Here is a 72,089-nt window from a genome sequence, read left to right as displayed (position 1 = left end):
GATGTAGGTTGTTCAACTATGGGAGTTGTGGGGGTTGATTCTTTTTCTTTTTCTTTTTGAGTGTTTGGGTTTTGAAGGGATGCTTCAGAACCCTTATTAGCTTTAAGAGATTCTTCCTCAGAAATGCCTGGCTGTTGAACAATTATAGAAGGTTGATCTAGGATTCTACCTGATCTGAGTTGTACTTCATTGAGAGGAACAATCATATAGGTAGGAAATGGTTGACCTTCCATCATGTAAGCATTTTGAGGGTTCCTATTATTGGGGTTTGGCAATGGCTGAGAAGGAAGTTGATTTGACTTCTGTTGGGATTGAAGCAAGAGTTGAGAATTTTGATTTTGTGGAGAAGGTTGTTGTTGTTGAGGGAATGGCAATGATAGTTGTTGACTTTGATTTGGAAGTTGTGGAGCTTGCCGGTTCTGAAAAGATGGAGGATATTGATAGAATTGAGCAAATCTCCCATAAGGATTTTGCATGCTTTGCATCCATGATTGAAAAGGATTTTGGGGTTGAGGCCAAGGTTGTTGCCAAGGATTCCAATTTGGTTGGGGTTGAAAATTCATAGAGTTGTTAAACCCTTGATTTTGTTGCCCCTGCCAAGGTCTCTTTGCAACAAAACAGAGAGATTCAAGTGTATTTGGATCTTCTTGAAAGACTGCTTTGAGCCCAGGGATTGAAGGACAATCCTTGGTCTCATGGTTTTCTGAGAAAATTACACATGTTTCCACAACTTGTGCTTCCAAGGGACATTCCCTTAAAGCATGTTTCTTCCTACATTTCGGGCAAAAGATGGCCAAGGCCTCGGCTTCTGCTTTCTGTTTATTGTGGATCTTAAGGGTGTCTAATTGTTCACTAAGACTCCCTAAGATGTCAGTTTTGAATTCATCAAGCATATTGCCGATTTCAGCCCTACTTACTGATCCAGTTGCAGATTTATTTGCTCTGAGGAGAGAAGGATCTCTAGGCCCTTTTTGATTTTTTTATTTGCCCCTTGAGAGATGGATACATAGCTCTGCTATATCATTGAGTGAAAGTTGATATATATCTCCTTTCCCCATCATGTTTAGAATGTCTATCCATTCATCTCTAATGGCTTTTAGTAGGAGGGCTTTCAAGGTCTCCTCATCTAAGCTACTCATTTTTGCTCTTTTCAGGTTATATTGAAATCTTTCAAGTAAATCCTCTAAGTTCTCATCTTCTCTTTGTACCATTTTAAATACCTCATCCTTGTGGTTGGTAGGCATACAATAGTCCAGGTACCTATCCAAAAATGTCTGTTTCATATCATTCCAAGACCTAATGGATTGAGTGAGTAACCCCATGAACCATTTCAAAGCTTGTCCTTTCAATGTGGAAGGGAACAATTTGAGTTTTTGAGTGTCATCCAGATAGTCATAAGTTCGACATACAACTTCAAACTCAAATAAAAATGTTTCAGGGTCCTCAGTTCTTAACCCATGAAAGTTTGGGAGGACAGATGGTGATATGTTTTTCATAGTGGCTCGGGAATCCTCATCAACGATAGGAAACCCAAATGAGTTATCCCCATCTCTATTTCCTCCAATGTTACCTCTACCTCCTCCATTGTTTCCTCCTCCTCCTCTACCTCTACCTCTACCACCTCCTTCCTCTGTCATAATGGTTTCCCTAGAGACTTCAGAATCTTCTGGTTCTTCTACAAAGGGTGAATGAGAATGAATTTCTCCCTCTTCCTCAGATGATTCTACTTCTTCAATTACAATTGGTCTTTCTGTAGAAGGAAGGAAAGGATCTCTTTCTGATTCAAATTCAATAGAAGGTGTGGGAGAGTCAATTCTTGCCTCTTGAATTCCAGGAATCCTAGGGCTAGGAGTGTTGGTTGGAGATGAGGGAGGTGTCTCTTGTCTATTCCTTGAAGTAGATGGACTTGTAAAAATTGAACTCTTGGCTCTAGCTAAAAACCTTCCCCTAGAATCTCTAGCTCTATGCATGTCATTTTTTATTTTTTCTTCAAGTCAGGCTAACAATTCTCTTTCTGATCTTCCAGGTCACTCTAGGTGCAAGAAGAGAGCATACTTAAGAAACTATTAAACCAATAACTTTCTCTTTTCTGATCCTCCATATCACTCTAGGTGCAAGAGGAGAGCATACTTTGAGAGGTTATCAATTTCCCTTTCTTGAAATTTTCTTAATTTTTTTTTTTAGAATTGGCTACCTAATTTCACTTCCCCGGCAACGGCGCCAAAATGTTTGGTCAATTTAGTGTTGTCTAAATTGCTATCATTAATTGTCAACCCGGGGCTCGTAAGCTGATGAAGTGAAGTGTACAATATATACTTAAGCAGCCTTTCCTAGTTCTTTTTGTCGTTTTTAGTTTGTGTTGGACTTATCTTCCTAATGTGATGTGATGAAGTTATAAACAAGTGAGTGAATGTGTGTGTATGTGGTGGTTTCTAAATGCTTCTTGAACTTTTTAAAGAGAAAGCTTGAAAAGTGACTTGCAATGGAATTGAAACTTCAAATGAAAGCAAAGCATTAAACAAAGTGACTAATGGCACTAGTCCACTATCTATGCTGCTGATAAGAACAAAAATAGCATCTATGTTAACTCAATGGAAAGTGAAAAACACTACTTTAACTGCAAAACTTAAATTACAAATCATAACACTTCATTCTTCCTTAACATTCTGCCTCTAGCTGAAATTGTTCATGTGAAAAATAGTTAAGAAGGAATCAGTAATATGAGTCCAAAAGCTAATCAAAACAAGCTGCCACTCAATGATATTTTGGTCCAATAAAGGTTAGTCAATTATGATGAGAAGACCATCAAAAGGTTAGTAAGCAACTTGTCAAAAACCTGATAAAGTAAACTAGCAATGAAACTAAGTAAGCAAGGTAAAAATCAGCAGCTAAGACAAGACAACTTCAAATACCATCAGTGATAAAAAGAAATAAAAACACACTATCCCGGGCTCCTAACACACCTGCAAGAACAAACTGATCAGTTCTGAAAAGTGTTGGAAATGTAAAGGCATGAAATCAAACTGTACATTATTATACATGTTCAAAGAAATGAAAAACTGCAGAAATCAAACTATACATTATTGTACATGTGAAAATGAAAACAAAGAAAGGCAAGAAAATAAAGTTAAATGCTACTGTACATAGGTTGTGGCAGATGGGGGCCCTCCATCCACTCAACCAGCTAAAGATCAGCTACGTAGAGATGAACAGGAACAGTCTTCTTATATTAAATCAGCATGTCAAAATACAAAAAAACGTAAACGCTGTATGAAACAGTCTTTAAAACAGAGTTTTATAAACAAAGTGATTACAGCCAAAAACTAACTTGAAGACTAACTACTAAGTGTATGCAAACGCTTTATTTATAGCAGCAGAGACAAACTGTCTTCTGCGTAAACTAAGCAACTACAGTCTTGACTAATTAACTATGCAGCAACACGCAGGCAACTCCGTGCACGTTTGGAGGAAACGGTCATCATGGGGAGTAAATCTATGGTTAGATCCTGTCCCTTGCTGTCTTCGTGGCGTGGAGGAAGTGCCAGCTGTGGTTCCGTGTCTCAGTTGCTCACGCAGAGCCGTGCCACCGTCTGGAACTTTGCTGTTTGACCGTGGGTGCACCTGCGTTGACCGGGGGTATATGTGAACGATTTGGCCCAACTAATAGCATACGAACCATGTATACATCCATACCAACGTGCCCATGTGGCCCATTTCTTGAGAAGACACGTGGAGTATAGCAAACAACAAAAAGGCTGCGGAATCTCTGAACAGCTGCGGAATTGCTGAATAGCTGCGGAATTGCTGAACATGTACCAAAATTCTAAACCAACAGTCAATCATTAGCACAGTCAACAAATCATGTTAAAAAGACATATAATGCAATGAATTGAACAAGTTGATGGAGGAAATGATGTCAGAAGAGAGAAGTGAATAGGGAAAAGCTGTTGGGAGGATAGGTAAATGAGTGTAAGGTTGAGGCTCAACACATCTACTGCTGGGTTGAAATCTGGTGTCCATTTGTTCAGGTAGAGACCCTGAGGACCCATGAAGTACGGTCCATTTCTAAAGATCAGGTCCTTGTCTTCTCTGGAGGTGAATTCGAAAAGGAAAAAACCTCGCCCTAGAAAGTAAGAGGTAACGCTTTGGCTGATCAGAGGTGCCCAGTTCCTGTTTACCCATTGTTCTGTAGTTTTCGGGGATGGCCACAGTCCTGTGAATTGGCCAATGAGACCCCGCTCCGCCAGTGATAGAGCGACCTGCATGGGAGTCTCCGGGGGTAAAGAGATCTCTGGAATCTCATCTATTTTCTTGACGAATCTGGAGGCTTCATTTCTTTTCTTCGGTGGCAAGCCTGCCAGGAGCTGGTTAAAAGCCTCAGCGGCAGGTCCTGGGGGAGGATCATGGCCCAGGGACTCCATCAAACTTAAAGCCGGCCGCCTCAGGGGCAGCGCAGCAGAGAACGCCCCCTAGCCAGAGGGACGACTGGCAGTCAAGATCCGATCAGGCTGGAATGATTAGGCAGGAACCGATCCGATCTGAGGCCGAGGAGCCAACAGAGAATCAGGGAGGATCACCGGGGAGAAGGCCCGCAGGGGGCAGATCCAGGAGCCGGGCTCGAAGCGGAAGGCAGGGCACGCTCTCCTCAGCGAAGAGAAGGGCCGCTCAGAAAAGGACCGATCCGATCAGGGATCGAGGGAGGCATAAATGTTATTCCTAACTTTATCAATATTATTATTATCAATTATATTTAATTTTAAATTAATAAGTAAAATAAAAACAAAATATTATTGAAATAAAAATATAATATTATAATTATAATTATATATAATTAATTAATTAATTAAAAATATTATAAAATATTTATAATCTTAGTCTCACTTTGTCCAATTTTGTTGTGCATATCACAAAATATGTTATGCATATTTTATAAGGACATCACTAATGCTTATTATGTTAGTGAGAGATTTTTGTTTTAAACCTATGAAATAAAAATATAATATTATTTATAATAAAATATAAAAATGAATATATATATATATATATATCTATCTATCTATATATATATATATATATATATATATATATATATAAAGTATTATAAAATATTCATAATCTTAATCTCATTTTGTTCAATTTAATTACCAATAATTATTAGGTGGATGGTAAGGATTTAACCTCCATAAAATATTCTAGAGTATTCTTCGTAATATACACAAATCAAAGTATGAGATTTATCTTCAAAGTAGTTATGTTTTTCAGCTAAATATGCCTGTGTAGCACAATGTATAAACTTTCCCTGCTTCATTGTATGGCGGCGGACTATATTTATCCCTTGTCGTTATGTTAAACGACTAATTCATGGCTAGGAACCAATTTATTTGAGTGTGCATGGGTATGGTGCAAGAGACCTGTATGATTTTGGATGTGTTAGATTTTTACGATAATATGTTGAGAACGATTTTCGATATATGTGTCGGATTGTTATGATAATATATCGAATTCTCGAACGTATAACACGGTACAATTTCTATTGGTTATGTTGCTTTGGATGTTGGTATTTGATATGGTCCTGGGGTAGACACAATGGTTTTATCTTGGGGGTGTTATGCTTTACATATCTTTTAGTGCCACACGAGTTTACATTGGATGAAAAGTGTGATGTTGGAGGGTTCGATGTTAAAATAGAATGGTCTGTGAGCTGTGATTACCTGGATTGCTATTGAAATAAAAATAAAATGATGTCATATCGTATCTAAAAAAAAAACTCATTTGACTGAAAGAGGCCAAATTCTTGTGAGGAAAGATAATGATTTTGATTGCTTATTCATCGCTGGCATTCTCACATCTAGAAAGTCATTACTTGTTATGGAGGTCACTATGATTATAAAGGTAAATGTTGCTCAAGCGATCTATTCTACTTCCAGATATGGATATGATGTGACGTATTCTCTGATGTCTCATTTCATCAAGCAGGCTACTATTACAGCGAGAGATGGAAGTGATGTGTCAATTTATCTATTGTCACCTCTCTTTGAGTGAGCTACTTTGCACTAGTCATTATTCTGATACACTGGACTAGGGTGAAAGACATGACATGTTCTTTGTATCTTGAGCTATTCTAATATTTAGCTATCCCTTAACCTGTTCTCTAGATTCCTAAACTTCTTGTTAAATAATTTTAGCTAAATGGCATCTTAAATAATAAGAAGTATGATAATTTAAAATTATAAATTCCTAAGGATGTGTTTTAACTTTTCACTGTGAATTTTTAAAGGAGATTCCCATGACCATAACATAAAATTATAAATTCCTACGGGATGTGTTTTAGCTGTGTGATTTTTTAAAGGAGATTCCCATAGATAAGCTACTTACTAGTTTTTGGGGTCAAATTTTCACTAAGTAGATGTGAAAACGTACTAAGCAAGTGTTCTTTTTATGTAGACACTGATTGTAATAATGTTTGATGGGTAGTTGAAGGACAACATCACAAGGATTATCTGTTATCTAAAAATTTCATGTGTTAGTTGAATTACATGCACTATTTTCCTTTACCGAGGAAGGTCTTTCTATTGGTTTTTAACGAGAAAAGTAACAGTTTTTTTTTTTTTAGATGGAGAAATTAAATTTCATTCTTTTTCAATGTTTTGAAATTTACACTTCTACTACGACATTTATGCCCTTCGCACCCAAACGTTCGCTATCTAAAGGGAGAGTGTTTCCTTGGAATATGTTAATCTAAAATCTAGAGAATGCTTTCTGTTTGAAATATTTTTATACAGACATTTAATTTTGATTAATGGTAGAATGGAATTGTTTTATGCTTTTGGTCATCTGCCAAAAGCCTACTAGAAAGTGTTGCCTTTTTGAAATATGTCAATTACCCAATTTAGAAAATACTTTTGATTTGAAATATGTTCACATTTTAGATTTTGTTTGAATCACTTTTTTGGGGGCATGTGTTGATTTAGGAAGTCTCTATTCTCAATTCTTAATTCGTGTGGAAGAATTATTAATCGATATTAAAGTATCACGTGAAAAAATTATGGATCCATATTAAGGTATCATTTAGATGACTTTTATCCTATCCAATGCGCTATTATTTTTGTGTTACAGAGTGATGTACTTTTACAACAGAATACTTTGGAGCTTTATAACAACTTATGGTGGTTTTTACATCCATAAACATATGTACATATATCAAAAACATCACACCAAAACATATACCAAAAACATTCGCTCAACCAAAGAATAGAGAAGGATACATAGCCCGCATTTGATCCACCAGTTTTCATGTAGCGTCATCAGACCCAAAGCGTTTCCACTGCACTTTAATTTGTTTGATTGCTTGGTTCCGGAGTATGATCATCTTTCTTTGCAATATACACTAAGGTTCTTGTTGGAATTCTCCATCTGGTTCCATCTGCAATACAAACCAATCAATCACCTCACCCTCATCAATAGAACTATACTTTACTGCAATCCTTGCCGGATCACTAGACTCTAAACAAGCATGGATGTCACTGGATTTCTCCACCTACATTGTGAGAAATTTACTATCTCTTAGTCTCTAGGATTGACCGCAATCCACAGTCCGATTCAGGGATCACTAGGCCATAATTGAGACTCCACTTTCTAGGTTTTATCGTATATCCTTCCATTCACCGTCTAATGATTCCTAGCCCTAATCAAGGGCACCCACCTCTAGGCATTACTGTATATCTCGCCATTCACTGGTCAAGGATTCCTAGGCCCACTGAGGCAACACAAAATCCGGCTTTACCGCAACCCATAATTCGGTTCAGGGGTTACTAAGACAAGGCTTTACCACAATCCACAGTTTGGTTCAGGGATCACTAGGGCATGTGTTCTTTCTTTTAGAGATCCACCTCACTCAGTTTCGAATTCATCGGACAATCTAGCTCAACCAAAACATGAGAACCCCATCACACCATGGCTATCCAAAAATGGCAACGCTAGGTTGAAAAACATTGTCACACTTGGCAAAACCCATGCCCATAACAACGAGAGAACCAACACATGCATAACCATGCATGCCAAAACTAGCAAGGAAATCACACATGCAAATCGATACCTGCAAATAATTCCATTATAGCTGCTTGATCCTGCTCTTCCTTGCTTGATGCTTGCTTTCCTTTGCTTTTCTTGAGCCAATGTTGAAGTGCTCCAATAAAACTCTAAGTGTCCAAAAGTGAGAGACAGAAAGAATAGATGGAGAGCTCCAAAATTGAACTGACAGAATGTACCAATTGATCCTTAGACACTTTTTTTTATTAATGAAGCCTTTATTTTATTCATTTTTCATTATTTTCCTTCATTTTACCCGTCACATGCAACTTGTGACCTTTCACTTTCATTTTCCCCTAATTTCGATTATTTTCATAAATAAAATGTCAATTAATGATTCATTCTTTTCCAAACCATTCGCCAATATCTTTAGCTAGAGTAAACCAAATGAATACCCACACTATGATGTTTTTCCCAACATCTAACTTTGAACAAGTGTCCCATAACCATGGTTATTATTTTGCCTTTATTAATTTTATTTATATAGAATTTTTACCAGGGTTGTTACAGAACCCTCCCTCGTGGGGAAACACCGTCCTCGGTGTTCAATCACATCTACAACCAATAAAGATTACTGTAAGCAAAATATACTGCTTATGGAGCTTTATAACTTAGTTCGATGTAGTGTTTACAATGATCAACCTACTGAAAAGCAAACCAACATAACATAACCACATGACAACCATAATGATATAACACACATACAGCTTATTGAAGCTTTATAACACAACTCATAATGGCATTTACATCCATATACATATGTACATATATAAAAAAACATCACACCAAAACATATAAAAAAAAACATTTGCTCAACCAGTGAATAGAGAATGATACATAGCCCACATTTGATCCACCATCTCCTATGTAGCTTTATCGGGCCCAAAGTGTTTCTACTGCACTTTAACTTGCTTGATTGCTCGGTTCCAGAGCATGATCATCTTTCTCTGTAGTATACATGGAGGTTCCGATTGGAATTCTCCATCTGACTCCACCTGCAATACAAACCAATCAATCACATGATCAACTTATTTAACATATTTCTTAAGCAATGACACGTGGAAAATATCATGGAATTTCACTGTTGGAGGCAGTGCAAGTTGATAGGCTAATGGTCCAATCCTTCAAGAACCTTGAAAGGTCGACAAAATCGAGGTGTCAACTTAGCACATGATCCAATCCACAATGAGATCTTCTTTGACTTGATGTGCAAATACACCTGCTCCCCAACTCGAAACTCCTTAAACAATTTGTTCTGATTTGCATAGTTTTCCTGCCTATCCTTTTTTGCCTTAAGATTCTTCTTGATAATCTGCATTTGTTGTTCCATCTTTGTCAACATATCCAGTCCAACCAACACCCTGTTCACTAGATCACTCCAACTGATAGGAGTATTACAACTCTTCCCATACAATGTTTCGAATGAACTCATCCTCAAAGATTCTTGATACCCATTGTTGTAAGCGAACTTAATCAGTGGAAGATATTCTTCCCATTTTTGGCATTGATGCATCACATACATCCTCAACATGTCCTCTAATATCTTGTTGACCCTCCTTGTTTGTCCATCTGTCTGCAGATGATAAGCTATACTGAAGGCCAACTCTATCCGTAAACCTGCAAACAACTCATTCCAAAACTTGGAAGTGAGTTTAGCATCCATGTATGACATAATATTTTTCGGAACACCATGCAAGCGCACTACATTTCTAATGAAGACTTCTGCTATATCACTAGCTGAATAAGTAGTCTTCACTGGAATGAAGTGCGCTACCTTTGTCAACCTGTGCACCACAATCATGATGGAATCATGTTGTCTAGAAGTCCTCAACAAATTTGTGATGAAATCCATGGCAATGACCTACCATTTCCACTATGGAATCACAATCGGCTATAGTACGCCACTTGGATGCTTACATTATGCCTTCACCTGCCGACCGTCCAAACATCTAGCTACAAACTTTGCCACGTCCTTTTCAGATTCAACTAATAATAAAACTTCTTCACTGTTGTCAATGCCTTTTGATACCCTGGGTGACCTGAATACGGTTTCACGTGAAACTCTCTCAAGAGTATTCTTGAGATCACTACCGCTTAACGCACATCCTGTCCCTAAATATGACTAAGCCATATGTTGTATGATGATAGTCCACATCCTGATCACTTGTACCCTGTTGTAATATGTGCATAAGCTTCGTGTATCTGTCATCCTACACTCATGCCTGTATGATCCGACCCTATTGGTTTGTCCCATAAGAATTCATAACTGTTGTATGGTTCACCTGTACCCCCGTGCTAAGAGCATCTGCAACCTTTTTCTCTTTACCCTTGATGTACCTAATCTCAAAGTCGAACTCACTGATCGTGACCAACCATATAGCTTGCCTGGCATTCAAGTTTCTCTGATTGAACAAGTATCTCAACCCACTGTGATCACTCATCAATACAAACCTCCTGCCAAGAAGATATTTCCTCCACACCTACAATGCATGGACGATCTTTGCCAACTCAAGATCACATGTACGATAATTCTATGCATGCTCATTCAATTTCCGTGACTCACAGCACACTACTTGTCTTTCTTGCATAAGAAATTTACCAAGTGATCTCTTGCAAACATCTACACATACCACAAATTCTTCGTCTGGATATGCAATCTTTAACATTGCAGCATTTGTCAACAACTCTTTCAATTGCTCAAAACTAGCTAGACACATTCCTGTCATTTCAAATTTATTACATTTCATTTGCAATGCAGTAATAAGATATGAAATGCGAGAAAAGTTCTTGATGAACCTCCTATATTAATTAGTTGTGATTGTACAAGCATAATTATTTTGGACAAATCCATGGAAAATAATTTATGGGATGATGAAAGGCTCTATATAATTACAAAAACTTGTAATTATGTAGAAACACAATTCTTATTATAGATGTCACAATGGAAAGTAATATATGAGATAATGAAAATATCCATATAATTACAAACACACAAAATTATGAAAACATGAATAATGAACTACACTTGTAGATGACATGTATCCAATTTTACAAACTTTAAATAATATTTATTAAATGCAATAGATAATTAGGTGTACAATTAAGGTATATAACGTGGAAATATTGGTTGTAGAGGTGAAAATATTTGATTTTAAATTTGCAAAATCATATTATGAAAGTGTCAATATTAAAAATGTAAAATCAAATTTTGAAAGTGTAGATTTTGGTTCTTAAAAGTGCATAATTAGATTTTTGAAAGTGTCATTATCGATTTTCAAAGTGAAAAATCTAGTTCCAAAAGTGCCATATCAAATTTAAAAAATGCAAAATCCAATTTCAAAAGTGTTAATATTGAATAAAAAAGTACAATTTTGCAACATGACATTAGCACTTTTGGAACTATATGTTTTACTTTAGAAACCATAATTTTGAACTCTAGCAATGTTTTTTTTTCTTGTCTATGGAGGGGCTTAGACAAACTAATCCAAATTTAATAAAATATGGACTTCATAAATATTTTAGAACAAATTATTTATAGCAATGCATTGTACTATACATTTTCACTGGTTTGTGCACACACACATATATATACATATATATATATATAAGCAATTTAACCTAGTTTGTTACTTATGGTGGGATGTCACGCTGGTACTACTATAAAAGGTTAGGCACACTGAAATTCCATGCATTCACATGTTAATTATGTTCTTCTTTGTCCAACTATGTAATAATCTACACAAGCAATTGTTGGTTGCCACTGGTAGCCATATCTTGGCCTCATTAGTAAATCCAAGAGGAATTTTGGATAAGTGTGTCCTGATGAAAATTATGGTATCTAAGTAGTCACCAAATGATACTAGAGTAAAGGTTGCACTATTGAGACCTTTAGAAAAAATAATAAGTAGATTTGTAGTTTTTCGAGGAGGTCTGAATATCAAAATATGTAGTATTTTGATGATGTTTAAAGCCTTATGAATCCATGGGAAAGCAATGATAATATGTTATTGTAGCTAATGAGAGGACAAGGGTTTAACTATAGTAAGGTGAAATTAAATGAAAAAAAATTGTAAAAGAATTCACTAAATACACAAAATTTTTAATTAATAGAAAAATGACCTTAAAAGTTCAATGAACCTCATTATCAAAATTAGCCTCATATCAATTATTAGAAATCTTGGGAGCTAAAATGGGAACCTTGATCAATGATGGAGGCATTTTAAGGGGCCCATGTGATTTTTTTGAAATGGCCAAGTATTTAATGATTTGAAAAATAACTATTGAGACAACCATTGAAAGCCAATATACTAATACAATTTTGAAGAATTTTTCATTGAAAAAAGAAAAACTAAAACATTTGTATAATATTTTTGAGAAAATGATTAATGATAGTATAATCCTAGTTCTTTGTAATAGAAATAAATATATACTAGCAAATCAGGGTAGACAATAAATGACTAGGAAATATACTAGTTATCAAGGTTTGTGATATATTTACTAGTTTAATGAACTACTAATTGTTATTTTTTCACTAATAAATATAATCTTTAGCAAATAATTGATTATGTTTTATAGTTAATTATAAAACACGATGATTTAAACACAAGTAATAAATATAAAAATAAATATTTATATTTATGTTTTAATATTTCATTATTATTGGTAAAATTAATAGTATATATCATTAACAATTAGTATTATATATTTTTATTAGTGTTTTAGTAATTTTTATGTGGTATATATTAATGATATTTATTATTATCCATTATTAATTTTTATAAGTGTGAATAATTTATTAAATGATATTAAATTATTAATATTCATTATTTTATGTTTAACCATAACCAAAAAAAAATGTATTAATATAAATTTGTGTTTCGGGTGTAGCTAAAAATCAAAATTTCCTTTAGGCTAAATTCTTATAGAAGAGCCAAAGGACCATGTATTATAACATATAACAACCTAAAAGAAATATCCTCCATATGCTTCATTGTATAAACTAAGTAGAAAGTTTCCAAAATTTTATAGATCTTAACTTTGATAAAAATTAACTTGGAGAAGTTCTGACCCAACTTGAGGAAGATTTTGGCCATGGACAAGCATTTAAGTCTAGAGTTAGAGAAGAGGTACTAATTAAATTTGTTGAAGAGTTAGCTAAGAGGGGAGCTTGTTGACTTGATAATTTTAAGCCTTTAATCCAGAACCTTTGTGATTGCATTTCATCCTCCATTATTTGGAGGTCAAATTGGAAGCAAATGAGCCTATTGGAGCTAAAGTTGTTTAACCTACTACTGCAAATATTCCAATACTTCCATTTGATTGAAGGGATTTTCTTGTTTATTCCTTTTAATGTGTTGGTCCATTTTGGTTGATAAACATAAATCCAATGAATTGACTGCTACCTCAGAACTGTTTAGAAATTTCCTTTGAGAATAATGGCTAGGGGATATACAAAGGAATAGGACGAGACAAAAGAAAGTCTCTCTACCCTTGAGGACAAGGTTGGGATGATGGATAACACTACGAGAGGCTATATTCAAAATAAAGTGGATCCTAAATGTGTTGAAAGTAACTACTTCCATTATGGTTACCATGGATAGGAAATGTCTTATGACTGCCATGCATGATGGAGATAGAGGATGCATGATGTAAATTATTATTTTGGGATCCAAGTTCATGTGTACCATCTGCAAAGAGGAGTGATTTGAGTAAGCATGATAGAGATATAGGATGTGGAGGAGATCATGATGGTGTGCCATAAATTCTTCACTCATGTTTCCTATTGGATCACTGATCGATGCCACCACATTCCCTTCTCATGTTATGCGTTTAACCACGGTTAGAATATAGGGAGGTAGGAAACATTACCATTGATTAGTAGAGTTACAACTTGTTAATGTATGTCTTGATTTGCTAGAGAGTCTACTCTTTTTCTATTTTGTCATAACACATGAAAAAACGAATTTATTGAGTGTGGTTTGATGCTAGTTAATTCCTTTTAAAGATAGATTTAAGTCCATAATCTACTATGGCTTAATGAAAGTGGATATTCATGATTATAGGAGTGGATTCCCCAACAATTATTGATTGTCTAAGATTTAATGTGATGACTTATGTAATTTCTTGGTATATTGTGTATGCCTCTGCTTTATTGTTTGAGACTCTACCAAGTGATCCATATTGCATCATTATATTATTTTTCATTATGTTGATGACCAAAAATGACTTCATCAACATCAGGGTGACCACTTGGTCAGAGCCCCAAATCAAACTCTTTTCTGTTTAGATTGGTGGTTCTAACTAGTTCTATTGGGTCTAGTTACCTCTCACTCTCCATGCTAACTTGTGGTATTTCTGTTACTTACCAACAAGAAGAGAGATATCGGATTTACCCTCTTACAGAGCTTTTGCAAGAAAATAATCCTTAAGCTGATTTAATCGTTCATCCAAACCACACCTAAGGATGCTCCTACATAAGGAGACTTCTAAAAATGTTTTTTTAATTTTGATGAAAATTAATCTAGAATGCAACAAGCAACAAAAATTCTAATCTATCCTATCTTGATTAGGCCAAGAAATATATCTTACCCAAATCAAGAGCAAATTGATTAAAATAATAGGGATTTAACATGTTTTTAAGATGAATATCATGGTTGCCGAATTAGTTCTCACAACTGATATTTAAGTGCAACACATGCTTCATTTCAAAGATTCAAAATAGTGAAAGATAGGTCATCAAAATGCAGAAATAGTTCATACACTTCAATGACAATTAAATCAATTTTAGATGGCAAATTTTTGAGTAAATAGTTACTCAAAAATTTGATTAAGCACAAGAGTAAATAAGAAATCAATAACAAATCTATGAGACCAATAGATCAAATTGCTGATATAAAAGATACTCATTCTCATATCCAACAAAAGTGCAAAATATGAGATAATTGGTACAAATATGTCATTAAATTAATGAAATTTTCATTAATAAATAAAATATTTGCATACAAATTAATAAAGTTGGATTCTCTGCTCTCTTTTACAATAGATCTCCAATAATCTTTCCAAAATGATCAATTCTACTAGCAAAAAGAAGAGCTGCAAAAGTGCAAGTTCTACATCTCTAACAATTGTTGAATTTTGAAAGGAAAACCCCCAATACACTCAAATCTGAGTATTCCCCTTAACCTACTACTAGAATCCTCTTTACAAAGTGCTCAGAGTATCAAAATTGCAGAAAAGAGGAACCATGTTCTCTTTCTCCAAACTCCTATTTGTAATTTACAAGAAATCTCCAAAAAGGGAGAGTTGTTGAAAGCAATTTAGATCCATCGATTCAGGAGTTGCAAATCCTGTTTTTCTCCTTTACTGAATCAATATCATTGTTCCAAAAGGTTTTGGGGCTTATTTTTGCACCTGCTCCCTATCAAAACCAATCAAAATTCAGAATAAAATAAATGTTTTTTCATATTAAATAAAATCCCAATTCTCTCAACAAATTACCCAAATAAAAATTAAATTGGATAAATTAAAATAAAAGAGGTTCCATGTTGGGTTTCCTTCCTATAGAGATTTGATTAGCACTTGAACAATCTAGAGAATGAATTAGCGACAATGTTTCTTTCAGATTAATGAAATTTTCCCAAATCAAACTCAATGAAACCAATTTTGGTTGCAAATTCATTACTTAGACTTTTGCTAAATTTTTGGGCCATTAAATGACTGAATCTGATTGATTTGATGCTTCCATATTGTTCTCCATGATTTTAGCTTTCAATGAGTCATCTTAGACCTCATTTGACTAAATAAAACTTGAAATAAAACCTTCCAAAACATGGCCTCCAAAACTAACAATATGCTGAAAATTACACATAATTACAAAAACTTGAACATTTTATTATAAAAATTCTATTTTTAAAAAAAATTAAAAATTACAAATAAAGCATTTTCTTTTCTAAAATTAAAAAATAATTAAAATAAAAGTAAATAATAAAGCAAATAGAAATAAATACAAGTGGAATAATAAACGTTTAAATTATATGTACAATGAACACAGTAAATATATAAACAAAGGAGGAGGCTTCTCATTATATCCTTAGTGCTCTTCCCACTTACGTCATCCAAGAGGTGAACTTCGAGAGGTATAATATGCGCTCAAACTTTAATCCTCGAGGTGGTTCGAGAGATGACCATATATATATATAATAAAAAACTTATTATTGTATGATATTTTGTTATTTATATATTTATATATATAGTTCTGTATAATAATTAAATAAATATTAAATAATAAGTAATAATTTATTAAATAATTAAATATTAATATTTATAAAGTAATTAAATAAATTACGATTAACTTATTTAATTTAAAATTGATTAAATTAATTAAGTTAATTAAAATTAATTAAATGTTTATATTTACCTATTAAATTTACAAATAAATTTAAAATATATATATTTTTATATATTTAAGTGTAGGCGGTGAAAATCCATCAAACTTTGAACAAGCGTTATTTTGAAACTGTAAGTCTAAATTCAACGAAATTTGAGCTCTTGGAAAACTGACAAGAAACTGCACACAACGAAGCGATCAAAGTATAAAACCGAGAAAATTGAAAATCCCACAAAATTAACAAAATAAAAACATGTAATGAGTGATATAATCAAAATTTATATAGAGGCCCCCCATATCTTTTGTAAAAAAATTATGGGGGGGTTGTGGCCACAACACATCCATATTAATGTTTTCAGAGTGGAAAAAGTGGGGGAATTAGTTGACAAGACCATTTTTACTCGTGGGTCCCAGTTTGGCGAATGGGGTTTGAGCCTTCTAGAAACAATTTGAGACATCAAACTATTTTTTTCAAGGTCAAAACTTTTCCTCTTACATGAGATGCCCCTTAATAATATTATATACATAGATACCTTTCCAACAATGTAATAATTACCCCAATCAAAGTCTGTATGAAAAAGTTATTCCACATGGAAGTTGACCTCCTATTCTAACCACCATGATTTGAGAGGATGCCACATCAGCCCCATTATTCATGGACAAAGGGCCAACCACATGATCATGATGAAGAAGACTCTAGAAGAATCTATATTGTAACTCTAGTTAGGAGTTTAAGAAGTCAAACCTAACCACTAGTAGGCTATTGGGTTGTGTTATAATCAAGCCACAAGGAGGAAAAGGGTTTCCGTTCTATTCGAGTGCATTTTGATCCATAGACGGCAAGAGTAGTTGAGAGTGGATAAGAGGAGATTAAATAGATAGGATTTGCGCACTATAGCAATCCACGGGTCACAAGTATCACTCATTTGAACTTGTATCCATTTCCATTCAAAGAAAGAGTGGGCATAATAGCCCCACCTTCTAGCTGGGTTTTCTCCTAAAAGGTTTTCCTAGGTCATATCTTGTATTATTATGTTTTGTGAGTGATTATTTTATTTGTTCTCTATTTTATACATAATTATAATTTGCATGCATACATAATAAACAATAATTAAGAGATCCAAAAATATGAGGAGAAATAAACCCTCGTAGTGTATATTTTGAATTTTCTAAGATATTTTAGTAGATGTATTGATGAACTGACCAATGGAGTATCCGTAGAAGTTTATGGATCATATTCATATCAAAGTAAGTTTTTTTGGAGAAATTTCGAAGTGTTAAAAATGACCTGATACAACTTTAAACATAATAACATAATCAAAGCTTTTTGTGGACACTTACATAAGAGAGGATGTAAGTTATGTATACATATGATGCATGAGTACTACATATTATATTCATAATTTGAGCATACCCCAATCTTTATTAGACATGGGAGTCATGTTCAATCTATCATCTCATTAGAAAAGAAGAAATTGTAGTAGATTTTGAGGCCTTGTTTGACAGATGATAATTCTACCAAAATATTGTAAAAGTGATGAAGAAACCCTACTCGATTTATAGGCACATAGCTTCATAATGGTCTAGCATGAATGCATCAATTTCTTATTCTTTAGGCTAAGATGTTTATAATTTAGATCTCCACAAGATCCATGGAAACATGAAACTAAAGGAAATTACTCGTAAGGACCACCAAGTATGTGATTTTTATTGAGGATATTGATTGTTCACTTTATTAAACCATGAAAAAATGCTTAAAGAATATGATCCTAGAGCATAATCCCTAATGCATAAGTTTTTTGATAATATAAATCATATTACCTTCTCCCTAGCTTTCTTAAGAATCATACACAACTTCAAAAATGTTGTTCCAAGCATTAATGCTGCAAAGAATACATTTGAGTGAACTTGTGCTAGGGATGAGGCAAGGGGAAAGAGGGCAATGGGGCATTCTCAAAATATTTTGTAATGTATTTTTACACCAATGTTAATGTTTCTAGAAATAAAAAGAAGAAATTGAAATAATATTATAGATAAACATGCATATAATTAGGAGCTCTGCCTATCCTCTATAACCATAATATCAACTGCACAGTAACACATCAAATTGTAAAATTTGTAACAACGACGGAAATGAAATGGAAAAAAAAGACTTAAAGATGCAATGATATGGGATATGAATGATCAAGAAGGGTGACAGATTGTATAAATGACCTACAAGGAAGATTAGCCCATAAAACTACCTAATTAACCATGCACAAAGCTACTAAACTATAATTTCTAGAGATGCTGATTCAAAATATAAACAAGGAAAATGTAAAGAATTAAAATAATATCAAAAAATTACACGAGGGATTTGAAGCTCATGGGGTGGGCCCAACCCAAGAATGCTCAAAGTCCCTTAAGAACAATCAAGCTATGGACTAAAATGACGAAATATTTCCATTAAATGAAAATCTACCTTACATCACAAATTACAATGCTACAAAATTTGCTCATAAATACTCAAAATCTTAATCTATTCTTTCTCTATTACTACTGCCTCTAGGGCCAATTCAAATCTCTTATTTATACATCAGGTGGAAGAGTAGCATCCTTGACAGTAGGGTTGCATTTGCCTAAAAAAAATAAAAAAGAAGGGATATTGTCCTAGATCTAACTTGCATCAACAGGAGGAGGCATTAAATGCCATGAGCCAATCGAGTTTGAGTCTTCTTGTTGTAGGGAGCAAGTCCCTAGAATCTCTCCAGTGCTAGATTCCTCAAAATCTCTCAATATATTTATAAATCATGCACAATAAACATGTTAAGGCACATAAAGCATGAAAACCACATCAAATCCTCTAGGAACTCATTAAGCTAGGAAAATATACCATTAAGTGCAAAATGTGGGGTCAAACATTGTTTTATGTGCCTAGGAGTGGACTGATGGGCCTTATAATTTACCTATTTTGGAGGCCCATCATACCCCCTATTGGAATTGTTACTCATCCTTAAGAAACTCTTTCTTTTTATCTTCTCTACTCTTGTTCATTTAGCTCTCTGATTTTTTGCTTGATATCCTGGGATGAGCTAGTTGTGGCTTCCCCTACTAGGTAGAATCATACATTCTCCTCTATGTCCTTCCATACTTGAGCTTCTTCTTCTTGGATTTGATGCTCCTATATCCCTAGCAGTAGAGGTGGATTAAACTTGATTCCTTTCCATTGAATCCCATGCCTCTAGATGATCCTCTTATACAAAGGATTTCTTGCTAGTGTTGCTTGGAGTCTATCAGGAGAGTGATACTTATCTTCATGTAGTGAGATAGGCCTTGCCATCTTCTCTGGTAGGCTTGTTAAATTTCTTCTCCCAAAAATTTGAAGGTGTCCTCAAAATGGATGATGGCTTCTACTTGATTTTTCTTCCAAATAGTCCTAGCTCAGGGTCTTGTGCAAGAATGGCATGGGATTCAACAAGCACTAAAGGAGATGGGTGTTTTGGTTTGATTCATAATGTCTCCTTCAAATCCCATTTCGAGGTCCTTTTCACTTCTTCTTCTCTAATCTCCTCATGTCTTAACCAAGATGATAATGTGAACAATTTTGCATCCACCAAGTAAGGATTTGAGTCCCATATGGGCATATTGGAGAGGACAAGCTTATGCATATAGAATTCAACCAATTTTTTTTTGTCCTCCATGCTACACTCTAGCTATAAGTCTATGAAGTGTTTGGTCTCTTACAAATGTATGGTGCCTCTTTGAGTTATTTTATTAATCTGGAATCTACACTATTACTCTTTTAGGAACAATAGATATGCCTTGGTAGGATTCCTATAGTTGGCAGCCTCTAAGGAAAGGTGTGCCATGGTTGCTAAGGATGTATCCACTGTTGCAATCTGAACACATTTTTATTTTAACATTCTTGTGCTTATCGCAATTGATTCCTTAGGTATTGATTTTATTTATAAATGTGTTCTTTTCTGTTGGGTTCTTCTATGTTCAAGAAGGCCATTTCCTCCCTCAATTTGTTGACTTCGTCCTCCATGCTAGCAATATTGACCAACCCTTTATCTTGGGAAATTATTTTCCAACTATGGGTTTCTACTTTATCCATATCCACCTCACTCATTAATTGAGGTACCAGATGTGCAGGAATCACTCTACTTGATGTCCCTGCAACAAGAGGATCATCCCTTAATGGCCAGGAAAATAATGAAGGTGGCTTCCTTGGTGCAGACTATTTTGTATATTTTTCTACCTCATGTAGCTCTATATGTTAATCCTATAGCTAGAAAAACTACTCCTGTAGCTGCTTTGTTTCCTTGGGAAGTACTATCATTTTTCCTTGTTACACTTTAGTTTCTGGTTATTGTAGCGATGGCATGCCCTGCACTTCTCCTCCTTGTTGCACTTTCTATTTAGGGATAAGTGTCTCTTCTATTGCAATGGGAGTGGCAGAAGGAGGTTGAGGTTTTCCACTAAATTTGATTCTAGCGCTCTTTCTCCTTGTATAGCAATTTTTTGGACATGATTACTCACCTTGGGCTTGATAGGTATACTAACCTTCCAAGGTGGCTACTACCTCTTTTCCTGCTTCCTCCAAGATGTCTGTATTTTTTTTTTTTTTTAGGGGATGACTACTTCCTCCCTTTCCTACTTTTGGCTATAATCCTTTTAGGCCTATTGAGTTCTGCTTGGGCTTCTAGAAATGTTGTCTATCCATATCCACAAAGTTGGCCCAAGAAATCAAATGTTGTAAGCCTACTAGTGCATCAGTTACAATCAATTTAATTAGGCCATGATGGTCAGAATATTTGTATTTTCCCTCCTTTACTTTAGTAATTATCTCCTTCAGATATTAAAGGAGGAAAAATGGGATACTCAATTTTTCATAGGTTGGGAGGTGGGCTTGGAATCTTAGTTGATATCACATCCTAAATTTTTAAGAATAGACTATGATAAATCCACCCTTACAAGAGATGTATTTGAATTTTTGGTAGGCTACCACATCCCAAGGATCATGCAAGCTTTCCCTCCATTTTTATCCTCATCAGGTAGTTCATCTTGTAGGAAGAAACATTCTTGGTAGCGATAGCATCCTACTTCTTTTCCTTGTTCCAATGATGTCCCTTAGGGAGAGTTCTAATTCTGCTCACTTTGTCCTCATTGAAGTAAATTACTAATCCCTTGATTGCAGTGAAAAACTCATGCCCTTAAGGGTTTTGCAAATTAATGGAAAATTCCATTTCCAATTCATCATTAAACCCCTTGAATTTCTCAAAGAACACTAACTACTAGAAATTCTCAAATATAGTTACAACTCCAGGTGCTTGTAAATTATTCTTGCGTCAGTGGGCTCTCTCCTGTTAAAACTTCTCTTCATTTTATTCTCACAAAGTTTCCTCAATTATATTTTGGAAAACAATTTCAAACCACACCTAGAATTTTCCTTCTTATAACTCCTAAAACCTATTTAAACTGAATGGTTTACTCTGCGGTTAGAAAATTTTGGAGAGTAGGTGGTATGACTATGATACTACAGGAAACAAGGTTTCTTGTTGTACCACCTCTATGTGCCTCTTACAATGGAAAAAATTTCAAAATATGAACATTATATTGATTCTATACTTTCAACAAATCAAACATCAATTATAAAAAATAAAATGGTGAACCTATTGTCCTTCCACTCACACTTTGACATAGAAACATTTTTTTATTCTCTTTAGACTATGTGCCCAATTTAACATAGAACATGTTATGTAGACTACATAATTTCTTGGGAAGAAGACTTGGTAAGAAATTTAGGAGTTGTTTTGGGGCACCAAACTTTTTAACACATGTAGAGAGCTTGGTGAGGGAAATCTAGTAGTGTTTATGTGATTCTGTAATAAACCCTTGTAGACCTATAGATGTTTGTAATAATTTGTGATAACTCTTGTAGCAACCTATGACAATATTCAAAGCAAATTGTGGTTTCTATCAGCTACATTCACTTTTTCAACAAGGTGATTACTGTTGTTTTTCTCTCACAATGATGGTGGACATGAAGAATAATGTAATGACAGGGTGGCATAGATGGGACTTAGTGCACAACACTTATCTATCCCATCTACCACTCCACTCCCTAATGTAATCCTCGATCATACTCCCACCTTGATCATTACATCATAAAAAGAAAATGGCCACCTTTTCAAATAATTCCGAGAGAATAACCGATTTGTCTTACCTACTTGTCACACATGGGAAGAGAACTTTAGAAAAGTGGGTGTTGAATGTTGGTTAGATTTTGGTTGCTACTCAGTTGGATTTCAATGGCTAGTTTGTTTCAACCTTGATTTGCTCAAAACGAAATTTTCACTATGCTTTAAATGAACTCAGAGAGAGAGTTTAAGGATCCATACCTCATTTTTACCTTTTGGATGCTCGATGTTGATGAATTCCATGGAAGTAGGAGTTTTCTAGACATTGATTGTCATGTATATTTCATCATATAGCATTCTATATGGGATCCTTTAGCTACTCAAGACCTCTTCATCATTATTGGAGGGTATTTATGGAGCTATGGATTTTTTTGGATAATAGAGTCCCCTCAAAGGGATCCTTGTGTGCTGAAAAAGTTGGGTCTACAGTGTCTTTGCAACTTGATACAATACTATGTAGTATCTTGTAGCAAGTATAGAGATCATTCAAGATCGGTGAAAATGTCATCAAGTGATGTATGTGTCTTCATAATTCAAAGGTATGGAGGAAAAGTGGTTGGAGAAGGTTTTGATTTTGAATGTGATGAAAAAGTGAAAGAAATGGGGCGGTACAAGGTGGAATAGGGTGAAAAAAGTAAGAGGAACACATTAATGAAGCTTGAACATGGAAAGGGAAATCATTAGGACCTTATTGGTGCTTTTATTTGGACCAAACATTAAAAAAAACTTGGATTTGTAGATTTTTTTAAATGCGAGCCCTCCCTATAGAAGTTTTGGACTTTCCTATAACATTTAAGGAGGTTTTTAATCAGTGAGCCTATCTCAAGTGCCTCAACAGAGAATTTCACTTGAGATTGTTTATTTCTTTTTCTTTTTCTTTTTGTTTATTAGGATTTGGATGAATAGAGAGATATAGTGCTCTTAATCACATTTATTTTCTTGATTATTGAAACTATAAATCATCCATGGAAAGGGGATTTCTATAAACCTTCATCATGTAACCATTCACTAATAGTGGTATATGCTCCTCATCTATGGTTCTGATTCTAATAGAGCCATTATCATAGAATTTCTCCACTAGGTAAGGTCCCAACCATTTGGTCATGAGTTTTCCGATATTTTGAACCTATAGTCGTACAAGAGAGATAAATCACCCTCTTGGAAAGCTATAATTATGATGTATTTATCATGCTATATTTTTCTTTATAGTTGGACTACTGTGGCATGCAACAAGTCCTGCATATTGTACTCATTTACGGAATTTAGATATTTTATCTTATCAACCCATTCCTTGTTAAAATCCATGTCTAACTGAGATGCCATCCTCAAAGTGTTGTATTCAAACTCAATTGGTAACAAATCCTTCTTTCCATAAACAAGATCATAGGGGGTGAAACTAATGGAGTTGGCCTAGTGTTGTAGGCCCAAGTGGCTTCAACAAGTCTCTATTCCTATTATTTATTTCTTCCACTAATTACCTTAATAAGAGTGTTTTCTAATTCTATATTAGTGGCCTCTACCTACCCATTTTCTTGGGAGTAGTAGGAAGTGGACTTTCAATGGTGAATGTGATGTTGCTTCATTATCCCCTCAATCAGGTTGGAAGTAAACTAGGTGCCTTGATTTGTCACTAACTCTCTTGGAAAACATGTAACACTCCCTCCCACCACTTTGGTTTTTCCCAACTAACGGGAGGTGTTAATTTTAACTAACCCAATCTCCAGGGTATCATTATGAAGACGGGGTTACAAAATGCCTTCTTACCCAAAGTGTGCAGAACTCACTTAGGATAACACCATCACATCCAACTCGTCAAAATATTTTTGGAAATACAAATTTTCACCTTTCTGACTCCAAGGTTGAAATTTTTTCCCATTTAAAATTTGGCCCCTTAATCCTTGCCACATCAGTAAGTCCTTACTTCTAGTCCAACATGGCACCCATTATGGCACCATGCAACTACTGCAAACCTCTAAGATCCTTCTGCTCTAAAACATCCATGACGTGAGAAACTTATTCATGTCAACCAATGAATCAATCCCCATATAACACTTCTGCCAGTCCATGCCCATATCCTAGTTATACCACACACGAACTCGAAGCTAAATAACAAGTGCTAATGAAAATATTCCTATCCGTGGGTGCCAAATTTGACATCACATTTTCTATCTGGGGATGACATGCCATGATCTGTGCCACCACCTAACATCCATGTCATCTAGCTCCATGCCGTATATACCTTTGTGACCTTCTAACATCATATTGATGTCAAAATTATGTTACCCTTCCACGAGGCATCCTCAAGTGATGTCATGTGCCACTTAAAATCCTGCCACTTGTCATCCAAAAAGACATTTCTACTTTCCATGTGTCATGTTGTTAGAGTGCCATGTAAGAAACCTTTCCACATCACATATATACGTCATATGGGACCCCACACAACATCCATGTGGCCTTACTTGACCTACATGGCATATGCCACCTCACCTTAGTTCGTGGGCCCCACTAGGTCCTGAGCCTTCGTGCAGTTCAATGATTTCATCATATAATCCATTTTGTTTCTCCACATTTCCATCCCATGAAATAGTCGTATCTCCATCTTCATTTCCCCATAACATAAATATCTCCATCTCCTAAAACATAAATATCCCCACCTCCCACCCATAATGTACTTTCCTTTGTTCCCTGAGACATACATTTCTCTATCACCAAATTCCAAGGCTTTCCCGTCTTGTGGGGATATGTCTCCATCCATCATAACGTATATTCTTCCATTTACCGACATTAATAATTTCCACATAACACCATGCACCTCCTCTCCATAATTCACTTCTCTATAGAGACTACACACAATAATTGGTGTGAGCCACATGGCGCTAATTATCACTAAGCAGGGTCATTAACTATGATATTACCCAAGTGATTAGTATTAAATCTCAGAGGTTAATAATTTCTACACCCTTTGTAAAATTTCCAACTTCTGTTACAACTCTAACAATATTTGTTTTTAGATTGATTATAAGTCTTTCTCCCTGCGACAACCAGGCTTGAATCTAGAGCACATATCTACCTATTAATCACTATAGGAATCCACAACATGTCTCCACCTGTTAGGAATTGATAAGTCAAATTCTCTACTAATTCTCAACCTAGCTCATAGGAATCTAGAGCACACCATGTCTCCACCTACTAAACACTATTGGAATCCAGAGCACAATGTGTCTCCACCTGATAAACACTACCTGAATCCAAAGCACACAGTGTCTCCACCTATGGATATATTGCTCCACATAGTATTTTCATATAGCTCCAAATAGGCTCCCTCATGCTCACATCCCAATGAGCATGGGAATATTTCTTCTCCCAGTAGTTACTCACCTATCTAGGCCTAGGTAACCCCCATTTTACAAATATAAAAAAAAATTGGTAGAAAAAGATTGATTTGCTTATTATTAACTATTTTTTAAATAATTATGATTAATCTTTCTATAACTGAAATAATCAAAATTTTATTTAATTACGTTTTTACACAAATAAAATAGTGAAATGATGAAAAAAATAAATAATTAAATTTGACAATGGAAACAATGAAACTGCTGCTTAATTCCTCCACAGAGATTTACAACAAAGCGTTTAATAGTTGAAGGAATAATTTTTCCTGTGATGATATTTTGGAAAGAGTAAGAGAACATTAGCTTTCTGACTTTACGACATATCCGTGGATATACCCAGCCACAGAGAAAGTTTCGCTTCGAGATCTACGGCAGTGCACTTCAAATTGATCATTTGTAATTTTAAAATAGGGGTTTTCGCACCACACTTTCAGTTCTAACCGTATATTTTTTTCAAATTCACTTTTAGTATATTCTAGCATGATATGTAACAGTATATTTTTTTCAAATTCACTTTTAGTACATACTAGCATGATATGTGAGAATAATGCGCATCCAACCTAAGCCCTTTCTGTATAACAATGCTAACATAGAAATAGGATATGTTAATGTAAAACGCAACAATAGAAATTACAAAATAGAAACTTATATTAGCACCATATTGCCATCACATCCTTTGCAGAAATTACAAAATAGAAACTTAGCACCATCCTTTGCAGAAATTACAAAACAAACACTTAGCACCATCCTTTGCAGAAATTACAAAACAGAAACTTAGCACCATCCTTTGCAGAAATTACAAAACAGAAACTTAGCACCTCCCATGTACTACAGATTCCAAATGTTTCCCAAAATCTCACAAGTTTTCCACTATTTCTCTGGAACCGATTCTTTCTGCCAGTCTACCACACATCCAGATGTCCCATGAATATATTCTGATGAGTCAACTTGTTTTCCGCCATGCTTGGCTTCGTTGTGCTGTGACAATGCAGATTCTGTTGCAAAGTTCCTGTTAAATACAACGGTTAGGCCGCCTCATCCAGAGTATCAAACACGTGAAATGTTAAATACAAAATAAATCATAGTATTCAAACACGTAAAATCTTAAATACAAAATAAATCATAAAACCTTACACCCATCATTTATTTGTTACGGATATATATTGAACCCACCTCGAGCAGGTATTGCAGACATGCTGGGCAATTTTCTTTCCTGATCTAGCTGTAGTACTGGGCTCCGGTGACTGCATAAAACGCTCATTCATAAATATCATCCCGGAGACAATCTAATAATTGTATAGCTGTTAATTATTCCAAGGGGAAAAACGCAGAAATACCTCTTTGGCAGCTACTGCTCCTTTAGCTTTAGGAGTCTGCCCTTCGTTGTTAGGAGTTTGCTCCGTGGACACCACTGTCGTATAACCAACGAAGAAAACGCTTTGTGTGGTGCAACTGTGTGAAAGCTTGAACGGATTGGAAAACATAATATCCAACGAAAGTTGGTCGCATTTCCCATATGTCAGCGCACCAAGCACAACTTTCTTGTTATCAATATGAACATGGAGGAGAGCTCTCTCACCTCCTTTGGCATTTTGGATCTCACCCAGGGCTGCCTGCACAGTTTAATTAACAGTAAATATCAATAAATAAAACAGCAACAAAACTTAAAAATAAGAACAGTAAGAATAAATAGAAATTGGTAAAGATACTTGCCTGGGATAAGTGGAGATATTTACCATCTCCAGGATCACAGCTCTCAACCTCCCCAAGTTTTACCTCCACACCTGATTCATCAAAAGTCCAAGAAAACCAACTACTTACAAGCTGCAACTACTTGCACCCAAAAGTAAAGAAAACCACCGAAATATTTTCCAACAAAGATCTGAGGAACAGAGCCACATGCAACTTACTCCAAAACTCCATTTGATCTGAGGACCGACAATAATACTAGCGATGTACTGTAGTGAGCCCTTGGCTTCGTTCGTTGTATATACGACGACAGTGAAGTGAGCCCTTGGCTTCGTTCGTTGTATATACGACCACAACGACAGTGAAGTGAGCCCTTGGCTTCGTTCGTTGTATATACGACGACAGTGAAGTGAGCCCTTGTCTTCGTTCGTTGTATATATATAGGACCACAGTGAACTGAATTGAATAAAATAAAATTTCAAACGAACGTGGGAAAGTTGCGGTCCGAGATAATGCGGATGATACGCGTGCGTGTTTCTTTGAAATCATTAGTGGTCGCCGTAGCGGTACATACATATAGAAGGAGGAATGTGATTGAAAACATTATGAGTGGCAGAAGAATGGAATGTGGATGTCATTGAGCTTCGAAAGGCCGAGCGAATCATTCTCGTCGGTATCGTATCGCATGTGTGTGTGTGCAGATCGAGATGGAGGATGAGGAAATGGCAAGCGGCGATTGATCGGACCACACTTACTAAGCACTACTTATGGACATCGCATGTGTGTGTGTGTGCAGATCCAGATGGAGGATGAGGAAAGGCGGACAGGCGAGACGAAGTGAAGTGAATTGAATAAAATTTCAAATGAACGCGGGAAAGTTGCGGTCCGAGATAACGTGGATGATACGCGGAAATCATTAGTGGTGGCCGTAGTGGTACATACATATATCGACATTGCCATGGCGTGAGTATGCTGAAATCATCACAGTCCATGAGCCAACATTCTTTTCAGATATTTCCTCAAAAACTCTGCGGGCAGCCACCACACTTTCGCACTTGGCATACATGTTTGCAAGCGTATTCTGTAAAAGCGTGTTTGTGGCAGCAAATCCCTTCTGCGTGATGTGGGCGTGGATTAATTTGCCTTGTCCTAAGGCCTTCTGGTGGATGCAGCACTGCAAGAGAGAAACATAGGTGCAAGAGCCGATGCTATTGTCTGCAAACTGTAATATGGAGAGCGCCTCCTTTAAACGGCCCAACTTACAGAGGAATGTGATTGAAAACGTTATGAGTGGCAGAAGAATGGAGTGTGGATGTCATTGAGCTTTGAAAGGCCGAGCGAATCATTCTCGTTGGTATACTAATGATGATGGTATCGCATGTGTGTGTGCGCAGATCGAGATGGAGGATGAGGAAATGGCATGTACGGTTATTGTTATTACAATTAAAGCGCCGGCGATGGAAGCGGCATCTGCGCAAGCCCAGCAGTTTACGACCTAGCTTAATCCATTTCATAACCAGTCTGCCTTCCGGAGGTAGGGCCCTACCCAAAAATGGAGGTGGAAGATATGGTCAATTTCAGAGTGGAAGGGTGGCCTATCGGGACCCTCCCCTACCTCTTTTGAAATAGAGCAAGCTCGTTTCACTAGCGCCAACTGGAGGTGGAAGATATGGTCAATTTTAGAGTGGAAGGGTGGCCTATCGGGACCCTCCCCTACCTCTTTTGAAATAGAGCAAGCTCGTTTCACTAGCGCCAACTGTCCTTTTGAAAGAAATCTATGCCCAAATAGATTCCTAGCCAGTGGTGTTCACGTTGAAGGAGGGGCCGCGAGTGGAAAACCCCATCTATAAACCATAGTTACCAAATTCGGTCGTACTCGTCAAAAAAAATCGAGAATTCGGTGGTTCGATTCGGTTCATCGAATAGTTCGCTGATTCGAAGTTCGGTACAGGGAGAACAGTGCCGATTGCAATGAATTTTTGGAGCGTAAATTAGATGGCAAGTTTTTAATGAAATGCGGAGTGATACATATCAAAGTATCGGTTATGATTTATATGGCAAAGGTTTTGATGAAATTCGTTAGTATAAATAGGCTAGGGATTATGATATATATATTAACTTACCGCTTATGATGTATAAATAGGTTAGGAATTATGAGATATAGCGAAAAGCTACCAGAAAATGGACGTTTGTAAAACATAATATTGATATATCTTAGATTTTTAATTTACAAATTATATTGTAAGTATTTGTGAGAGATATATTTATTTAAGTTAAATAAAAGGAATTTGATTTTTTTTGGTTAATTATTAATTAACAATTTAAATTTTGAAAAAATATTTGACTTTATTTAAATATAAAATTTATGATAATATGAAATGGGTATGTTTTGTAATATGAAATTTGTATAGAAATTTAATTTTTATTGAATATTATATTATATAATTTATAATAGTTTTAATGGTTAGTTCAATTTTTTTCTTGGTTAAAACATATATTTAAATAGTTGTAATATGTATATTTCCGAATTTTTTCGGTATTGAATTTTAGGTAATCGAATTTTTTCCGTACCGAATTCGAATTCGAATTCGAATTTGGTAACTATGCTATAAACTAGATCGAGATGGAGGATGAGGAGATGGCATGTATGGTTATTGTTATTACAATTAAAGCGGCGATGATCCTGGTGTTGATAGGCTGTTCTGCGATTGATCGGACCACACTTACTAAGCACTATTTATGGAGAACGCGGGAGACTTGAATGCCGTGAAGTTACATCATTGATTATTATCAAATATCAGATGATGATTAAGGATTGCCATAACTATAGATCCAGTGATACCGATCTGCAAAATATGAATGAATGATTATTCAGTTAGAAAGACGTTACATGACACTTATTTAACTATTAAGGAATAACTCAATATTTAACTATCTTTCTAACTTCTTTATATAAAATTTAATTTAACTAAATAATATTCTGCATACTGCTCATGATGATGAAGAAGAAATCGCAGCAGGACGATGATTCCCGTTATTCACCATATTAGTAATGATGATGATGATGATATCGCATGTGTACCGTTGTTACTACTATTATCTCGCTTCCATGGTGTTCTATAGGTAATTGTGTTCCGCAAATGGACCACACTTAACACTATGTTAATGTTGCTTGTTATGTCATGTCATGTCATCGTCACGCATATTGGTTGCTTCGTTTCGTTTGTTTCCCTTGTCTGATAGGTAGCATCATACCCGCAAAAGTTTCTATTCTACTGTATGCTATCATTGCTCTAGTCCGGTTTCCATTTTTTTCTTTTTTAGCTGATTTTCAGTGTTCTCTCAAATGATTACACAAATACAAATACTCATCGTATAGTGATAGTGTTAATATTATTATTTTTAAATTAAGTTTATCTATATTATTATTAATATAATATAATTTTTACTGTGTTTTCTTAAATAATAATGATTGTGTTAACATTATTATTTTTAAGTTAACTTTATCAATATTATTATTATCAATTATATTTAATTTTAAATTAATAAGTAAAATAAAAACAAAATATTATTGAAATAAAAATATAATATTATAATTATAATTATATATAATTAATTAATTAATTAAAAATATTATAAAATATTTATAATAGTCTCACTTTGTCCAATTTTGTTGTGCATATCACAAAATATGTTATGCATATTTTATAAGGACATCACTAATGCTTATTATGTTAGTGAGAGATTTTTGTTTTAAACCTCTGAAATAAAAATATAATATTATTTATAATAAAATATAAAAATATATATATATATATCTATATATATATATATATATATATATATATATATAAAGTATTATAAAATATTCATAATCTTAATCTCACTTTGTTCAATTTAATTACCAATAATTATTAGGTGGATGGTAAGGATTTAACCTCCAAAAAATATTCTAGAGTATTCTTCGTAATATACACAAATCAAAGTATGAGATTTATCTTCAAAGTAGTTATGTTTTTCAGCTAAATATGCTTGTGTAGCACAATGTATAAACTTTCCCTACTTCATTGTATGGCGGCGGACTATATTTATCCCTTGTCATTATGTTAAACGACTAATTCATGGCTAGGAACCAATTTATTTGAGTGTGCATGGGTGTGGTGCAAGAGACCTGTATGATTTTGGATGTGTTAGATTTTTACGATAATATGTTGAGAACGATTTTGGATATATGTGTCAGATTGTTATGATAATATATCGAATTCTCGAACGTATAACACGGTACAATTTCTATTGGTTATGTTGCTTTGGATGTTGGTATTTGATATGGTCCTGGGGTAGACACAATGGTTTTATCTTGGGGGTGTTATGCTTTACATATCTTTTAGTGCCACACGAGTTTACATTGGATGAAAAGTGTGATGTTGGAGGGTTCGATGTTAAAATAGAATGGTCTGTGAGCTGTGATTACCTGGATTGCTATTGAAATAAAAATAAAATGATGTCATATCGTATCTAAAAAATAAACTCATTTGACTGAAAGAGGCCAAATTCTTGTGAGGAAAGATGATGATTTTGATTGCTTATTCATCGCTGGCATTCTCACATCTGGAAAGTCATTACTTGTTATGGAGGTCGCTATGATTATAAAGGTAAATGTTGCTCAAGCGATCTATTCTACTTCCAAAGATGGATATGATGTGACGTATTCTTTGATGTCACATTTCATCAAGTGGGCTACTATTACGGTGAGAGATGGAAGTGATGTGTCAATTTCTCTATTGTCACATCTCTTTGAGTGAGCTACTTTGCACTAGTCATTATTCTGATACACTGGGCTAGGGTGAAAGACATGACATGTTCTTTGTATCTTGAGCTATTCTAATATTTAGCTATCCCTTAACCTGTTCTCTAGATTCCTAAACTTCTTGTTAAATAATTTTAGCTTTGGCATCTTAAATAATAAGAAGTACGATAATTTAAAATTATAAATTCCTAAGGATGTGTTTTAACTTTTCACTGTGAATTTTTAAAGGAGATTCCCATGACCATAACATAAAATTATAAATTCCTACGAGATGTGTTTTAGCTGTGTGATTTTTTAAAGGAGATTCCCATAGATAAGCTGCTTACTAGTTTTTGGGGTCAAATTTTCACTAAGCAGATGTGAAAACGTACTAAGCAAGTGTGCTTTTTATGTAGACACTGATTGTAATAATGTTTGATGGGTAGTTGAAGAACAACATCACAAGGATTGTCTGTTATCTAAAAATTTCATGTGTTAGTTGAATTACATGCACTATTTTCCTTTACCGAGGAAGGTCTTTCTATTGGTTTTTAACGAGAAAAGTAACAGTTTTTTTTTTTAGATGGAGAAATTAAATTTCATTCTTTTTCAATGTTTTGAAATTTACACATCTACTACGACATTTATGCCCTTCGCACCCAAACGTTCGCTATCTAAAGGGAGAGTGTTTCCTTGGAATATGTTAATCTAAAATCTAGAGAATGCTTTCTGTTTGAAATATTTTTATACAGAAATTTAATTTTGATTAATGGTAGAATGGAATTGTTTTATGCTTTTGGTCATCTGCCAAAAGCCTACTGGAAAGTGTTGCCTTTTTGAAATATGTCAATTACCCAATTTAGAAAATACTTTTGATTTGAAATATGTTCACATTTTAGATTTTGTTTGAATCACTTTTTTGGGGGCATGTGTTGATTTAGGAAGTCTCTATTCTCAATTCTTAATTTGTGTGGAAGAATTATTAATCGATATTAAAGTATCATGTGAAAAAATTATGGATCCATATTAAGGTATCATTTAGATGACTTTTATCCTATCCAATGCGCTATTATTTTTGTGTTACAGAGTGATGTACTTTTACAACAGAATACTTTGGAGCTTTATAACAACTTATGTTGGTGTTTACATCCATAAACATATGTACATATATCAAAAACATCACACCAAAACATATACTAAAAACATTCGCTCAACCAAAGAATAGAGTAGGATACATAGCCCGCATTTGATCAACCAGTTTTCATGTAGTGTCATCAGACCCAAAGCGTTTCCGCTGCACTTTAATTTGTTTGATTTCTTGGTTCCGGAGTATGATCATCTTTCTTTGCAATATACACTGAGGTTCTTGTTGGAATTCTCCATCTGGTTCCATCTACAATACAAACCAATCAATCACCTCACCCTCATCAATAGAACTGTACTTTACTACAATCCTTGCCGGATCACTAGACTCTAAACAAGCAAGGATTTCGCTCGATTTCTCCACCTACATTCTGAGAAATTTACTATCTCTTAGTCTCTAGGATTGACCGCAATCCACAGTCCGATTCAGGGATCACTAGGCCATAATTGAGACTCCACTTTCTAGGTTTTATCGTATATCCTTCCATTCACCGTCTAATGATTCCTAGCCCTAATCAAGGGCACCCACCTCTAGGTGTTACTGTATATCTCGCCATTCACGGGTCAAGGATTGCTAGGCCTACTGAGGCAACACAAAATACAGCTTTACCGCAACCCATAATTCGGTTTAGGGGTTACTAAGACAAGGCTTTACCACAATCCACAGTTTGGTTCAGGGATCACTAGGGCATGTGTTCTTTCTTTTAGAGATCCACCTCACTCAGTTTCGAATTCATCGAACAATATAGCTCAACCAAAACATGAGAACCCCATCACACCATGGCTATCCAAAAATGGCAACGCTAGGTTGAAAAACATTGTCACGCTTAGCAAAACCCATGCCCATAGCAACGAGAGAACCAACACATGCATAACCATACATGCCAAAACTAGCAAGGAAATCACACATGCAAATCGATACTTGCAAATAATTCCGTTATAACTACTTGATCCTGCTCTTCCTTGCCTGATGCTTGCTTTCCTTTGCTTTTCTTGAGCCAATGTTGAAGTGCTCCAATAAAACTCTAAGTGTCCAAAAGTGAGAGACAAAAAGAATAGATGGAGAGCTCCAAAATTGAACTGACAGAATGTACCAATTGATCCTTAGACACTTTTTTTTATTAATGAAGCCTTTATTTTATTCATTTTTCATTATTTTCCTTCATTTTACCCGTCACATGCAACTTGTGACCTTTCACTTTCATTTTCCCCTAATTTCGATTATTTTCATAAATAAAATGTCAATTAATGATTCATGCTTTTCCAAAGCATTCGCCAATTTCTTTAGCTAGAGTAAACCAAATGAATACCCACACTATGATGTTTTTCCCAACATCTAACTTTGAACAAGTGTCCCATAACCATGGTTATTATTTTGCCTTTATTAATTTTATTTATATGGAATTTTTACCAGGGTTGTTACAGAACCCTCCCTCGTGGGGAAACACCGTCCTCGGTGTTCAATCACATCTACAACCAATAAAGATTGCTGTAAGCAAAACATACTGCCTATGGAGCTTTATAACTTAGTTCGATGTAGTGTTTACAATGATCAACCTGCTGAAAAGCAAACCAACATAACATAACCACATGACAACCATAATGATATGACACCCATACAGCTTATTGAAGCTTTATAACACAACTCATAATGGTATTTACATCCATATACATATGTACATATATAAAAAAACATCACACCAAAACATATACCAAAAACATTTGCTCAACCAGCGAATAGAGAATGATACATAGCCCACATTTGATCCACCATCTCCTATGTAGCTTTATCAGGCCCAAAGTGTTTCTACTACACTTTAACTTGCTTGATTGCTCGGTTCCAGAGCATGATCATCTTTCTCTGTAGTATACATGGAGGTTCCGATTGGAATTCTCCATCTGACTCCACCTGCAATACAAACCAATCAATCACATGATCAACTTCTTTAACATATTTCTTAAGCAATGACATGTGGAAAACATCATGGAATTTCACTGTTGGAGGCAGTGCAAGTTGATAGGCTAATGGTCCAATCCTTCAAGAACCTTGAAAGGTCCACAAAATCGAGGTGTCAACTTGGCACACGATCCAATCCACAATGAGCTCTTCTTCGACTTGATGTGCAAATACACCTGCTCCCCAACCCGAAACTCCTTAAACAATTTGTTCTGATTTGCATAGTTTTTCTGCCTGTCCTGTGTTGCCTTCAGATTCTTCTTGATAATCTGCATTTGTTGTTCCATCTCTGTCAACATATCCAGTCCAATCAACACCCTGTTCACTGGATCACTCCAACTGATGGGAGTATTACAACTCTGCCCATACAATGTTTCGAACGAACTCATCCTCAAAGATTCTTGATACCCATTGTTGTAAGCGAACTCAATCAGTGGAAGATATTCTTCCCACTTTTGTCATTGATGCATCACATACATCCTCAACATGTCCTCTAATATCCTGTTGACCCTCTTTGTTTGTCCATCTGTCTGCAGATGATAAGCTGTACTGAAGGCCAACTCTGTCCCTAAACCTGCAAACAACTCATTCCAAAACTTGGAAGTGAGTTTAGCATCCATGTATGACACAATATTTTTCGGAACACCATGCAAGCACACTACATTTCTAATGAAGACTTCTGCTATATCACTAGCTGAATAAGTAGTCTTCACTAGAATGAAGTGTGCTACCTTTATCAACCTGTGCACCACAATCATGATGGAATCATGTTGTCTAGAAGTCCTCAACAAATTTGTGATGAAATCCATGGCAATGACCTACCATTTCCACTATGGAATCACAATCGGCTATAGTACTCCACTTGGATGCTTACATTCTGCCTTCACCTGCTGACCGTCCAAACATCTAGCTACAAACTTTGCCACGTCCTTTTCAGATTCAACTAATAATAAAACTTCTTCACTGTTGTCAATGTCTTTTGATACCCTGGGTGACCTGAATACGGTTTCACGTGAAACTCTCTCAAGAGTATTCTTGAGATCACTACCGCTTGACGCACATCCTGTCCCTAAATCTGATTAAGCCATATGTTGTAAGATGATAGTCCACATCCTGATCACTTGTACCCTGTTGTAATATGTGCATAAGCTCCGTGTATCTGTCATCCTGCACTCCTGCCTGTATGATCCGATCCTATTGGTTTGTCCCATAAGAATTCATAACTGTTGTATGGTTCACCTGTACCCCCATGCTAAGAGCATCTGCAACCTTTTTCTCTTTACCCTTGATGTACCTAATCTCAAAGTCGAACTCACTGATCGTGACCAACCATCTAGCTTGCCTGGCATTCAAGTTTCTCTGATCGAACAAGTATCTCAACCCACTGTGATCACTCATCAATACAAACCTCCTGCCAAGAAGATATTTCCTCCACATCTTCAATGCATGGACGATCTTTGCCAACTCAAGATCACGTGTCCGATAATTCTGCGCATGCTCATTCAATTTCCGTGACTCATAGCACACTACTTGTCTTTCTTGCATAAGAAATTTACCAAGTGCTCTCTTGCAAACATCTACGCATACCACAAATTCTTCGTCTGGATATGCAATCTTTAACATTGGAGCATTTGTCAACAACTGTTTCAATTGCTCAAAACTAGCTGCACATTCCTGTCATTTCAAATTTATTACATTTCATTTGCAATGAAGTAATAAGATATGCAATGCGAGAAAAGTTCTTGATGAACCTCCTATATTAATTAGTTGTGATTGTACAAGCATAATTATTTTGGACAAATCCATGGAAAATAATTTATGGGATGATGAAAAGCTCTATATAATTACAAAAACTTGTAATTATGTAGAAACACAATTCTTATTATAGATGTCACAATGGAAAGTAATATATGAGATAATGAAAATATCCATATAATTACAAACACACAAAATTATGAAAACATGAATGATGAACTACACTTGTAGATGACATGTATCCAATTTTACAAACTTTAAATAATATTTATTAAATGCAATAGATAATTAGGTGTACAATTAAGGTATATAACGTGGAAATATTGGTTGTAGAGGTGAAAATATTTGATTTTAAATTTGCAAAATCATATTATGAAAGTGTCAATATTAAAAATGTAAAATCAAATTTTGAAAGTGTAGATTTTGGTTCTTAAAAGTGCATAATTAGATTTTTGAAAGTGTCATTATCGATTTTCAAAGTGAAAAATCTAGTTCCAAAAGTGCCATATCAAATTTAAAAAATGCAAAATCCAATTTCAAAAGTGTTAATATTGAATAAAAAAGTACAATTTTGCAACATGACATTAGCACTTTTGGAACTATATGTTTTACTTTAGAAACCATAATTTTGAACTCTAGCAATGTTTTTTTTTCTTGTCTATGGAGGGGCTTAGACAAACTAATCCAAATTTAATAAAATATGGACTTCATAAATATTTTAGAACAAATTATTTATAGCAATGCATTGTACTATACATTTTCACTGGTTTGTGCATATATATATATATATATATATATATATATATATATAGCAATTTAACCTAGTTTGTTACTTATGGTGGGATGTCACGCTGGTACTACTATAAAAGGTTAGGCACACTGAAATTCCATGCATTCACATGTTAATTATGTTCTTCTTTGTCCAACTATGTAATAATCTACACAAGCAATTGTTGGTTGCCACTGGTAGCCATATCTTGGCCTCATTAGTAAATCCAAGAGGAATTTTGGATAAGTGTGTCTTGATGAAAATTATGGTATCTAAGTAGTCACCAAATGATACTAGAGTAAAGGTTGCACTATTGAGACCTTTAGAAAAAATAATAAGTAGATTTGTAGTTTTTCGAGGAGGTCTGAATATCAAAATATGTAGTATTTTGATGATGTTTAAAGCCTTATGAATCCATGGGAAAGCAATGATAATATGTTATTGTAGCTAATGAGAGGACAAGGGTTTAACTATAGTAAGGTGAAATTAAATGAAAAAAAATTGTAAAAGAATTCACTAAATACACAAAATTTTTAATTAATAGAAAAATGACCTTAAAAGTTCAATGAACCTCATTATCAAAATTGGCCTCATATCAATTATTAGAAATCTTGGGAGCTAAAATGGGAACCTTGATCAATGATGGAGGCATTTTAAGGGGCCTGTGTGATTTTTTTGAAATGGCCAAGTATTTAATGATTTGAAAAATAACTATTGAGACAACCATTGAAAGCCAATATACTAATACAATTTTGAAGAATTTTTCATTGAAAAAAGAAAAACTAAAACATTTGTATAATATTTTTGAGAAAATGATTAATGATAGTATAATCCTAGTTCTTTGTAATAGAAATAAATATATACTAGCAAATCAGGGTAGACAATAAATGACTAGGAAATATACTAGTTATCAAGGTTTGTGATATATTTACTAGTTTAATGAACTACTAATTGTTATTTTTTCACTAATAAATATAATCTTTAGCAAATAATTGATTATGTTTTATAGTTAATTATAAAACACGATGATTTAAACACAAGTAATAAATATAAAAATAAATATTTATATTTATGTTTTAATATTTCATTATTATTGGTAAAATTAATAGTATATATCATTAACAATTAGTATTATATATTTTTATTAGTGTTTTAGTAATTTTTATGTGGTATATATTAATGATATTTATTATTATCCATTATTAATTTTTATAAGTGTGAATAATTTATTAAATGATATTAAATTATTAATATTCATTATTTTATGTTTAACCATAACCAAAAAAAAATGTATTAATATAAATTTGTGTTTCGGGTGTAGCTAAAAATCAAAATTTCCTTTAGGCTAAATTCTTATAGAAGAGCCAAAGGACCATGTATTATAACATATAACAACCTAAAAGAAATATCCTCCATATGCTTCATTGTATAAACTAAGTAGAAAGTTTCCAAAATTTTATAGATCTTAACTTTGATAAAAATTAACTTGGAGAATTTCTGACCCAACTTGAGGAAGATTTTGGCCATGGACAAGCATTTAAGTCTAGAGTTAGAGAAGAGGTACTAATTAAATTTGTTGAAGAGTTAGCTAAGAGGGGAGCTTGTTGACTTGATAATTTTAAGCCTTTAATCCAGAACCTTTGTGATTGCATTTCATCCTCCATTATTTGGAGGTCAAATTGGAAGAAAATGAGCCTATTGGAGCTAAAGTTGTTTAACCTACTACTGCAAATATTCCAATACTTCCATTTGATTGAAGGGATTTTCTTGTTTATTCCTTTTAATGTCTTGGTCCATTTTGGTTGATAAACATAAATCCAATGAATTGACTGCTACCTCAGAACTGTTTAGAAATTTCCTTTGAGAATAATGGCTAGGGGATATACAAAGGAATAGGACGAGACAAAAGAAAGTCTCTCTACCCTTGAGGACAAGGTTGGGATGATGGATAACACTACGAGAGGCTATATTCAAAATAAAGTGGATCCTAAATGTGTTGAAAGTAACTACTTGCATTATGGTTACCATGGATAGGAAATGTCTTATGACTGCCATGCATGATGGAGATAGAGGATGCATGATGTAAAGTATTATTTTGGGATCCAAGTTCATGTGTACCATCTGCAAAGAGGAGTGATTTGAGTAAGCATGATAGAGATATAGGATGTGGAGGAGATCATGATGGTGTGCCATAAATTCTTCACTCATGTTTCCTATTGGATCACTGATCGATGCCACCACATTCCCTTCTCATGTTATGCGTTTAACCACGGTTAGAATATAGGGAGGTAGGAAACATGACCATTGATTAGTAGAGTTACAACTTGTTAATGTATGTCTTGATTTGCTAGAGAGTCTACTCTTTTTCTATTTTGTCACACTTGAAAAAACGAATTTATTGAGTGTGGTTTGATGCTAGTTAATTCCTTTTAAAGATAGATTTAAGTCCATAATCTACTATGGCTTAATGAAAGTGGATATTCATGATTATAGGAGTGGATTCCCCAACAATTATTGATTGTCTAAGATTTAATGTGATGACTTATGTAATTTCTTGGTATATTGTGTATGCCTCTGCTTTATTGTTTGAGACTCTACCAAGTGATCCATATTGCATCATTATATTATTTTTCATTATGTTGATGACCAAAAATGACTTCATCAACATCAGGGAGACCACCTGGTCAGAGCCCCAAATCAAACTCTTTTCTGTTTAGATTGGTGGTTCTAACTAGTTCTATTGGGTCTAGTTACCTCTCACTCTCCATGCTAACTTGTGGTATTTCTATTACTTACCAACAAGAAGAGAGATATCGGATTTACCCTCTTACAGAGCTTTTGCAAGAAAATAATCCTTAAGCTGATTTAATCGTTCATCCAAGCCACACCTAAGGATGCTCCTACATAAGGAGACTTCTAAAAATGTTTTTTTAATTTTAATGAAAATTAATCTAGAATGCAACAAGCAACAAAAATTCTAATCTATCCTATCTTGATTAGGCCAAGAAATATATCTTACCCAAATCAAGAGCAAATTGATTAAAATAATAGGGATTTAACATGTTTTTAAGATGAATATCATGGTTGCCGAATTAGTTCTCACAACTGATATTTAAGTGCAACACATGCTTCATTTCAAAGATTCAAAATAGTGAAAGATAGGTCATCAAAATGCAGAAATAGTTCATACACTTCAATGACAATTAAATCAATTTTAGATGGCAAATTTTTGAGTAAATAGTTACTCAAAAATTTGATTAAGCACAAGAGTAAATAAGAAATCAATAACAAATCTATGAGACCAATAGATCAAATTGCTGATATAAAAGATACTCATTCTCATATCCAACAAAAGTGCAAAATATGAGATAATTGGTACAAATATGTCATTAAATTAATGAAATTTTCATTAATAAATAAAATATTTGCATACAAATTAATAAAGTTGGATTCTCTGCTCTCTTTTACAATAGATCTCCAATAATCTTTCCAAAATGATCAATTCTACTAGCAAAAAGAAGAGCTGCAAAAGTGCAAGTTCTACATCTCTAACAATTGTTGAATTTTGAAAGGAAAACCCCCAATACACTCAAATCTGAGTATTCCCCTTAACCTACTACTAGAATCCTCTTTACAAAGTGCTCAGAGTATCAAAATTGCAGAAAAGAGGAACCATGTTCTCTTTCTCCAAACTCCTATTTGTAATTTACAAGAAATCTCCAAAAAGGGAGAGTTGTTGAAAGCAATTTAGATCCATCGATTCAGGAGTTGCAAATCCTGTTTTTCTCCTTTACTGAATCAATATCATTGTTCCAAAAGGTTTTGGGGCTTATTTTTGCACCTGCTCCCTATCAAAACCAATCAAAATTCAGAATAAAATAAATGTTTTTTCATATTAAATAAAATCCCAATTCTCTCAACAAATTACCCAAATAAAAATTAAATTGGATAAATTAAAATAAAAGAGGTTCCATGTTGGGTTTCCTTCCTATAGAGATTTGATTAGCACTTGAACAATCTAGAGAATGAATTAGCGACAATGTTTCTTTCAGATTAATGAAATTTTCCCAAATCAAACTCAATGAAACCAATTTTGGTTGCAAATTCATTACTTAGACTTTTGCTAAATTTTTGGGCCATTAAATGACTGAATCTGATTGATTTGATGCTTCCATATTGTTCTCCATGATTTTAGCTTTCAATGAGTCATCTTAGACCTCATTTGACTAAATAAAACTTGAAATAAAACCTTCCAAAGCATGGCCTCCAAAACTAACAATATGCTGAAAATTAAAAAAATTAAAAATTACAAATAAAGCATTTTCTTTTATAAAATTAAAAAATAATTAAAATAAAAGTAAATAATAAAGCAAATAGAAATAAATACAAGTGGAATAATAAACGTTTAAATTATATGTACAATGAACACAGTAAATATATAAACAAAGGAGGAGGCTTGTTTTAATGTATGAGAAGGTGAAGTGGATGAGGGACCTGATACAACTTTAAACACAATAACATAATCAAAGCTTTTTGTGGACACTTACATAAGAGAGGATGTAAGTTATGTATACATATGATGCATGAGTACTACATGCATTATATTCATAATTTGAGCATATATAGAGGCCCCAATCTTTATTAGACATGGGAGTCATGTTCAATCTATCATCTCTCAATTAGAAAAGAAGAAATTGTAGTAGATTTTGAGGCCTTGTTTGACAGATGATAATTCTACCAAAATATTGTAAAAGTGATGAAGAACCCTACTCGATTTATAGGCACATAGCTTCATAATGGTCTAGCATGAATGCATCAATTTCTTATTCTTTAGGCTAAGATGTTTATAATTTAGATCTCACAAGATCCATGGAAACATGAAACTAAAGGAAATTACTCATAAGGACCACCAAGTATGTTATTTTTATTGAGGATATTGATTGTTCACTTTATTAAACCATGAAAAAATGCTTTAAAGAATATGATCCTAGAGCATAATCCCTAATGCTAAGTTTGATGATAATAAAAATTATTTTACCTTCTCCCTAGCTTTCTTAAGAATCCCACACAACTTCAAAAATGTTGTTCCAAGCATTAATGCTACAAAGAATACATTTGAGTGAACTTGTGCTAGGGATGAGGCAAGGGGAAAGAGGGTAATGGGGCATTCTCAAAATATTTTGTAATGTATTTTTACACCAATGTTAATGTTTCTAGAAATAAAAAGAAGAAATTGAAATAATATTATAGATAAACATGCATATAATTAGGAGCTCTGCCTATCCTCTATAACCATAATATCAGCTGCACAGTAACACATCAAATTGTAAAATTTGTAACAACGACGGAAATGAAATGGAAAAAAAAAGACTTAAAGATGCAATGATATGGGATATGAATGATCAAGAAGGGTGACAGATTGTATAAATGACCTACAAAGAAGATTAGCTCATAAAACTACCTAATTAACCATGCACAAAGCTACTAAACTATAATTTCTAGAGATGCTGATTCAAAATATAAACAAGGAAAATGTAAAGAATTAAAATAATATCAAAAAATTACACGAGGGATTTGAAGTGCATGGGGTGGGCCCAACCCAAGAATGCTCAAAGTCCCTTAAGAACAATCAAGCTATGGACTAAAATGAGGAAATATTTCCATTAAATGAAAATCTACCTTACATCATAAATTACAATGCTACAAAATTTGCTCATAAATACTCAAAATCTTAATCTATTCTTTCTCTATTACTACTGCCTCTAGGGCCAATTCAAATCTCTTATTTATACATCAGGTGGGAGAGTAGCATCCTTGACAGTAGGGTTGCATTTCCCTAAAAAAAAAAGAAAAGAAGGGATATTGTCCTATATCTAACTTGCATCAACAGGGGGAGGCATTAAATGCCATGAGCCAATCGAGTTTGAGTCTTCTTGTTGTAGGGAGCAAGTCCCTAGAATCTTTCGAGTGCTAGATTCCTCAAAATCTCTCAATATATTTATAGATCATGCACAATAAACATGTTAAGGTACATAAAGCATGAAAACCACATCAAGTCCTCTAGGAACTCATTAAGCTAGGAAAATATACTCTTAGGTGCAAAATGTGGGGTCAAACATTGTTTAATGTGCCTAGGAGTGGAATGATGGGCCTTATAATTTACCTATTTTGGAGGCCCATCATACCCCCTGTTGGAAATGTTACTCATCCTTAAGAAAATCTTTCTTTTTATCTTCTCTACTCTTGTTCATTTAGCTCTCTGATTTTTTGCTTGATATCCTGGGATGAGCTAGTTGTGGCTTCCCCTACTAGGTAGAATCATACATTCTCCTCTATGTCCTTCCATACTTGAGGTTCTTCTTCTTGTATTTGATGCTCCTATATCCCTAGCAGTAGAGGTGGATTAAAAATGATTCCTTTCCATTGAATCCCATGCCTCTAGATGATCCTCTTATACAAAGGATTTCTTGCTAGTGTTGCTTGGAGTCTATCAGGAGAGTGATACTTATCTTCATGTAGTGAGATAGGCCTTGCCATCTTCTCTGGTAGGCTTGTTAAATTTCTTCTCCCAAAAATTTGAAGGTGTCCTCAAAATGGATGATGGCTTCTACTTGATTTTTCTTCCAAATAGTCCTAGCTCAGGGTCTTGTGCAAGAATGGCATGGGATTCAACAAGCACTAAAGGAGATGGGTGTTTTGGTTTGATTCATAATGTCTCCTTCAAATCCCATTTCGAGGTCCTTTTCACTTCTTCTTCTCTAATCTCCTCATGTCTTAACCAAGATGATAATGTGAACAATTTTGCATCCACCAAGTAAGGATTTGAGTCCCATATGGGCATATTGGAGAGGACAAGCTTATGCATATAGAATTCAACCAATTTTTTTTTGTCCTCCATGCTACACTCTAGCTATAAGTCTATGAAGTGTTTGGTCTCTTACAAATGTATGGTGCCTCTTTGAGTTATTTTATTAATCTGGAATCTACACTATTACTCTTTTAGGAACAATAGATATGCCTTGGTAGGATTCCTATAGTTGGCAGCCTCTAAGGAAAGGTGTGCCATGGTTGCTAAGGATGTATCCACTGTTGCAATCTGAACACATTTTTATTTTAACATTCTTGTGCTTATCGCAATTGATTCCTTAGGTATTGATTTTATTTATAAATGTGTTCTTTTCTGTTGGTTTCTTCTATGTTCAAGAAGGCCATTTCCTCCCTCAATTTGTTGACTTCGTCCTCCATGCTAGCAATATTGACCAACCCTTTATCTTGGGAAATTATTTTCCAACTATGGGTTTCTACTTTAGCCATATCCACCTCAATCATTAATTGAGGTACCAGATGTGCAGGAATCACTCTACCTGATGTCCCTGCAACAAGAGGATCATCCCTCAATGGCCAGGAAAATAATGAAGGTGGCTTCCTTGGTGCAGACTATTTTGTATATTTTTCTACCTCATGTAGCTCTATATGTTAATCCTATAGCTAGAAAAACTACTCCTATAGCTGCTTTGTTTCCTTGGGAAGTACTATCATTTTTCCTTGTTACACTTTAGTTTCTGGTTATTGTAGCGATGGCATGCCCTGCACTTCTCCTCCTTGTTGCACTTTCTATTTAGGGATAAGTGTCTCTTCTATTGCAATGGGAGTGGCAGAAGGAGGTTGAGGTTTTCCACTAAATTTGATTCTAGCGCTCTTTCTCCTTGTATAGCAATTTTTTGGACATGATTACTCACCTTGGGCTTGATAGGTATACTAACCTTCCAAGGTGGCTACTACCTCTTTTCCTGCTTCCTCCAAGATGTTTGTATTTTTTCTTTTTTTAGGGGATGACTACTTCCTCCCTTTCCTACTTTTAGCTATAATCCTTTTAGGCCTATTGAGTTCTGCTTGGGCTTCTAGAAATGTTGTCTATCCATATCCACAAAGTTGGCCCAAGAAATCAAATGTTGTAAGCCTACTAGTGCATCAGTTACAATCAATTTAATTAGGCCATGATGGTCCGAATATATGTATTTTCCCTCCTTTACTTTAGTAATTATCTCCTTCAGATATTAAAGGAGGAAAAATAGGATACTCAATTTTTCATAGGTTGGGAGGTGGGCTTGGAATCTTAGTTGATATCACATCCTAAATTTTTAAGAATAGACTATGATAAATCCACCCTTACAAGAGATGTATTTGAATTTTTGGTAGGCTACCACATCCCAGGGATCATGCAAGCTTTCCCTCCATTTTTATCCTCATCAGGTAGTTCATCTTGTAGGAAGAAACATTCTTGGTAGCGATAGCATCCTACTTCTTTTCCTTGTTCCAATGATGTCCCTTAGGGAGAGTTCTAATTCTGCTCACTTTGTCCTCATTGAAGTAAATTACTAATCCCTTGATTGCAGTGAAAAACTCATGCCCTTAAGGGTTTTGCAAATTAATGGAAAATTCCATTTCCAATTCATCATTAAACCCCTTGAATTTCTCAAAGAACACTAACTACTAGAAATTCTCAAATATAGTTACAACTCTAGGGTGCTTGTAAATTATGCTTGCGTTAGTGGGCTCTCTCCTGTTAAAACTTCTCTTCATTTTATTCTCACAAAGTTTCCTCAATTAGATTTTGGAAAACAATTTCAAACCACACCTAGAATTTTCCTTCTTATAACTCCTAAAACTTATTTAAACTGAATGGTTTACTCTGCGGTTAGAAAATTTTGGAGAGTAGGTGGTATGACTATGATACTACAGGAAACAAGGTTTCTTGTTGTACCACCTCTATGTGCCTCTTACAATGGAAAACATTTCAAAATATGAACATTATATTGATTCTATACTTTCAACAAATCAAACATAAATTATAAAAAATAAAATGGTGAACCTATTGTCCTTCCACTCACACTTTGACATAGAAACATTTTTTTATTCTCTTTAGACTATGTGCCCAATTTAACATAGAACATGTTATGTAGACTACATAATTTCTTGGGAAGAAGACTTGGTAAGAAATTTAGGAGTTGTTTTGGGGCACCAAACTTTTTAACACATGTAGAGAGCTTGGTGAGGGAAATCTAGTAGTGTTTATGTGATTCTGTAGTAAACCCTTGTAGACCTATAGATGTTTGTAATAATTTGTGATAACTCTTGTACCAACCTATGACAATATTCAAAGCAAATTGTGGTTTCTATCAGCTACATTCACTTTTTCAACAAGGTGATTACTGTTGTTTTTCTCTCACAATGATGGTGGACATGAAGAATAATGTAATGACAGGGTGGCATAGATGGGACTTAGTGCACAACACTTATCTATCCCATCTACCACTCCACTCCCTAATGTAATCCTCGATCATACTCCCACCTTGATCATTACATAATAAAAAGAAAATGGCCACCTTTTCAAATAATTCCGAGAGAATAACCGATTTGTCTTACCTACTTGTCACACATGGGAAGAGAACTTTAGAAAAGTGGGTGTTGAATGTTGGTTAGATTTTGGTTGCTACTCAGTTGGATTTCAATGGCTAGTTTGTTTCAACCTTGATTTGCTCAAAACGAAATTTTCACTATGATTTAAATGAACTCAGAGAGAGAGTTTAAGGATCCATACCTCATTTTTACCTTTTGGATGCTCGATGTTGATGAATTCCATGGAAGTAGGAGTTTTCTAGACATTGATTGTCATGTATATTTCATCATATAGCATTCTATATGGGATCCTGTAGCTACTCAAGACCTCTTCATCATTATTGGAGGGTATTTATGGAGCTATGGATTTTTTTGGATAATAGAGTCCCCTCAAAGGGATCCTTGTGTGCTGAAAAAGTTGGGTCTACAGTGTCTTTGCAACTTGATACAATACTATTTAGTATCTTGTAGCAAGTATAGAGATCATTCAAGATCGGTGAAAATGTCATCAAGTGATGTATGTGTCTTCATAATTCAAAGGTATGGAGGAAATGTGGTTGGAGAAGGTTTTGATTTTGAATGTGATGAAAAAGTGAAAGAAATGGGGCGGTACAAGGTGGAATAGGGTGAACAAAGTAAGAGGAACACATTAATGAAGCTTGAACATGGAAAGGGAAATCATTAGGACCTTATTGGTGCTTTTATTTGGACCAAACATTAAAAAAAACTTGGATTTGTAGATTTTTTTAAATGCGAGCCCTCCCTATAGAAGTTTTGGACTTTCCTATAACATTTAAGGAGGTTTTTAATCAGTGAGCCTATCTCAAGTGCCTCAACAGAGAATTTCACTTGAGATCGTTTATTTATTTTTCTTTTTCTTTTTGTTTATTAGGATTTGGATGAATAGAGAGATATAGTGCTCTTAATCACATTTATTTTCTTGATTATTGAAACTATAAATCATCCATGGAAAGGGGATTTCTATAAACCTTCATCATGTAACCATTCACTAATAGTGGTATATGCTCCTCATCTATGGTTTTGATTCTAATAGAACCATTATCATAGAATTTCTCCACTAGGTAAGGTCCCAACCATTTGGTCATGAGTTTTCCTTTGAATATTTTGAACCTATAGTCGTACAAGAGAGATAAATCACCCTCTTGGAAAGCTATAATTATGATGTATTTATCATGCTATATTTTTCTTTATAGTTGGACTACCGTGGCATGCAACAAGTCCTGCATATTGTACTCATTTACGGAATTTAGATATTTTATCTTATCAACCCATTCCTTGTTAAAATCCATGTCTAACTGAGATGCCATCCTCAAAGTGTTGTATTCAAACTCAATTGGTAACAAATCCTTCTTTCCATAAACAAGATCATAGGGGGTGAAACTAATGGAGTTGGCCTAGTGTTGTAGGCCCAAGTGGCTTCAACAAGTCTCTATTCCTATTATTTATTTCTTCCACTAATTACCTTAATAAGAGTGTTTTCTAATTCTATATTAGTGGCCTCTACCTACCCATTTTCTTGGGAGTAGTAGGACGTGGACTTTCAATGGTGAATGTGATGTTGCTTCATTATCCCCTCAATCAGGTTGGAAGTAAACTAGGTGCCTTGATTTGTCACTAACTCTCTTGGAAAACATGTAACACTCCCTCCCACCACTTTGGTTTTTCCCAGCTAACGGGAGGTGTTAATTTTAACTAACCCAATCTCCAGGGTATCATTATGAAGACGGGGTTACAAAATGCTTTCTTACCCAAAGTGTGCAGAACTCACTTAGGATAACACCATCACATCCAACTCGTCAAAATATTTTTGGAAATACAAATTTTCACCTTTCTGACTCCAAGGTTGAAATTTTTTCCCATTTAAAATTTGGCCCCTTAATCCTTGCCACATCAATAAGTCCTTACTTCTAGTCCAACGTGGCACCCATTATGGCACCATGCAACTACTGCAAACCTCTAAGATCCTTCTGCTCTAAAATATCCATGACGTGAGAAACTTATTCATGTCAACCAATGAATCAATCCCCATATAACACTTCTGCCAGTCCATGCCCATATCCTAGTTATACCACACACGAACTCGAAGCTAAATAACAAGTGCTAATGAAAATATTCCTATCCGTGGGTGCCAAATTTGACATCACATTTTCTATCTGGGGATGACATGCCATGATCTGTGCCACCACCTAACATCCATGTCATCTAGCTCCATGCCGTATATACCTTTGTGACCTTCTAACATCATATTGATGTCAAAATGATGTTACCCTTCCACGAGGCATCCTCAAGTGATGTCATGTGCCACTTAAAATCCTGCCACTTGTCATCCAAAAAGACATTTCTACTTTCCATGTGTCATGTTGTTAGAGTGCCATGTAAGAAACCTTTCCACATCACATATATACGTCATATGGGACCCCACACAACATCCATGTGGCCTTACATGACCTACATGGCATATGCCACCTCACCTTAGTTCGTGGGCCCCACTAGGTCCTGAGCCTTCGTGCAGTTCAATGATTCCATGATATAATCCATTTTGTTTCTCCACATTTCCATCCCATGAAATAGTCGTATCTCCATCTTCATTTCCCCATAACATAAATATCTCCATCTCCTAAAACATAAATATCCCCACCTCCCACCCATAATGTACTTTCCTTTGTTCCCTGAGACATACATTTCTCTATCACCAAATTCCAAGGCTTTCCTGTCTTGTGGGGATATGTCTCCATCCATCATAACGTATATTCTTCCATTTACCGACATGAATAATTTCCACATAACACCATGCACCTCCTCTCCATAATTCACTTCTATATAGAGACTACACATAATAATTGGTGTGAGCCACATGGCGCTAATTATCACTAAGCAGGGTCATTAACTATGATATTACCCAAGTGATTAGTATTAAATCTCAGAGGTTAATAATTTCTACACCCTTTGTAAAATTTCCAACTTCTGTTACAACTCTAACAATATTTGTTTTTAGATTGATTATAAGTCTTTCTCCCTGCAACAACCAGGCTTGAATCTAGAGCACATATCTACCTATTAATCACTATAGGAATCCACAACATGTCTCCACCTGTTAGGAATTGATAAGTCAAATTCTCTACTAATTCTCAACCTGGCTCATAGGAATCTAGAGCACACTATGTCTCCACCTACTAAACACTATTGGAATCCAGAGCACAATGTGTCTCCACCTGATAAACACTACCTGAATCCAAAGCACACAGTGTCTCCACCTATGGATATATTTCTCCACACAGTATTTTCATATAGCTCCAAATAGGCTCCCTCATGCTCACATCCCAATGAGCATGGGAATATTTCTTCTCCCAGTAGTTACTCACCTATCTAGGCCTAGGTAACCCCCATTTTACAAATATAAAAAAAAATTGGTAGAAAAAGATTGATTTGCTTATTATTAACTATTTTTTAAATAATTATGATTAATCTTTCTATAACTGAAATAATCAAAATTTTATTTAATTACATTTTTACACAAATAAAATAGTGAAATGATGAAAAAAATAAATAATTAAATTTGACAATGGAAACAATGAAACTGCTGCTTAATTCCTCCACAGAGATTTACAACAAAGCGTTTAATAGTTGAAGGAATAATTTTTCCTGTGATGATATTTTGGAAAGAGTAAGAGAACATTAGCTTTCAAACTTTACGACATATTCGTGGATATACCCAGCCACAGAGAAAGTTTTGCTTCGACATCTACGGCAGTGCACTTCAAATTGATCATTTGTAATTTTAAAATAGGGGTTTTCGCACTACACTTTCAGTTCTAACCGTATATTTTTTTCAAATTCACTTTTAGTATATTCTAGCATGATATGTAACAGTATATTTTTTTCAAATTCACTTTTAGTACATACTAGCATGATATGTGAGAATAATGCGCATCCAACCTAAGCCCTTTCTGTATAACAATGCTAACATAGAAATAGGATATGTTAATGTAAAACGCAACAATAGAAATTACAAAACAGAAACTTATATTACCACCATATTGCCATCACATCCTTTGCAGAAATTACAAAATAGAAACTTAGCACCATCCTTTGCAGAAATTACTAAACAGACACTTAGCACCATCCTTTGCAGAAATTACAAAACAGAAACTTAGCACCATCCTTTGCAGAAATTACAAAATAGAAACTTAGCACCTCCCATGTACTACAGATTCCAAATGTTTCCCAAAATCTCACAAGTTTTCCACTATTTCTTTGGAACCGATTCGTTCTGCCAGTCGACCACACATCCAGATGTCCCATGAATTTATTCTGATGAGTCAACTTGTTTTCGGCAATGCTTAGCTTCGTTGTGCTGTGACAATGCAGATTCTGTTGCAAAGTTCCTGTTAAATACAATGGTTAGGCCGCCTCATCCAGATTATCAAACACGTGAAAAGTTAAATACAAAATAAATCATAGTATTCAAACACGTAAAATCTTAAATACAAAATAAATCATAAAACCTTACACCCATCATTTATTTGTTACGGATATATATTGAACCCACCTCGAGCAGGTATTGCAGACATGCTGGGAAATTTTCTTTCCTGATCTAGCTGTAGTACTGGGCTCTGGTGACTGCATAAAACGCTCATTCATAAATATCATCCCGGAGACAATATAATAATTGTATAGCTGTTAATTATTCCAAGGGGAAAAACGCAGAAATACCTCTTTGGCAGCTACTGCTCCTTTAGCTTTAGGAGTCTGCCCTTCGTTGTTAGGAGTTTGCTCCGTGGACACCACTGCCGTATAACCAACGAAGAAAACGCTTCGTGTGGTGCAACTGTGTGAAAGCTTGAACGGATTGGAAAACATAATATCCAACGAAAGCTGGTCGCATTTCCCATATGTCAGCGCACCAAGCACAACTTTCTTGTTATCAATATGAACATGGAGGAGAGCTCTCTCACCTCCTTTGGCATTTTGGATCTCACCCAGGGCTGCCTGCACAGTTTAATTAATAGTAAATATCAGTAAATAAAACAGCAACAAAACTTAAAAATAAGAACAGTAAGAATAAATGGAAATTGGTAAAGATACTTGCCTAGGATAAGTGGAGATATTTACCATCTCCAGGATCATAGCTCTCAACCTCCCCAAGTTTTACCTCCACACCTGATTCATCAAAAGTCCAAGAAAACCAACTACTTACAAGCTGCAACTACTTGCACCCAAAAGTAAAGAAAACCACAGAAATATTTTCCAACAAAGATCTGAGGAACAGAGCCACATGCAACTTACTCCAAAACTCCATTTCATCTGAGGACCGACAATAATACTAGCGATGTACTGTAGTGAGCCCTTGGCTTTGTTCGTTGTATATACGACGACAGTGAAGTGAGCCCTTGGCTTCGTTCGTTGTATATACGACCACAACGACAGTGAAGTGAGCCCTTGGCTTCGTTCGTTGTATATACGACGACAGTGAAGTGAGCCCTTGTCTTCGTTCATTGTATATATATAGGACCACAGTGAACTGAATTGAATAAAATAAAATTTCAAACGAACGTGGGAAAGTTGCGGTCCGAGATAATGCGGATGATACGCGTGCTTGTTTCTTTGAAATCATTAGTGGTCACCGTAGCGGTACATACATATAGAAGGAGGAATGTGATTGAAAACATTATGAGTGGCAGAAGAATGGAATGTGGATGTCATTGAGCTTCGAAAGGCCGAGCGAATCATTCTCGTCGGTATCGTATCGCATGTGTGTGTGTCCAGATCGAGATGGAGGATGAGGAAATGGCAAGCGGCGATTGATCGGACCACACTTACTAAGCACTACTTATGGACATCGCATGTGTGTGTGTGTGTGTGCAGATCCAGATGGAGGATGAGGAAAGGCGGACAGGCGAGACGAAGTGAAGTGAATTAAATAAAATTTCAAATGAACGCGGGAAAGTTGCGGTCCGAGATAACGTGGATGATACGCGGAAATCATTAGTCGTGGCCGTAGTGGTACATACATATATCGACATTGCCATAGCGTGAGTATGCTGAAATCATCACAGTCCATGAGCCAACATTCTTTTCAGATATTTCCTCAAAAACTCTGTGGGCAGTCACCACACTTTCGCACTTGGCATACATGTTTGCAAGCGTATTCTGTAAAAGTGTGTTTGTGGCAGCAAATCCCTTCTGCGTGATGTGGGCGTGGATTAATTTGCCTTGTCCTAAGGCCTTCTGGTGGATGCAACACTGCAAGAGAGAAACATAGGTGCAAGAGCCGATGCTATTGTCTGCAAACTGTAATATGGAGAGCGCCGCCTTTAAACGGCCGAGCTTACAGAGGAATGTGATTGAAAACGTTATGAGTGGTAGAAGAATGGAGTGTGGATGTCATTGAGCTTTGAAAGGCCGAGCGAATCATCTCGTTGGTATACTAATGATGATGGTATCGCATCGTATGTGTGTGTGTGCGCAGATCGAGATGGAGGATGAGGAAATGGCATGTACGGTTATTGTTATTACAATTAAAGCGGTGGCGATGGAAGCGGCATCTGCGCAAGCCCAGTAGTTTACGACCTAGCTTAATCCATTTCATAACCAGTCTGCCTTCCGGAGGTAGGGCCCTACCCAGAAATGGAGGTGGAAGATATGGTCAATTTCAGAGTGGAAGGGTGGCCTATCGAGACCCTCCCCTACCTCTTTTGAAATAGAGAAAGCTCGTTTCACTAGCGCCAACTGGAGGTGGAAGATATGGTCAATTTCAGAGTGGAAGGGTGGCCTATCGGGACCCTCCCCTACCTCTTTTGAAATAGAGCAAGCTCGTTTCACTAGCGCCAACTGTCATTTTGAAAGAAATCTATGCCCAAATAGATTCCTAGCCAGTGGTGTTCACATTGAAGGAGGGGCCGCGAGTGGAAAACCCCATCTATAAACCATAGTTACCAAATTCGGTCGTACTCGTCAAAAAAATTCGAGAATTCGGTGGTTCGATTCGGTTCATCGAATAGTTCGCTGATTCGAAGTTTGGTACAGGGAGAACAGTGCTGATTGCAATGAATTTTTGGAGCGTAAATTAGATGGCAAGTTTTTAATGAAATGCGGAGTGATACATATCAAAGTATCGGTTATGATTTATATGGCAAAGGTTTTGATGAAATTCGTTAGTATAAATAGGCTAGGGATTATGATATATATATTAACTTACCGCTTATGATGTATAAATAGGTTAGGAATTATGAGATATAGCGAAAAGCTACCAGAAAATGGACGTTTGAAAACATAATATTGATATATCTTAGATTTTTAATTTACAAATTATATTGTAAGTATTTGTGAGAGATATATTTATTTAAGTTAAATAAAAGGAATTTGATCTTTTTTTGTTAATTATTAATTAACAATTTAAATTTTGAAAAAATATTTGACTTTACTTAAATATAGAATTTATGATAATATGAAATGGGTATGTTTTGTAATATGAAATTTGTATAGAAATTTAATTTTTATTGAATATTATATTATATAATTTATAATAGTTTTAATGGTTAGTTCAATTTGTTTCTTGGTTAAAACATATATTTAAATAATTGTAATATGTATATTTCCGAATTTTTTCGGTATTGAATTTTAGGTAATCGAATTTTTCCCGTACCGAATTCGAATTCGAATTCGAATTTGGTAACTATGCTATAAACTAGATCGAGATGGAGGATGAGGAGATGGCACGTATGGTTATTGTTATTACAATTAAAGCGGCGATGATCCTGGTGTTGATAGGTTGTTCTGCGATTGATCGGACCACACTTACTAAGCACTATTTATGGAGAACGCGGGAGACTTGAATGCCGTGAAGTTACATCATTGATTATTATCAAATATCAAATGATGATTAAGGATTGCCATAACTATAGATCCAGTGATACTGATCTGAAAAATATGAATGAATGATTATTCAGTTAGAAAGACGTTACATGACACTTATTTAAGGAATAACTCAATATTTAACGATCTTTCTAACTTCTTTATATAAAATTTAATTTAACTAGATAATATTCTGCCTGCATGATGACGAAGAAATCGCAGCAGGACGATGATTCCCGTTATTCACCATATTAGTAATGATGATGATGATGATATCGCATGTGTACCGTTGTTACTACTATTATCTCGCTTCCATGGTGTTCTATAGGTAATTGTGTTCCGCAAATGGACCACACTTAACACTATGTTAATGTTGCTTGTTATGTCATGTAATGTCATCGTCACGCATATTGGTTGCTTAGTTTCATTTGTTTCCCCTGTCTCCGATAGGTAGCATCATACCTGCAAAAGTTTCTATTCTACTCTACTGTATGCTATCATGGCTCTAGCCCGATTTCCATTTTTTTCTTTTTTAGCTGATTTTCAGTGTTCCCTCAAATGATTACACAAATACAAATACTCATCGTATAGTGATACTTTTAATATTATTATTTTTAAATTAAGTTTATCTATATTATTATTAATATAATATAATTTTTACTGTGTTTTCTTAAATAATAATGATTGTGTTAACATTATTATTTTTAAGTTAACTTTATCAATATTATTATTATCAATTATATTTAATTTTAAATTAATAAGTAAAATAAAAACAAAATATTATTGAAATAAAAATATAATATTATTTATAATAAAATATAAAAATGAATATATATATATATATATATATATATCTATATATATATATATATATATATATATATATATATATATATATATAGATATATATATATATATATATCTATATATATATATATATATATATATATATATAAAGTATTATAAAATATTCATAATCTTAATCTCACTTTGTTCAATTTAATTACCAATAATTATTAGGTGGATGGTAAGGATTTAACCTCCATAAAATATTCTAGAGTATTCTTCGTAATATACACAAATCAAAGTATGAGATTTATCTTCAAAGTAGTTATGTTTTTCAGCTAAATATGCCTGTGTAGCACAATGTATAAACTTTCCCTACTTCATTGTATGGCGGCGGACTATATTTATCCTGGTGTGGGCACATGCTGAGACAGGGCACTATTCTCCAAAGGCAGGTTACAATTTCTTGATGAAGAATAAAGGATGGAATCCTCCTGTTTGGTGGTCAAAACCATTGTTCAAATTAAAGTGCCCTAAAAAATCTAGAATTTTCTTCTGGTGTGCCTTAAATCATAAGATTCCTACATGGGAAGTACTACAAGCCCGTTTTAAGCAGGGACCCGGAAGATGCCCTCTGTGTTTTGCGGATTCTGAAACCATTTCCCATCTTTTTTTATCATGTCCGTTTACAAAACAGGTATGGACTGAAGCGGAAAGGATCTTAAATATAAAATTAAGATGGGAAGGGGTTAGTTTGACCGCAGCCTGGGAATATTGGTGGAACCACTTTCAAGAGAGGAACCTGAGGAATTTGCCTCCCATCATATGTTGGGGTATCTGGCTTGCAAGAAATCGTAGCATCTTCAGAGAAAAGTCGACCCCCGTGGCTGCTGTTGCCATTCAAAGTAACGCTATTCTAGACAACATCCCTTTACAGGAGGAACCTGCAAATCATAATCAGCGAAAAGAGTTTCGTATTAGAGAAGGGATTCCGTGGGCCTTTTTTGACGGTGCTGCCCAAAACAATTACACGGGTGCTGGGTTATGCATTCACCTTAGTAATTCACACTCTCTCAAGGCTTCAGTAGGAATTGGAATGGGCTCAAATAATTTTGCTGAACTCTCTGCATTAAAGCTTCTGCTCTGTTGGCTCATCCACAAAAATATCCTTACAGTTCAGATTTTTGGAGACTCTATGAATGTTGTAAACTGGGTTATTGGGAAATTCAGATGCCAGCACTATATGTTGATGCCTCTATTAGAAGAAATACATTCACTAAAACAGCAGTTTAATGTTTTTTCCATTGATCACATATACAGGGAATTCAACGAAGAAGCAGATGGGCTTTCTAAAGCTGGTCTGCAACAAGCTGTGGGCGCGTGGAGAGTAACCGAACAGATTCAGGATCAGATCCGTGTGTCGGATCTCCCTCCATATGTATAGTGATACTTGCTTTTATCTATATGCACTAGTTTATCTGTGTTCCATATGATAACAGGTGGCATATGTATATCTCTTTGATTTTGATACTTCCCTATATATGTTGATGCTCTGTTTTGTTGGAGCGGACTGTGGATTTATCTCTTTGTATGGGTTTCGCTGGGTTGTTTTCCTCTTGAAAGGAGGCCCAGTTGTTACTCGGACATCAGTTTATGTCTTTACTGGTTACGGCTATACAGGCCGAGTTCTGGTGTTTTTTGACCAGCATTGTGTAGGGGTGCTGATGATCCTCTTTAGAGGAGACGGGCCTTGCCAGGCAGTACTTTTCAGAATGTTAACTCATATGCTTTGTAACTTTTTTACCTCTTATAAAAAAGTTCGCTTTTTTCCTTGGAAAAAAAAAACAACCAGGCTTGAATCTAGAGCACATATCTACCTATTAATCACTATAGGAATCCACAACATGTCTCCACCTGTTAGGAATTGATAAGTCAAATTCTCTACTAATTCTCAACCTAGCTCATAGGAATCTAGAGCACACTATGTCTCCACCTACTAAACACTATTGGAATCCAGAGCACAATGTGTCTCCACCTGATAAACACTACCTGAATCCAAAGCACACAGTGTCTCCACCTATGGATATATTGCTCCACACAGTATTTTCATATAGCTCCAAATAGGCTCCCTCATGCTCACATCCCAATGAGCATGGGAATATTTCTTCTCCCAGTAGTTACTCACCTATCTAGGCCTAGGTAACCCCCATTTTACAAATATAAAAAAAAATTGGTAGAAAAAGATTGATTTGCTTATTATTAACTATTTTTTAAATAATTATGATTAATCTTTCTATAACTGAAATAATCAAAATTTTATTTAATTACGTTTTTACACAAATAAAATAGTGAAATGATGAAAAAAAAAAATAATTAAATTTGACAATGGAAACAATGAAACTGCTGCTTAATTCCTCCACAGAGATTTACAACAAAGCGTTTAATAGTTGAAGGAATAATTTTTCCTGTGATGATATTTTGGAAAGAGTAAGAGAACATTAGCTTTCAAACTTTATGACATATTCGTGGATATACCCAGCCACAGAGAAAGTTTTGCTTCGACATCTACGGCAGTGCACTTCAAATTGATCATTTGTAATTTTAAAATAGGGGTTTTCGCACCACACTTTCAGTTCTAACCGTATATTTTTTTCAAATTCACTTTTAGTATATTCTAGCATGATATGTAACAGTATATTTTTTTCAAATTCACTTTTAGTACATACTAGCATGATATGTGAGAATAATGCGCATCCAACCTAAGCCCTTTCTGTATAACAATGCTAACATAGAAATAGGATATGTTAATGTAAAACGCAACAATAGAAATTACAAAACAGAAACTTATATTAGCACCATATTGCCATCACATCCTTTGCATAAATTACAAAATAGAAACTTAGCACCATCCTTTGCAGAAATTACTAAACAGACACTTAGCACCATCCTTTGCAGAAATTACAAAACAGAAACTTAGCACCATCCTTTGCAAAAATTACAAAATAGAAACTTAGCACCTCCCATGTACTACAGATTCCAAATGTTTCCCAAAATCTCACAAGTTTTCCACTATTTCTTTGGAACCGATTCGTTCTGCCAGTCGACCACACATCCAGATGTCCCATGAATTTATTCTGATGAGTCAACTTGTTTTCGGCCATGCTTAGCTTCGTTGTGCTGTGACAATGCAGATTCTGTTGCAAAGTTCCTGTTAAATACAATGGTTAGGCCGCCTCATCCAGAGTATCAAACACGTGAAAAGTTAAATACAAAATAAATCATAGTATTCAAACACGTAAAATCTTAAATACAAAATAAATCATAAAACCTTACACCCATCATTTATTTGTTACGGATATATATTGAACCCACCTCGAGCAGGTATTGCAGACATGCTGGGCAATTTTCTTTCCTGATCTAGTTGTAGTACTGGGCTCTGGTGACTGCATAAAACAAGGGCAATATGCAGTAAGTTATGTATACAACTTTAAACACAATAACATAATCAAAGCTTTTTGTGGACACTTACATAAGAGAGGATGTAAGTTATGTATACATATGATGCATGAGTACTACATATTATATTCATAATTTGAGCATACCCCAATCTTTATTAGACATGGGAGTCATGTTCAATCTATCATCTCATTAGAAAAGAAGAAATTGTAGTAGATTTTGAGGCCTTGTTTGACAGATGATAATTCTACCAAAATATTGTAAAAGTGATGAAGAAACCCTACTCGATTTATAGGCACATAGCTTCATAATGGTCTAGCATGAATGCATCAATTTCTTATTCTTTAGGCTAAGATGTTTATAATTTAGATCTCCACAAGATCCATGGAAACATGAAACTAAATGAAATTACTCGTAAGGACCACCAAGTATGTGATTTTTATTGAGGATATTGATTGTTCACTTTATTAAACCATGAAAAAATGCTTAAAGAATATGATCCTAGAGCATAATCCCTAATGCATAAGTTTTTTGACAATATAAATCATATTACCTTCTCCCTAGCTTTCTTAAGAATCATACACAACTTCAAAAATGTTGTTCCAAGCATTAATGCTGCAAAGAATACATTTGAGTGAACTTGTGCTAGGGATGAGGCAAGGGGAAAGAGGGCAATGGGGCATTCTCAAAATATTTTGTAATGTATTTTTACACCAATGTTAATGTTTCTAGAAATAAAAAGAAGAAATTGAAATAATATTATAGATAAACATGCATATAATTAGGAGCTCTGCCTATCCTCTATAACCATAATATCAGCTGCACAGTAACACATCAAATTGTAAAATTTGTAACAACGACGGAAATGAAATGGAAAAAAAAGACTTTAAGATGCAATGATATGGGATATGAATGATCAAGAAGGGTGACAGATTGTATAAATGACCTACAAAGAAGATTAGCTCATAAAACTACCTAATTAACCATGCACAAAGCTACTAAACTATAATTTCTAGAGATGCTGATTCAAAATATAAACAAGGAAAATGTAAAGAATTAAAATAATATCAAAAAATTACACAAGGGATTTGAAGCGCATGGGGTGGGCCCAACCCAAGAATGCTCAAAGTCCCTTAAGAACAATCAAGCTATGGACTAAAATGAGGAAATATTTCCATTAAATGAAAATCTACCTTACATCATAAATTACAATGCTACAAAATTTGCTCATAAATACTCAAAATCTTAATCTATTCTTTCTCTATTACTACTGCCTCTAGGGCCAATTCAAATCTCTTATTTATACATCAGGTGGGAGAGTAGCATCCTTGACAGTAGGGTTGCATTTCCCTAAAAAAAATAAAAAAGAAGGGATATTGTCCTATATCTAACTTGCATCAACAGGAGGAGGCATTAAATGCCATGAGCCAATCGAGTTTGAGTCTTCTTGTTGTAGGGAGCAAGTCCCTAGAATCTTTCGAGTGCTAGATTCCTCAAAATATCTCAATATATTTATAGATCATGCACAATAAACATGTTAAGGTACATAAAGCATGAAAACCACATCAAGTCCTCTAGGAACTCATTAAGCTAGGAAAATATACTCTTAGGTGCAAAATGTGGGGTCAAACATTGTTTAATGTGCCTAGGAGTGGAATGATGGGCCTTATAATTTACCTATTTTGGAGGCCCATCATACCCCCTATTGGAAATGTTACTCATCCTTAAGAAGCTCTTTCTTTTTATCTTCTCTACTCTTGTTCATTTAGCTCTCTGATTTTTTGCTTGATATCCTGGGATGAGCTAGTTGTGGCTTCCCCTACTAGGTAGAATCATACATTCTCCTCTATGTCCTTCCATACTTGAGGTTCTTCTTCTTGTATTTGATGCTCCTATATCCCTAGCAGTAGAGGTGGATTAAAAATGATTCCTTTCCATTGAATCCCATGCCTCTAGATGATCCTCTTATACAAAGGATTTCTTGCTAGTGTTGCTTGGAGTCTATCAGGAGAGTGATACTTATCTTCATGTAGTGAGATAGGCCTTGCCATCTTCTCTGGTAGGCTTGTTAAATTTCTTCTCCCAAAAATTTGAAGGTGTCCTCAAAATGGATGATGGCTTCTACTTGATTTTTCTTCCAAATAGTCCTAGCTCAGGGTCTTGTGCAAGAATGGCATGGGATTCAACAAGCACTAAAGGAGATGGGTGTTTTGGTTTGATTCATAATGTCTCCTTCAAATCCTATTTCGAGGTCCTTTTCACTTCTTCTTCTCTAATCTCCTCATGTCTTAACCAAGATGATAATGTGAACAATTTTGCATCCACCAAGTAAGGATTTGAGTCCCATATGGGCATATTGGAGAGGACAAGCTTATGCATATAGAATTCAACCAATTTTTTTTTGTCCTCCATGCTACACTCTAGCTATAAGTCTATGAAGTGTTTGGTCTCTTACAAATGTATGGTGCCTCTTTGAGTTATTTTATTAATCTAGAATCTACACTATTACTCTTTTAGGAACAATAGATATGCCTTGGTAGGATTCCTATAGTTGGCAGCCTCTAAGGAAAGGTGTGCCATGGTTGCTAAGGATGTATCCACTGTTGCAATCTGAACACATTTTTATTTTAACATTCTTGTGCTTATCGCAATTGATTCCTTAGGTATTGATTTTATTTATAAATGTGTTCTTTTCTGTTGGGTTCTTCTATGTTCAAGAAGGCCATTTCCTCCCTCAATTTGTTGACTTCGTCCTCCATGCTAGCAATATTGACCAACCCTTTATCTTTGGAAATTATTTTCCAACTATGGGTTTCTACTTTAGCCATATCCACCTCAATCATTAATTGAGGTACCAGATGTGCAGGAATCACTCTACCTGATGTCCCTGCAACAAGAGGATCATCCCTTAATGGCAAGGAATATAATGAAGGTGGCTTCCTTGGTGTAGACTATTTTGTATATTTTTCTACCTCATGTAGCTCTATATGTTAATCCTATAGCTAGAAAAACTACTCCTGTAGCTACTTTGTTTCCTTGGGAAGTACTATCATTTTTCCTTGTTACACTTTAGTTTCTGGTTATTGTAGCGATGGCATGCCCTGCACTTCTCCTCCTTGTTGCACTTTCTATTTAGGGATAAGTGTCTCTTCTATTGCAATGGGAGTGGCAGAAGGAGGTTGAGGTTTTCCACTAAATTTGATTCTAGCGCTCTTTCTCCTTGTATAGCAATTTATTGGACATGATTACTCACCTTGGGCTTGATAGGTATACTAACCTTCCAAGGTGGCTACTACCTCTTTTCCTGCTTCCTCCAAGATGTCTGTATTTTTTCTTTTTTTAGGGGATGACTACTTCCTCCCTTTCCTACTTTTAGCTATAATCCTTTTAGGCCTATTGAGTTCTGCTTGGGCTTCTAGAAATGTTGTCTATCCATATCCACAAAGTTGGCCCAAGAAATCAAATGTTGTAAGCCTACTAGTGCATCAGTTACAATCAATTTAATTAGGCCATGATGGTCCGAATATTTGTATTTTCCCTCCTTTACTTTAGTAATTATCTCCTTCAGATATTAAAGGAGGAAAAATAGGATACTCAATTTTTCATAGGTTGGGAGGTGGGCTTGGAATCTTAGTTGATATCACATCCTAAATTTTTAAGAATAGACTATGATAAATCCACCCTTACAAGAGATGTATTTGAATTTTTGGTAGGCTACCACATCCCAAGGATCATGCAAGCTTTCCCTCCATTTTTATCCTCATCAGGTAGTTCATCTTGTAGGAAGAAACATTCTTGGTAGCGATAGCATCCTACTTCTTTTCCTTGTTCCAATGATGTCCCTTAGGGAGAGTTCTAATTCTGCTCACTTTGTCCTCATTGAAGTAAATTACTAATCCCTTGATTGCAGTGAAAAACTCATGCCCTTAAGGGTTTTGCAAATTAATGGAAAATTCCATTTCCAATTCATCATTAAACCCCTTGAATTTCTCAAAGAACACTAACTACTAGAAATTCTCAAATATAGTTACAACTCTAGGGTGCTTGTAAATTATGCTTGCGTCAGTGGGCTCTCTCCTGTTAAAACTTCTCTTCATTTTATTCTCACAAAGTTTCCTCAATTAGATTTTGGAAAACAATTTCAAACCACACCTAGAATTTTCCTTCTTATAACTCCTAAAACTTATTTAAACTGAATGGTTTACTCTGCGGTTAGAAAATTTTGGAGAGTAGGTGGTATGACTATGATACTACAGGAAACAAGGTTTCTTGTTGTACCACCTCTATGTGCCTCTTACAATGGAAAAAATTTCAAAATATGAACATTATATTGATTCTATACTTTCAACAAATCAAACATAAATTATAAAAAATAAAATGGTGAACCTATTGTCCTTCCACTCACACTTTGACATAGAAACATTTTTTTATTCTCTTTAGACTATGTGCCCAATTTAACATAGAACATGTTATGTAGACTACATAATTTCTTGGGAAGAAGACTTGGTAAGAAATTTAGGAGTTGTTTTGGGGCACCAAACTTTTTAACACATGTAGAGAGCTTGGTGAGGGAAATCTAGTAGTGTTTATGTGATTCTGTAGTAAACCCTTGTAGACCTATAGATGTTTGTAATAATTTGTGATAACTCTTGTAGCAACCTGTGACAATATTCAAAGCAAATTGTGGTTTCTATCAGCTACATTCACTTTTTCAACAAGGTGATTACTGTTGTTTTTCTCTCACAATGATGGTGGACATGAAGAATAATGTAATGACAGGGTGGCATAGATGGGACTTAGTGCACAACACTTATCTATCCCATCTACCACTCCACTCCCTAATGTAATCCTCGATCATACTCCCACCTTGATCATTACATAATAAAAAGAAAATGGCCACCTTTTCAAATAATTCCGAGAGAATAACCGATTTGTCTTACCTACTTGTCACACATGGGAAGAGAACTTTAGAAAAGTGGGTGTTGAATGTTGGTTAGATTTTGGTTGCTACTCAGTTGGATTTCAATGGCTAGTTTGTTTCAACCTTGATTTGCTCAAAACGAAATTTTCACTATGCTTTAAATGAACTCAGAGAGAGAGTTTAAGGATCCATACCTCATTTTTACCTTTTGGATGCTCGAAGTTGATGAATTCCATGGAAGTAGGAGTTTTCTAGACATTGATTGTCATGTATATTTCATCATATAGCATTCTATATGGGATCCTGTAGCTACTCAAGACCTCTTCATCATTATTGGAGGGTATTTATGGAGCTATGGATTTTTTTGGATAATAGAGTCCCCTCAAAGGAATCCTTGTGTGCTGAAAAAGTTGGGTCTACAGTGTCTTTGCAACTTGATACAATACTATGTAGTATCTTGTAGCAAGTATAGAGATCATTCAAGATCGGTGAAAATGTCATCAAGTGATGTATGTGTCTTCATAATTCAAAGGTATGGAGGAAATGTGGTTGGAGAAGGTTTTGATTTTGAATGTGATGAAAAAGTGAAAGAAATGGGGCGGTACAAGGTGGAATAGGGTGAACAAAGTAAGAGGAACACATTAATGAAGCTTGAACATGGAAAGGGAAATCATTAGGACCTTATTGGTGCTTTTATTTGGACCAAACATTAAAAAAAACTTGGATTTGTAGATTTTTTTAAATGCGAGCCCTCCCTATAGAAGTTTTGGACTTTCCTATAACATTTAAGGAGGTTTTTAATCAGTGAGCCTATCTCAAGTGCCTCAACAGAGAATTTCACTTGAGATCGTTTATTTATTTTTCTTTTTCTTTTTGTTTATTAGGATTTGGATGAATAGAGAGATATAGTGCTCTTAATCACATTTATTTTCTTGATTATTGAAACTATAAATCATCCATGGAAAGGGGATTTCTATAAACCTTCATCATGTAACCATTCACTAATAGTGGTATATGCTCCTCATCTATGGTTCTGATTCTAATAGAGCCATTATCATAGAATTTCTCCACTAGGTAAGGTCCCAACCATTTGGTCATGAGTTTTCCTTTGAATATTTTGAACCTATAGTCGTACAAGAGAGATAAATCACCCTCTTGGAAAGCTATAATTATGATGTATTTATCATGCTATATTTTTCTTTATAGTTGGATTACCGTGGCATGCAACAAGTCCTGCATATTGTACTCATTTACGGAATTTAGATATTTTATCTTATCAACCCATTCCTTGTTAAAATCCATGTCTAACTGAGATGCCATCCTCAAATTGTTGTATTCAAACTCAATTGGTAACAAATCCTTCTTTCCATAAACAAGATCATAGGGGGTGAAACTAATGGAGTTGGCCTAGTGTTGTAGGCCCAAGTGGCTTCAACAAGTCTCTATTCCTATTATTTATTTCTTCCACTAATTACCTTAATAAGAGTGTTTTCTAATTCTATATTAGTGGCCTCTACCTACCCATTTTCTTGGGAGTAGTAGGACGTGGACTTTCAATGGTGAATGTGATGTTGCTTCATTATCCCCTCAATCAGGTTGGAAGTAAACTAGGTGCCTTGATTTGTCACTAACTCTCTTGGAAAACATGTAACACTCCCTCCCACCACTTTGGTTTTTCCCAGCTAACGGGAGGTGTTAATTTTAACTAACCCAATCTCCAGGGTATCATTATGAAGACGAGGTTACAAAATGCTTTCTTACCCAAAGTGTGCAGAACTCACTTAGGATAACACCATCGCATCCAACTCGTCAAAATATTTTTGGAAATACAAATTTTCACCTTTCTGACTCCAAGGTTGAAATTTTTTCCCATTTAAAATTTGGCCCCTTAATCCTTGCCACATCAATAAGTCCTTACTTCTAGTCCAACGTGGCACCCATTATGGCACCATGCAACTACTGCAAACCTCTAAGATCCTTCTGCTCTAAAATATCCATGACGTGAGAAACTTATTCATGTCAACCAATGAATCAATCCCCATATAACACTTCTGCCAGTCCATGCCCATATCCTAGTTATACCACACACGAACTCGAAGCTAAATAACAAGTGCTAATGAAAATATTCCTATCCGTGGGTGCCAAATTTGACATCACATTTTCTATCTGGGGATGACATGCCATGATCTGTGCCACCACCTAACATCCATGTCATCTAGCTCCATGCCGTATATACCTTTGTGACCTTCTAACATCATATTGATGTCAAAATGATGTTACCCTTCCACGAGGCATCCTCAAGTGATGTCATGTGCCACTTAAAATCCTGCCACTTGTCATCCAAAAAGACATTTCTACTTTCCATGTGTCATGTTGTTAGAGTGCCATGTAAGAAACCTTTCCACATCACATATATACGTCATATGGGACCCCACACAACATCCATGTGGCCTTACATGACCTACATGACATATGCCACCTCACCTTAGTTCGTGGGCCCCACTAGGTCCTGAGCCTTCGTGCAGTTCAATGATTCCATGATATAATCCATTTTGTTTCTCCACATTTCCATCCCATGAAATAGTCGTATCTCCATCTTCATTTCCCCATAACATAAATATCTCCATCTCCTAAAACATAAATATCCCCACCTCCCACCCATAATGTACTTTCCTTTGTTCCCTGAGACATACATTTCTCTATCACCAAATTCCAAGGCTTTCCTGTCTTGTGGGGATATGTCTCCATCCATCATAACGTATATTCTTCCATTTACCGACATGAATAATTTCCACATAACACCATGCACCTCCTCTCCATAATTCACTTCTATATAGAGACTACACATAATAATTGGTGTGAGCCACATGGCGCTAATTATCACTAAGCAGGGTCATTAACTATGATATTACCCAAGTGATTAGTATTAAATCTCAGAGGTTAATAATTTCTACACCCTTTGTAAAATTTCCAACTTCTGTTACAACTCTAACAATATTTGTTTTTAGATTGATTATAAGTCTTTCTCCCTGCAACAACCAGGCTTGAATCTAGAGCACATATCTACCTATTAATCACTATAGGAATCCACAACATGTCTCCACCTGTTAGGAATTGATAAGTCAAATTCTCTACTAATTCTCAACCTAGCTCATAGGAATCTAGAGCACACTATGTCTCCACCTACTAAACACTATTGGAATCCAGAGCACAATGTGTCTCCACCTGATAAACACTACCTGAATCCAAAGCACACAGTGTCTCCACCTATGGATATATTTCTCCACACAGTATTTTCATATAGCTCCAAATAGGCTCCCTCATGCTCACATCCCAATGAGCATGGGAATATTTCTTCTCCCAGTAGTTACTCACCTATCTAGGCCTAGGTAACCCCCATTTTACAAATATAAAAAAAAATTGGTAGAAAAAGATTGATTTGCTTATTATTAACTATTTTTTAAATAATTATGATTAATCTTTCTATAACTGAAATAATCAAAATTTTATTTAATTACGTTTTTACACAAATAAAATAGTGAAATGATGAAAAAAAAAAATAATTAAATTTGACAATGGAAACAATGAAACTGCTGCTTAATTCCTCCACAGAGATTTACAACAAAGCGTTTAATAGTTGAAGGAATAATTTTTCCTGTGATGATATTTTGGAAAGAGTAAGAGAACATTAGCTTTCAAACTTTACGACATATTCGTGGATATACCCAGCCACAGAGAAAGTTTTGCTTCGACATCTACGGCAGTGCACTTCTAATTGATCATTTGTAATTTTAAAATAGGGGTTTTCGCACCACACTTTCAGTTCTAACCGTATATTTTTTTCAAATTCACTTTTAGTATATTCTAGCATGATATGTAACAGTATATTTTTTTCAAATTCACTTTTAGTACATACTAGCATGATATGTGAGAATAATGCGCATCCAACCTAAGCCCTTTTTGTATAACAACGCTAACATAGAAATAGGATATGTTAATGTAAAACGCAACAATAGAAATTACAAAACATAAACTTATATTAGCACCATATTGCCATCACATCCTTTGCAGAAATTACAAAATAGAAACTTAGCACCATCCTTTGCAGAAATTACTAAACAGACACTTAGCACCATCCTTTGCAGAAATTACAAAACAGAAACTTAGCACCATCCTTTGCAGAAATTACAAAATAGAAACTTAGCACCTCCCATGTACTACAGATTCCAAATGTTTCCCAAAATCTCACAAGTTTTCCACTATTTCTTTGGAACCGATTCGTTCTGCCAGTCGACCACACATCCAGATGTCCCATGAATTTATTCTGATGAGTCAACTTGTTTTCGGCCATGCTTAGCTTCGTTGTGCTGTGACAATGCAAATTCTGTTGCAAAGTTCCTGTTAAATACAATGGTTAGGCCGCCTCATCCAGAGTATCAAACACGTGAAAAGTTAAATACAAAATAAATCATAGTATTCAAACACGTAAAATCTTAAATACAAAATAAATCATAAAACCTTACACCCATCATTTATTTGTTACGGATATATATTGAACCCACCTCCAGCAGGTATTGCAGACATGCTGGGCAATTTTCTTTCCTGATCTAGCTGTAGTACTGGGCTCTGGTGACTGCATAAAACACTCATTCATAAATATCATCCCGGAGACAATATAATAATTGTATAGCTGTTAATTATTCCAAGGGGAAAAACGCAGAAATACCTCTTTGGCAGCTACTGCTCCTTTAGCTTTAGGAGTCTACCCTTCGTTGTTAGGAGTTTGCTCCGTGGACACCACTGCCGTATAACCAACGAAGAAAACGCTTCGTGTGGTGCAACTGTGTGAAAGCTTGAACGGATTGGAAAACATAATATCCAACGAAAGCTGGTCGCATTTCCCATATGTCAGCGCACCAAGCACAACTTTCTTGTTATCAATATGAACATGGAGGAGAGCTCTCTCACCTCCTTTGGCATTTTGGATCTCACCCAGGGCTGCCTGCACAGTTTAATTAATAGTAAATATCATTAAATAAAACAGCAACAAAACCTAGAAATAAGAACAGTAGTTTTAAAATAAGAAAAAATAGAAATTGGTAAAGATATTTGCCTACGATAGGTGGAGATATTTACCATCTCCAGGATCACAGCTCTGAACCTCCCCATGTTTTACCTCCACACCTGATTCATCAAAAGTCCAAGAAAACCAACTACTTACAAGCTGCAACTACTTGCACCCAAAAGTAAAGAAAACCACAGAAATATTTTCCAACAAAGATCTGAGGAACAGAGCCACATGCAACTTACTCCAAAACTCCATTTCATCTGAGGACCGACAATAATACTAGCGATGTACTGTAGTGAGCCCTTGGATTTGTTCGTTGTATATACGACGACAGTGAAGTGAGCCCTTGGCTTCGTTCGTTGTATATACGACCACAACGACAGTGAAGTGAGCCCTTGGCTTCGTTCGTTGTATATACGACGACAGTGAAGTGAGCCCTTGTCTTCGTTCATTGTATATATATAGGACCACAGTGAACTGAATTGAATAAAATAAAATTTCAAACGAACGTGGGAAAGTTGCGGTCCGAGATAATGCGGATGATACGCGTGCTTGTTTCTTTGAAATCATTAGTGGTCACCATAGCGGTACATACATATAGAAGGAGGAATGTGATTGAAAACATTATGAGTGGCAGAAGAATGGAATGTGGATGTCATTGAGCTTCGAAAGGCCGAGCGAATCATTCTCGTCAGTATCGTATCGCATGTGTGTGTGTCCAGATCGAGATGGAGGATGAGGAAATGGCAAGCGGCGATTGATCGGACCACACTTACTAAGCACTACTTATGGACATCGCATGTGTGTGTGTGTGTGCAGATCCAGATGGAGGATGAGGAAAGGCGGACAGGCGAGACGAAGTGAAGTGAATTAAATAAAATTTCAAATGAACGCGGGAAAGTTGCGGTCCGAGATAACGTGGATGATACGCGGAAATCATTAGTGGTGGCCGTAGTGGTACATACATATGTCGACATTGCCATAGCGTGAGTATGCTGAAATCATCACAGTCCATGAGCCAACATTCTTTTCAGATATTTCCTCAAAAACTCTGTGGGCAGCCACCACACTTTCGCACTTGGCATACATGTTTGCAAGCGTATTCTGTAAAAGTGTGTTTGTGGCAGCAAATCCCTTCTGCGTGATGTGGGCGTGGATTAATTTGCCTTGTCCTAAGGCCTTCTGGTGGATGCAGCACTACAAGAGAGAAACATAGGTGCAAGAGCCGATGCTATTGTCTGCAAACTGTAATATGGAGAGCGCCGCCTTTAAACGGCCCAGCTTACAGAGGAATGTGATTGAAAACGTTATGAGTGGTAGAAGAATGGAGTGTGGATGTCATTGAGCTTTGAAAGGCCGAGCGAATCATCTCGTTGGTATACTAATGATGATGGTATCGCATCGTATGTGTGTGTGTGCGCAGATCGAGATGGAGGATGAGGAAATGGCATGTACGGTTATTGTTATTACAATTAAAGCGGTGGCGATGGAAGCGGCATCTGCGCAAGCCCAGTAGTTTACGACCTAGCTTAATCCATTTCATAACCAGTCTGCCTTCCGGAGGTAGGGCCCTACCCAGAAATGGAGGTGGAAGATATGGTCAATTTCAGAGTGGAAGGGTGGCCTATCGAGACCCTCCCCTACCTCTTTTGAAATAGAGAAAGCTCGTTTCACTAGCGCCAACTGGAGGTGGAAGATATGGTCAATTTCAGAGTGGAAGGGTGGCCTATCGGGACCCTCCCCTACCTCTTTTGAAATAGAGCAAGCTCGTTTCACTAGCGCCAACTGTCCTTTTGAAAGAAATCTATGCCCAAATAGATTCCTAGCCAGTGGTGTTCACATTGAAGGAGGGGCCGCGAGTGGAAAACCCCATCTATAAACCATAGTTACCAAATTCGGTCGTACTCGTCAAAAAAATTCGAGAATTCGGTGGTTCGATTCGGTTCATCGAATAGTTCGCTGATTCGAAGTTTGGTACAGGGAGAACAGTGCTGATTGCAATGAATTTTTGGAGCGTAAATTAGATGGCAAGTTTTTAATGAAATGCGGAGTGATACATATCAAAGTATCGGTTATGATTTATATGGCAAAGGTTTTGATGAAATTCGTTAGTATAAATAGGCTAGGGATTATGATATATATATATTAACTTACCGCTTATGATGTATAAATAGGTTAGGAATTATGAGATATAGCGAAAAGCTACCAGAAAATGGACGTTTGAAAACATAATATTGATATATCTTAGATTTTTAATTTACAAATTATATTGTAAGTATTTATGAGAGATATATTTATTTAAGTTAAATAAAAGGAATTTGATCTTTTTTTGTTAATTATTAATTAACAATTTAAATTTTGAAAAAATATTTGACTTTACTTAAATATAGAATTTATGATAATATGAAATGGGTATGTTTTGTAATATGAAATTTGT

General features: G+C 35.3%; 1 protein-coding gene across 1 annotated transcript; it reads right to left on the bottom strand.

Moving 5' to 3' along the window:
- Window positions 1–26,918: 26,918 nt before the first annotated feature.
- Window positions 26,919–53,702, bottom strand: LOC149151945 (pentatricopeptide repeat-containing protein At4g18520, chloroplastic-like). The gene is made up of 9 exons (XM_089443324.1): window positions 53,579–53,702; window positions 52,720–52,727; window positions 52,281–52,556; window positions 52,137–52,187; window positions 28,680–28,911; window positions 27,762–27,832; window positions 27,386–27,661; window positions 27,222–27,292; window positions 26,919–27,057 (listed from the first exon to the last, which is right to left on the bottom strand). The coding sequence occupies exons 1-9, from the start codon at window positions 53,700–53,702 to the stop codon at window positions 26,919–26,921; spliced, it is 1,248 nt and encodes a 415-aa protein (XP_089299450.1).
- Between the last annotated feature and the right edge of the window lie 18,387 nt (window positions 53,703–72,089).

The sequence above is a fragment of the Pinus tabuliformis genome, chromosome 9 (genome assembly GCF_031772625.1).
Source record: "Pinus tabuliformis cultivar Carrire ecotype Pingquan chromosome 9, CPIR1, whole genome shotgun sequence".
NCBI classification, from domain to species: domain Eukaryota; kingdom Viridiplantae; phylum Streptophyta; class Pinopsida; order Pinales; family Pinaceae; genus Pinus; species Pinus tabuliformis.
This window is presented reverse-complemented; position numbering and strand designations above follow the sequence as displayed.

Bases quoted from the DNA above. Each gene is read 5' to 3' on its own strand.
- LOC149151945 (XM_089443324.1), bottom strand. From the start codon at position 53,702: ATGTATGCCAAGTGCGAAAGTGTGGTGACTGCCCACAGAGTTTTTGAG. The intron at 27,833-28,679 runs GTATGTACCACT...TTGATGAATCAG, and splicing joins CCATGGCAATGTCGATATAT to GTGTGGAGGTAAAACTTGGG. The intron at 27,662-27,761 runs GCAAGTATCTTT...TAAACTGTGCAG, and splicing joins AATATCTCCACTTATCCCAG to GCAGCCCTGGGTGAGATCCA.